The 72,089-nt window shown below is 38.5% G+C and overlaps 6 protein-coding genes across 9 annotated transcripts in view; 2 read left to right on the top strand and 4 right to left on the bottom strand.

The window, feature by feature from the left end:
• Positions 1-5,765: 5,765 nt before the first annotated feature.
• LOC122031080 lies at positions 5,766-17,758 on the bottom strand. 3 transcript variants are annotated; one of them, XR_006125727.1, is made up of 4 exons: positions 17,212-17,758; positions 16,919-17,141; positions 6,305-15,973; positions 5,766-6,234 (listed from the first exon to the last, which is right to left on the bottom strand). XR_006125727.1 is itself a non-coding variant. In XM_042590142.1 (4 exons), the coding sequence occupies exons 3-4, from the start codon at positions 15,862-15,864 to the stop codon at positions 10,809-10,811; spliced, it is 4,491 nt and encodes a 1,496-aa protein (XP_042446076.1). In that variant the 5' UTR covers positions 15,865-15,973; positions 16,919-17,141; positions 17,212-17,758; the 3' UTR covers positions 10,668-10,808. The 3 variants fall into 3 exon arrangements, 2 of the variants coding, with proteins under 2 accessions (XP_042446075.1, XP_042446076.1); XM_042590142.1 differs by lacking the exon at positions 5,766-6,234 and having other exon boundaries at positions 10,668-10,870; positions 11,436-15,973; XM_042590141.1 differs by having other exon boundaries at positions 5,766-15,973.
• On the bottom strand, positions 17,581-39,327 carry LOC122031554 (cytochrome c1-like). Its single transcript, XM_042590653.1, has 3 exons — positions 39,162-39,327; positions 38,578-38,919; positions 17,581-17,588 (listed from the first exon to the last, which is right to left on the bottom strand). Exons 1-3 carry the CDS (start codon positions 39,325-39,327, stop codon positions 17,581-17,583), a joined length of 516 nt encoding a protein of 171 aa, XP_042446587.1.
• Positions 39,328-42,807: 3,480 nt separating this feature from the next.
• On the top strand, positions 42,808-43,636 carry LOC122031555 (uncharacterized protein ycf23-like). The gene is made up of 5 exons (XM_042590654.1): positions 42,808-42,888; positions 42,968-43,027; positions 43,119-43,208; positions 43,286-43,393; positions 43,469-43,636. Exons 1-5 carry the CDS (start codon positions 42,808-42,810, stop codon positions 43,634-43,636), a joined length of 507 nt encoding a protein of 168 aa, XP_042446588.1.
• Positions 43,637-64,301: 20,665 nt separating this feature from the next.
• Positions 64,302-65,408, bottom strand: LOC122031556 (zinc finger MYM-type protein 1-like). The gene has a single exon (XM_042590655.1). It carries the CDS (start codon positions 65,406-65,408, stop codon positions 64,302-64,304), a length of 1,107 nt encoding a protein of 368 aa, XP_042446589.1.
• A 282-nt stretch (positions 65,409-65,690) lies between these two features.
• LOC122031558 (zinc finger MYM-type protein 1-like) lies at positions 65,691-71,240 on the bottom strand. Its single transcript, XM_042590656.1, has 2 exons — positions 71,134-71,240; positions 65,691-66,705 (listed from the first exon to the last, which is right to left on the bottom strand). The coding sequence occupies exons 1-2, from the start codon at positions 71,238-71,240 to the stop codon at positions 65,691-65,693; spliced, it is 1,122 nt and encodes a 373-aa protein (XP_042446590.1).
• A 189-nt stretch (positions 71,241-71,429) lies between these two features.
• The window catches only part of LOC122031053 (ABSCISIC ACID-INSENSITIVE 5-like protein 5), a 5,038-nt gene continuing 4,378 nt past the window's right edge, over positions 71,430-72,089 (top strand). Inside the window, exons 1-2 of one of the 2 annotated variants that reach the window (XM_042590105.1) lie at positions 71,430-71,561; positions 71,836-72,089. The exon at positions 71,836-72,089 is cut by the window's right edge and continues 767 nt beyond it. In XM_042590105.1, the coding sequence (XP_042446039.1) occupies positions 71,849-72,089 (241 nt within the window). In that variant the 5' untranslated portion in view covers positions 71,430-71,561; positions 71,836-71,848. Of the gene's footprint in view, positions 71,562-71,582 lie in introns of those variants that run through there. The other variant, XM_042590104.1, reaches the window with a different exon arrangement.

Genomic DNA, 72,089 nt, shown 5'->3' on the forward strand with positions numbered 1-72,089 from the left:
TGAGCAACTGTTTATAATTTATAAGGAACCGATAACATGATCTTCTGTGTGTGACACCACACACCATGTTATCTACAATATAAATTAATTGAGCAACTACATTTATCGTAAATGTAGACATTTGATCAATGTGATTCTTATTTCTAGATAAATGTTTATACCAAAAGCTAGGCTTTTAGTATACATCCTAACAAAGAGGTGTATTCAGGCTAGAAGAAGAGCAAGCTAGGGTTTCTTCATTATAAATCTTGTAAGATTTGCTATTGTATTAGCTTGTATTTCATTCTTCTTGTATATCTTGTTGTGTGAGTCTTGTATGAGATTTCTCCACATTCGGTAGTTGCCGAGAAGGAATATTTTTATTAGTAGAATGTGTATCACGTGTGGATCCTTGGATTCACCTCTTCTTGAGGTGGATACCAAGTAAATTTACTTGTTAGTGTTGTGAGTCTTGTTTCGAGTTATTTCCACTGCATATCAACAACACCAAAGCAAGCCAACGAAGCGCGACAAGATATTCACCCCCTCTAGCATCAATCGACCATAACAAGTGGTATCAGAGCAAGGTCGCTCTTCACCGGAATCATTGCCGGAAAGGGCAACAAGCTACAGGGAGAAGAAGTTGAAGCACCAAATTCAATATCATATTTTGGATGTGAGTCCTCTAAAGTAATTTTGCTCTAATATCACTTGTTAGGACCTTTAGAGCTAGAGGGGGATGAGTAACTCGCTTCACTTCTTCAAAGTTAATTGGCGGTAGAAAACTTAAAGCAAAACATAACGCTAACACCTCTAATTGTATTTGATATCCACCTCCTTGAGACGACTAATCCAAGGGTCACTCTGGGCTATCTACTTCAACTATCACTTCTCCTTCTTGGATTAAAACCAAAGGTGGAGAAACTTTTTTACAGTGAGATTACAAAGCTCCACAAATGAAATAGCAATAGTAGAGAAGAAAAGAAAGATTACAAGTTTTTGGCTTAGCTCTCCTTCTTTTGGTTGCTTAAAGATCTTGCAGATGGAAGCTTGGCACTGAAATGAGCAGAAGAATAGCAATGGAACAATAGTCTCTTCTCGTGCCCTATGTCCCTTTTTAAATGCTTTAGAATTGGGTCATTTATCTGCTTTCTGGTGGCCACTAATCGATTGGCAAAAACCACCAATCAATTATTGATTGTTTGACTATCCATTGAACAGTAACTGACTTTAGATTAACGGCTGAGATTATCCCATTTTGAATCCTAATCGATTGGTAATTCTAACTAGTCGATTAGACATCTTAATCGATTAACAATTGATTTGGAAATCTTTTGTTTCCTCGTGAAACATCTGTCATTCAATTGATCCAATCAATTAATAAGTCATAATCGATGGGCTAATCGATTTGAGAGCTTTCTGTACTCTCGAAGAACACTTTTAGATCGATTACACTAATCAATTGGTAGTTCTCCAATCCATCAGTGAATTAATTTGAAATACTTCTATATTCGCGAAGAAAGTCCCTAATCGATTGCACCAATCGATTAAGGCTTATTTAATCGATTGGTTGATAGATTTGGAATGCTTCTGTATTCACAAAGAAAGCTTCTAATCAATTGCACAAATCAATTAGTTATTCCTAATTGATTGGTGGATTGATTTAGAATGCTTCAGTGTTCACGAAGAAAGCTCCTAAGTGATTGCACTAATTGATTAGACAATTCCTAATCGATTGGTTAATCGACTTGGAATTTTTCTGTGTTTACGAAGATAACTCGTAATGGATTGATTGCTTGATCAATTGATTTGGATTGCTTTTGTGTGCTCAATTTTAATTACCAATTGATTGACAATTCATGATTATCGATTGGTACACCTAAAATAGGGGTTTTCAATCCTAAACCCTCAAGCACATTACCAATCGAAACCAATTACTTTATGCCAGATTAACCTCCTATTCCTTGAACTTTATGCTTGAACCTCCCTCATCTTTGGGTCTTCATCTACCTTAGCATTTGATCTCGCGATCTGCTTGGTTTCCTAGCTTTTGCCAAGAATCAGGTCCTCTACCTTTTTGGACTTCTTTTGATTTGCATCTAGTCTTCCAATCTGCAAGGACTTCTTCTTGCTAAGAATCTAGAGTTTGACCTTCTTGGACTTCTCTTACCTTACATCTGGTCTTCTGACCTGCAAGGACTTCTTCTTGCTAAGAATTTGATCCTCAACCTTCTTGGACTCCTCTTATCCTATAAACTTGTAACTTAAGTTAAATCCAACGTATTAACCTAAACTTAAATAATTGTCAATCATTAAAACTATTGGTGCAGTAAGCACCAATGATCAAGCTTAGGTTTTAATGAATGACAAATGAATTAAAGTTAAATGTTGTGTTGTTTAACCTTATTACCGTATACAAGACTTGACGGGTCTAGAGGACCTGATACTAGGCTAAAATCTAGTTAGGTCTGTTAGACCTGATAGTTGGTGGAAAGTTCAGATAGGTTAAGGAGTGACTTGATATCTGAATGGAAGTCTGGCTGGGTTCGCGAGACCTGACAACTAGATGAAGTCTAGTTGAGTCTGCAAACCTGACAACTAGCAGAAAAACCTGGTGGGTCAAAAGGTAAGTCAATTGACTGAAAATGGTAAGTGAGGTAAGCCACTGGAAGAGAGAGATCTAGTGAGGATGAGTCCCTGTGGGACTATAGGCCTAGTCCAACTTAAAGTCATTTGGGAAGTCTAAGTTGAAACCATGACTAAATCTTGGTCTTGGAAGGTATAATCTAAGTTATAAATTAATCATATTTTTAATGTGCTAACTCTATTTTACCGGATAATTTTTGTTGCCTAAACTGACATATTTTTACAAGGAAGCAAAGCTATAATGTGGCTAAAAAAGGGGCTTCAGACACCTGGACTGTGTTCAGATACTCGGACACCTGGGCGTCCGGATGTCTCGGTGCCCGAAGATGCTTTAGGTGCTCGGACAAGGAGGTGAAGTAGCGGATGACTGGCTGAGGTGGTGCACATTGGTTAGCTGGCACACATCAGGTCTGGGAGCCTGGACTGGTCTGGGCACCCATAGATGGATGAAATTTTGAAGATTGAGTTTCTCCAAGGTGCAGCCATGCCATCATCATTCCAGGTGCCCGGGGGTGGTCTGGGTACCTGGAAATGACCTATAAAAGGCCTTTGACTAGAGGCTTCCACATATCATTCGCTACAATTTTCGTTCTTACGCGCTGCTTCGAGAAGTCTCTGATAATACTGAAAGACTACTTCGACAACTTACGATCAAGCTTCTACTTCTTATTATTGTTGGTATACTTTTACATACTTGCATTGTGCTTAAACTCTATAATCTCTTCGATCTTATAGTGATTTTCTAACAAAAGCACTCATTGAGTGCAGACCTTGGAGTAGGAGTCGCCGAAGGCTCCGAACCAAGTAAAAAGACTTGTGTTAGTGATTGTTCTTTTCTTCGTTTATTTTCCGTTGTGTATTCTTCTCGTGATTCTAGAAAAAAGCGACAAATGCTATTTACCCCCCCCCCTCTCCAGAATCTTTTCGATCCTACAGAAACTCCTTATCCAGAGCATGATTGCACCAACACAATCACAGGAAAAACTAATGTACAAGTCATGTGCATTTAGCTCATGAATTATGGTTAAAAATTATTTTTGAAAATGATTTTAGAAAACTTTAGCAAAGTCTATTTATTGATAGAAATTACCAATGATTAGTTGAATATAAAGTTAAAGTAAAACATTGAAGTTTTCAATGGTTTCCCATTTTTTATTATTCATTGAAAATAAGATATATTTTCATAGAAGACTATTTTTTATGATAATATGTGATATAAGTAATGTCTATGTGAAGTTTCATAATTTTTTGAATATCGTAGAATTATTTTTGAGTTTCTGAATTTCATCTAAAATTGAATCTGAAATTTCAAACTCACCAATCGATTAAGCACAGTTGCCAATCGACTAACACATGTTGGAATCGATTGATAACTGAAACCAATCGATTGACAGTAACTATTTTAGGATGAAATGGTCTGATAGCAACCATTTAAGCCATAGTTAGGTCATTTAACTATCCCTATCCCTTTGAAGTGTTGGTGCAGGTTGTACTAATAATCAAACTCAGATTTTGAAGTATGATAGATTATGTTGTGATCTAATTCTTTTACCAAGTGTATAGGATATGAATTTGATGGGTCTAGAAAATCGAAATAGTAGGCTGAAGTTCAGCTAGCTTGATATTTGGCATGAAGTCCAAATTGGTTGACATCTGACAGGAGAAAGATCGGTTGGATTGACAACTTGCTGAAGTCCAAATTGGCTGAGATATGGCAACAAGTCTTAGTGGGGTCAAGGGACCTGACATTAAGGAAGTCTGCGATTAGTAAGTATTGTTGGTTGCTACTCGGAAAACCTATAGGTTCCACTGTACAAAAATTTTGTACAAAGGTTTGAACCTTTTCCTAGCTACCATGTGTTCTTTTAAATTAAATTTTGGATCGCCTGTGGAACTTAACACGTTTGATCCAAAACTTAATCTATTTGTTCTTTTAGGTTTTGACTTGGATCTCCTGCGGAACTTAACATGTTCGACCCAAGTCTCCTTAAGTTATTAATTCCATTAAATATTATTTTCCATAATTGGTTCCCAGTACTGACGTGGTGAGGCACATGACCTTCTTGGATATGGGAGCAACCACCACCGACTAGACAAAACCTTTTATAGAAAGATAATATTTAATTTCCTAAAATAACTTTAGGTTAACCAAAGAGAACAATCAAATCACAAGGAAAAGAAAAAACAAAAGAACACAACTTCGAAAAACATATTCGAAATTCTAGAACGTAAGCCTCTTGTATTTGGTATTATTTCCATAAATAACTAGCATGATGCGGAAAGAAAAATTACTAGTTATACCTTGTAGAAAACCTCTTGATCTTCTACCGTATTCCTCTTCTAACCTCGGACGTTGTGTGGGCAACGATCTACCGAGATGAGAAACCACCAACCACCTTCTTCTCCTCCAAGCAAGGTTCGGCCACAAAGGAAAACTTCACCAAGGAGAAAAACCAAAATACTAACCAAGCTCCAAGAGATGCTAGCTTTCTCTCCTTCTTCTTCTTCTTCTTCGAGTAGTATCCGGCCACCACAAGAGCTCCAATGGAAGAAGGAGATTCGGCCACCACAAGAGGAAGAGAAAGAGAGGAAGGCCGGTGGTAAGCTCTCTAATTAGATGTCACAAATAAACTCCCAAATTGCTGTTATGATCGAAAACCCACAACTACACAAAGAAATGTTTTAGTATAAGGCCCGAGTCGAATTTCCGAGGATTATGCTAGAACGTGCTTGTTTTGGATTAAGAACACACTTTTTGGGTTTTCTAGATATAAAAATGGGAGTTTGGAATCAAGGGTAAAATGAGAACAGAATTAAACTTGCTGCCATAATTCTACTGCAGTAATGTCTTAAAACCAACCGAAATTCAAACACTTAACACATACTTGCACTAAATGGAATTCAACCTAATTACTACAATCAAACCTTGTTTATTCTACACGTGCACAAAGCAAACTAAAACTCTAGTTCTTGACTACCAGCACTAAATGTAAAACCAACTCTACTTAGCTAATTTAATTCATCTACAGAATGTTTCAGAATTCCAGCTTCATTCACTTCAGATTTAAAACAGAGCACTTGCGTTACACTGAACAGAACCAATCAATATAGAAATTAGCTACTCTATTATACGAACTAAATTATCAGCTAACAAGTGGTTTTAATAGAATTTCAGTCACAACCAAAGAACCGGTTGCAGCAGCACTGCTGCAAACAACAAAACCCAAACAGAACAGCCAAGTTTAGAAATGAAAAGAGCAGATTCGTGCATAAGAATTAAACTAAAAACGACTCTAAGCTATCTTCAAACAATTTCAGAAACAAAATTTGCAAAAACAAGAAATCTAAACTAAGAAACAACTGCAAGAAAAATTAAACATCCCTACACCAAATCTTAAACCAAACTTGTCTTCTCCTTGCCGTCACACAAGGAATCTGCAGAGAACACTCCAACAGAAATCGATCTGGTGTTCTTAAGCTTCAAGACGATTCAGATTTCCTTGCATTAGCTCACAAAATTTCAGGAAGTTCAGTTCTGAAATGGTTCTCTGCTGCGTTTTCTGGAAATGGCGTCGCGAGCTGATGAAGAAAGCTGGGAACGTTGAAATGCTGTCGGAAATGGTTCAGAATCACTGGAGGACCACCGCCAATGATTCTGTGAAGGAATGGAAACTCAGACCAGAAGAACGCCGCTGGTCTGAGCTTAAAATCGCAGCTCGCCGCTACAGTACTTCGCCTGCAAAAACGCTCGCTGGAGAGGTGCTGAAGGTCGGAAACCTGTTGCTGGAAGCTGAGGAACTCCTCGCCGATGAGGACAAGGTTGCTCGAAGATTTGGAAGAAGGAAGGGAGCTGCGACCGCGCCGTCAAGAAACTGGCACGATGAACAGTAGCGCGAGCTCACTGTTCACCGTGCCAAAAATTCCCTTTTATACCTAGGTTTTGGTCCAGCTGGGGTTTGACTCGAATCCAAGCTCAATTTCAGATCAGTTAGGGTTTTGGGCTCCATTTGGTTGAATGAACCATGCCTCCACTTGAATCATGAACCCATTAGTACCCTACAAGACCAAATTCACATAATGAGAAATAAATCATGCATAAGATGGAAAAACATCATAAAGCTCATAAAAATCTTGTTTGGAGAAATATGATCAAAATTGGAATTAAACATATGCAAATATATAAAGATCACCAAATATTAACCCAAAAGTAATGTATCAATTCATAACCTATCAAATCCCCCACACTTATTCTTGCACGCCTCGTGCGAGTGAGCCCACCAAAATTTCAACTAAGATGGTACCTCCTTCTCCTAACTATTCTTGATCATATCTAAAAGAAAGTAAAAGGAAGTTACAAGTAAGTATCAAATTTCATAGACTCACACATTCATGACCTCTATTTTCACCTTGGTTCGATACTTAGTAAATTTCATCCATCATGAATAAAGTGAAAATGATAACACTCTAATTCTCCCAAGGTAATTGAGGTGGCTCTCTATTAATCTCAAATCTTGCAAAGGTGGAGGGCACTCAAGCTACTCATATCAAATCCACTACCATAAGCTTGTTTTTCATCTAATTTAACCTCCATCACAAATATTAAGATGCATAATCATGAAAATTTACCACCATTGGGAAAGAGATCGAAATCAGATGTAAATGAAAGAATTGCTGCTAATGGAGCAAATAAAAAGATAAGGTTCAACTCAAGGTGGAAGACATGGAACTAGAATGCTATGTGATGTTCAATTTTGACCAAAACATGAATTTCTGCATTTCTTCTTTCCACTGTTTTTTTTATACTGATTTGACTTTGTAGCACACCAACCTGCACTCTACCTTTAACTCCACTCATTTCTAGTGTAGATTATATAGTTTCACAGTTTTCATTCATATCCTCGATTAACAGAATTTGATTTCTGCTATTGTTCTGTTTCTTCAATTCTCAGCTGCAGCTCTTTCAAAATTCCCAAGCAAATATGACATTCTTTGACTTGGTTCGTCTCATGGTCTGAATTACATCCCTTCCTCATCAACACATTGAAATTCTGAAATTTTCAGATTGGCACAGTGGTAACATGAATCTGTTAACTTAATTTTTCTGGTTCTTGTTCAACAACTTCCATCCAAACCTGCCTCACTGATAAACCTTGGAAGTTATCTCATTTGAAAATGGATCAAAATAATTTCAACTCCCCTATTTCAGATTCGAATATCCAGAGAGTTTGGCACAAAATAGCACATTGTCTTTGGCACAAAACTGATCTGCCTTTACTCAGCAGATCCGTATGCAGTTTCTGTTGCAATTGTTCACTTCTTTTCTCTCAACACTCTCTTCTGCATTTGACAGGCAGTAAAGCTTACTTTCTTTCCCTGCAATAGCACAAAAATTTCAGCTTGGATTTACTTTTTTTTTTTTCTCACTGCAGTAACAGTCCAAATTTCAGGCTGCACTTATGATTCAGTTTCCAGCTCCAGCTTTGTTCTCTGTTAGGTATTAGATTTCTTGTCCAAAGTCTTGTAAACCCTGGAGAAGAAAGTTATCCATTCATCACCACTAAGTAACAGCTGGATTCCAGATTTTTCCATATTCCAGTAACCCTTGAACTCATTTCTGCACAGCCAATACTGATTTCAGTTTGTCTTCAATGCTGATTTTGTACCAACTTGCCCCTGTTAAGCCTTAAGAATTTCCAACACTTCTTCATCTTGCCTCTTCAGAACCTTTACAATGCATATCCAAAGACTTTCCATTTTTCAGCAGCTTTGGTTCATCACAACTTTCATCCCAATTTGGCACAAAAACTACCATATTCTGCACAATCTGTACTTTCTGAAAATTCTGCACTATACTCATCCCTTTCATCCCAGCACCTTTTCCTTTTGATTTTTTTCCTTTGCTCTTCTTTGAATTAAGCTTCACTTCCCAATTTGAGAGCTGTCATTGTCTTCTTTTACTCCTCTCATTCACCACAATTCAGCTTTGCAAATACCATCAAGTGTCATACTATTTCCAGATTTCAGTAATTGACTTGCAATATTTGTAGAAGTTGTTCATGCTAACATTCCATTTGTTTCTTCACATTACAAAGCTTCATGTAAGCTTTTCTTCTCCTTGATATCATTCCTGAAATCTTGATACTCCATTCATTCCAAACTGCACACTTTCAATTCTGCCAAATTTTCCATGTTCTGCATTTCAGATTGGTTACTTGTTATAACTTCTGTTATTACTGCTTCTCAGCTGTTTCAAGCTTCAACAATTATTTCCTTAAAGCTTCACAATCACTTAATCAAAAAATAGCTTGATTTCCATCTTGTTTTAGCCAATGTATCACTAAGAAAGTTGCTGAAATTGACAATTTCAGCAAGTTACTGCTACCAGAATTTTTTTCCAGCCGGTTGAGAGTGCTGCCACAATTGCTGCTGGAATCTGATAATTCAGAGTTTCTGGCATTTTTCTCACTGTTTAATACACCAAATTCTTGCATACCATTTGTTACCACATCTTCTCAAATTCCAACTAAACTTTCTTCACTATAAATCCTGCATTCTTGTTTTTGATACAAAACTGATACAAATTCAGCACTGCACTTCAGAATTCTGTTCTTTAAACTGTCCATGCATCCGAATTCCAATTTATTCACTAACATTAACACTTAACCTCTTCTCTTGCTGCCCTTGCAATGGCACAAAATTTCCACATTTCTCTTCAAAATCTGTCATGCTTGAATTCTGCACTTATTCATTTCTGTCATTCCAGCATCATCCTTCACTGCTTCCTCAAACACAGAATTCCAGCACCTATTCGAACTAAACACCTCCCCCACACTTACTCTTTTGTCTGTCCCGGCTAAAATAAAATCATCACATATCATCCAAGATAACACATCCAAAGAAATAAAACATGAGAAAAGAATAAAGATATGATGATTTATGACAAGAGAAATAGCAAAAATAGGTGAGGGCAATGTGACAATGGAGTAACCTTCATGAAAATGACTTAATATTGTTCTAGTGGTATTAAATAGATTTAAAGCAAGTTCTAGAGTGAAATAAGCTATGAGTGCATCACTCAAATAGGCTCAAACCTCACTAGGTAAATAAAAGTTATCATACCATTTCATCAATCAAGAATCCATCACTAGTATCAACCTCTTGCAATCCTAGAGTTCATTCATGCAATAAAGTCTTTAAACAAGATAATCAAATTTAACATCCCTTTTCAAATCCCTTAAAATGATACAAGGAAATGTCAAAAGAAGGAAGCACCATTTATTCCTAAAACAAAGACTATCAAGCTTAAAGAAATGGTAACTATCATAAAACCTAAATTCCAAAACTATAACTATGCAAAAATAAAAATTACTAATGTAACTCAAAATTTATTTATGCAAGAAAATTCTAAATGAAACCGAAATTCTACCTAAACAAATAAGAAAACTACCTACACCTAAAATTTATTAATTTGCAAAGAAACAAAAGATAAAGTGAAACTCCCCTCTAACTCGGGTAGATAGCATCAATATGTTCCATTTCCTCCACCACCAAGCCCTTCACTTCTTCATGAAACTTTTTAAGCCTTTGTCCATTAACTTTAAAAACCCGACCAGTAGACAAATCCTGGATCTCAACCACTCCATAAAAGAAAACATTAGTAACACAATAAGGTCCTTCCCATCTAGATCTCAACTTACCTTTAATTAATTTGAGACGAGATCGATATAGAAGTACTTTGTCACCAATTTGAAACTCTTTCACTTCAATTTGTTTGTCATGAAGTCTCTTGGCCTTTTCTTTGTAAATCCGTGAGTTCTCAAAGGCTTCCAATCTAATCTCTTCAAGTTCTTGAAGTTGCAACTTCCTTTCTTCTCCAACCGTGTCACTATCAAGATTGCATGCTTTAACCGCCCAATACGCTCTATGTTCAATCTCCACAGGCAAATGACATGCTTTTCCATATACAATCCTGTAAGGGGACATTCCAATAGGGGTTTTGAAAGCGGTCCTATAAGCCCATAGTGCATCTTCAAGTCTTTTGCTCCAATCCTTTCTATCCGGTCTCACAGTCTTTTCAAGAATTGATTTCACCTCCCTGTTAGACACTTCTGCTTGCCCATTCGTTTGAGGGTGATAGGATGTAGAAACTTTGTGTGTCACCCCATACTTATGTAGCAAAGCCTTCATGTGTCTGTTACAAAAATGAGACCCTTGATCACTAATGATCGCCCTGGGTACTCCAAACCTGCAAAATATGTGAGACCTGACAAAACTAACAACAAAAGAAGAGTCATCAGTCCGAGTGGGAATGGCCTCCACCCATTTGGAAACATAATCAACTGCCAATAAAATATAAACAAAACCAAAAGAGGTAGGAAATGGACCCATAAAGTCAATACCCCAAACATAAAAAATCTCACAAAATAATATGAATTGTTGAGGCATTTCATTTCTAAGTCCTATGTTCCCAGTTCGTTGACACCTATCACATGATCGATAAAAAGCATAAGCATCACGAAAAAGGGTAGGCCAATACAAACCACATTCTAATATTTTCCTAGCAGTTCTTTGTGGTCCAAAATGTCCTCCACACTCAAAAGAATGACAAAAAGTAAGTACAGACTGAAACTCAGAATCAGGTATGCATCTCCTAATGATTTGATCACTACAAAACTTCCACAAATAAGGATCATCCCAAACATAAAATTTTGAATCACTTTTTAATTTATCTCTTTGAGCTTTTGAAAATTGTTTGGGATAAACATGTGCAACTAAGAAATTCACTAGATCCGCATACCATGGAGACTCACCCTGCAGCTGTAGAAGCTGCTCATCCCTGAAATCATCATCAATGGCCGAATGGTCCAAGTCTCCTTCAATCCTGTTCAAGTGATTTGCAACCAAGTTCTCCTTCCCGCTCCTATCACGTATCTCTACGTCGAATTCTTGAAGCAGAAGCATCCATCTGATTAATCTAGGCTTTGCATCAGGCTTCTTGAGGAGATACTTCAAAGCTGCATGATCAGAAAAAATAATCACATGAGAACAAAGAAGATATGATCTGAATTTATCTAAAGCAAAAACAATAGAAAGAAGCTCTTTTTCTGTTGTTGTGTAGTTTGCTTGAGCTGAGTCCAAAGTCTTGGAAGCATAGCAAATAACATGTGGTGCTCCATCCACTCTCTGTGCTAGTACAGCTCCCACTGCATAATCTGAAGCATCACACATCAACTCAAAAGGTAAGGACCAGTATGGGGGTCTGATAATAGGTGCTGAGGTAAGAGCCTCCTTCAATTTGTCAAAAGCTTCTCTGCACCTCTGATCGAAATCAAACAAAACATCCTTCTGAAGTAGCTGAGATAATGGTAGAGCAATCTTACTGAAGTCTCTAATAAATCTCCTGTAGAATCCTGCATGACCAAGAAAAGCTCGCACTTCCCGCACGCATGCGGGGTAAGATAAAGAAGATATAGCGCTAACTTTAGCAGGATCTACTTCAATGCCTTTCCTAGAGACTATATGACCTAAAACAATGCCATGCTCTACCATAAAATGACACTTTTCAAAATTTAAAACCAAATCTGTGTCGATACATCTACTTAAAACTCGAGACAAGTTTTCCAAACATGCATCAAAAGAAGAGCCATAGACAGAAAAATCATCCATGAATACTTCCATGCAATGCTCTAATAAATCACCAAAAATACTCACCATGCATCGCTGAAAAGTACCTGGAGCATTGCACAATCCAAATGGCATCCTACGATACGCGAATGTACCAAAAGGGCAGGTGAAGGTAGTCTTCTCCTGGTCCTCTGGGTCGATGCAAATCTGAAAATAACCAGTGTACCCATCAAGAAAACAATAATGGGATTTACCTGCCAGCCTCTCCAGCATCTGATCAATAAAAGGAAGTGGATAATGATCCTTTCGGCTTGCTTGGTTCAGCTTCCTGTAATCCACACATACTCTCCAGGAATTCTTTACTCTCGTGGGCACCAGTTCATTCTCTTCATTCGCTACCACTGTCACCCCTGACTTCTTCGGAACCACATGGATGGGACTGACCCATTTACTGTCAGAAATCGGATAAATGATGCCAGCCTGTAAGAGTCTAGTCACCTCCTTCTTTACAACATCCAAGATCAAAGGGTTCAGTCGTCTTTGTGGCTGTCTCACTGGCTTCACATCCTCCTCCAAATAGATCCTATGCATACAAATGGAAGGACTGATCCCAGGAATGTCCGCCAAAGTCCATCCAATGGCCTTCCTATGCTGTCTCAGAATCTCTAATAATCTCTCCTCCTGATCTGGTTCCAAATTCTGAGCTATGATGACAGGTAGCTGCTGATTTTCTCCCAAATATGCATATTTCAGATGTTGGGGCAATGGTTTCAACTCCTCTTGTGTCTGCTCCATAATAGGCGATCCTAGGGGTAATGCTGCTGAGCAATCCCCTACACATACCTCTTCCTCTCTGAGCGATCCTAGGGGTAATGCTTCTCCCAAGCAATCCCCTACGCATTCACTTGAATTGACATCAGATTCCACATCTAAAACATCTTCCAATAATGCAACAAATTCATTCACTGTACCAAAATCAGAAATCTCTAAGTCTGAATCAATATCTGACAAGAACTCCATGCCATCCAGCTCCTCTGAAATATCCAAGCAAAGTATAGAATGATCCTCTCTAGGATGCTTCATAGCCTCAAAAATGCTGAATCTAACCACTGTGTCTCCTATCTCCATAGAAAGAGTTCCAGCATGCACATCAATCTTCGTTCTAGCAGTCTTCAAGAATGGACGTCCAAGAATAAGCGGAGCCCTGTTTGCAAGCACATCACCCTCCATGTCTAAGATGTAAAAATCTGCAGGAAAAATTAACTCCCTCACTTTTACCAATACATCTTCTATCACTCCAGCTGGGTGTGCTTGACTTCTATTGGCCAACTGAATCACTACACCTGTAGGCTGCAAAGGTCCAATTCTTAATGACTGAAAAACTGATTTAGGCATCACATTAATAGAAGCTCCAAGATCTAACATTGCATCCTCAAAGATACAATCTCCTATCACACAAGGCACGGTGAAAACTCCTGGATCTTCACACTTCTGAGGAACTGGCTGAAGTAATGCTGAAACATTCTTTCCCATACTTATCAATTCATTTCCCTTCAATTTCTTTTTGTGCACACAAAGATCCTTGAGGAATTTGGCATATTTTGGAATTTGCTTAATCATGGTAAGCAAAGGAACATTCACTTCAACCTTGCTGAACAATTTCACCAATTCTTGATATTCCCTAGCCTTTTCTTCCTCCATTTCTTTTCTTGGTTGTACACTTCTTTGAGGGAAAGGTAACAGAATGGAAAACTCAGCTCCTTGCTGGGTAATATTGCTGTCCAGATTCTGTGCAGAATTTTCCAGATTCTGTGCAGAATTTGGAGCTGAATTTGAAACTGCTGTTGGGGTAAAATCCAAACTAAAATCTGCTCCACCAAATTGAGTAGATTCTGAAGTTGCAGGTTGCGTAGAATGTAGCTGATCAGTACCAGAAATGTCATTCTGTTCAGATTCTGTTGACTCTGAATTTGTTGGATAAATATGAGAATTCTGTAGGTTTGAATCTGCAAATGGTCTGGAAAAATTTTGCTGCGCTTCTATCGGACAATTCTGTTTTGGATCTGAAATTTGTTTACCACTTCGCAGAGTTAATGCACTCACATTTCCCTTAGGATTTGGAGTGGGTTGTGAAGGTAATTGTCCAGATCCTTGATTTTGCATTTGATTGATGTTGCTAGCAAGTTGCCCAATCTGTCTTTCAATGTTTTGCAGCGTTGTATCAGTTCTTTGCTGGTGTTGCTGCTGTTGCATCATTTGCTGCATCAAATCTTCAATTTTCGAGTTGCTAAAGTTGTGCTGAGATTGCAATGATCTAGGACTTGTAGAAGATGGAAGTGCCAGCTGAAATTGATGCTGATTCGCACTGCTTGGCTGCTGGAAATTCTGTATAGGTTGCTGAATTTGCTGGAAATGGTTTTGCTGATTCTGTGGCTGAAATGCAACATTCGAATGCTGAAAATTCTGGAATGGTTGAAATTGCTGATTTTGGTTGAAGTTTTGCTGAAATTGTGGCTGCTGGAAGTGCTGATTTTGCTGAGAATGAACTGCTGGATGGTTCTGGAAATAATGTTGATTCTGCTGATGCTGAAATGATGGCTGACCAATCTGATTTTGTGTTGGCTGCTGATAAAATGTGTTCCCATACCTCAAATTAGGATGATCCCTCCATCCCGGATTATAAGTTGAAGAGTTGGGATCATACTTGTGTTGCTGAAATTGAGGTCTTGAAATGGCTGCAACAGATTCATCTTGATATAAATTAGGACAATGATCCGAAGAATGATCTTGGCTTGAACAAATTCCACACAACTTCATCATTGATGAAGGGAAATTTGAAACATGACTTGAATTTTGCAACGCCATTTGCTTCACTAGAGAGGTCAATTCTTGCAAATTGTTTCTGATTTCTTGTTGCTCATTCGAAACCAAATGAGTTTCATTAACCACTCTAGTCCCAAGAGCTCTACTCCCAAATTGCTGTGAATTTTCTGCCATATTTGAAATTAACTCTCTTGCTTGATTTGGAGTCTTATTCACCAAGGCTCCTCCAGCTGCTGCATCTATCATGCTCCTATCCATAGGAAGTAGACCCTCATAAAAATATTGAACAAGAAGCTGATCACTAATCTGATGTTGTGGACAACTCGAACACAGCTTTTTGAATCTCTCCCAATAATCATAAAGAGTCTCTCCCACTACTTGCTGAATACCACAAATGCTCTTCCTGATAGTTGCAGTCCTAGAAGCTGGGAAAAATTTCTCCAAAAATGCTTTCTTCATATCAATCCAACTAGTAATGTATCCAGCTGGAAGGCAATATAACCAGTCCTTTGCTGCTCCTGTCAAAGAGAATGGAAAGGCCCTCAACTTAATGTCTTCTTCTGAAATCCCCTGTGGTTTCATGGTAGAACAAACCACATGGAACTCATGTAGATGGCGGTTGGGATCCTCTCCTGATAATCCTTGAAATTTGGGAAGCAGATGAATAAGTCCTGATCTGAGTTCAAAATCTCCTGCCAAATCTGGATAAGTGATGCATGAGTACTTATAAGCCACATCAGGTGCTGCAAGCTCTTTCATAGTTCGATCCCCTTCTGTTATCTGATTATCCATCTCTGAAATTCTGCTCTCACAAGTTGCTGCTGACCTAGCTTGTCTCCTTAAAGCCCAAAAGGTTCATTCAATCTCCGGGTCTAGTTCAAGCAATGTTGCAAAGGAAGACCTAGTCATGCAAGCCAATAAACAATCAAAAGTCAGTAGATATTCAATAAAATCAGAAAAAAAATCAGCAAACTAAAGCTGAGAAAACTATTCACAATCCAAAACAAACAAACAATTCTAGCAAAGTTTAAAGATTCCCCGGCAACGGCGCCAAAATTTGGTAAGCTCTCTAATTAGATGTCACAAATAAACTCCCAAATTGCTGTTATGATCGAAAACCCACAACTACACAAAGAAATGTTTTAGTATAAGGCCCGAGTCGAATTTCCGAGGATTATGCTAGAACGTGCTTGTTTTGGATTAAGAACACACTTTTTGGGTTTTCTAGATATAAAAATGGGAGTTTGGAATCAAGGGTAAAATGAGAACAGAATTAAACTTGCTGCCATAATTCTACTGCAGTAATGTCTTAAAACCAACCGAAATTCAAACACTTAACACATACTTGCACTAAATGGAATTCAACCTAATTACTACAATCAAACCTTGTTTATTCTACACGTGCACAAAGCAAACTAAAACTCTAGTTCTTGACTACCAGCACTAAATGTAAAACCAACTCTACTTAGCTAATTTAATTCATCTACAGAATGTTTCAGAATTCCAGCTTCATTCACTTCAGATTTAAAACAGAGCACTTGCGTTACACTGAACAGAACCAATCAATATAGAAATTAGCTACTCTATTATATGAACTAAATTATCAGCTAACAAGTGGTTTTAATAGAATTTCAGTCACAACCAAGGAACTGGTTGCAGCAGCACTGCTGCAAACAACAAAACCCAAACAGAACAGCCAAGTTTAGAAATGAAAAGAGCAGATTCGTGCATAAGAATTAAACTAAAAACGACTCTAAGCTATCTTCAAACAATTTCAGAAACAAAATTTGCAAAAACAAGAAATCTAAACTAAGAAACAACTGCAAGAAAAACTAAACATCCCTACACCAAATCTTAAACCAAACTTGTCTTCTCCTTGCCGTCACACAAGGAATCTGCAGAGAACACTCAAACAGAAATCGATCTGGTGTTCTTAAGCTTCAAGACGATTCAGATTTCCTTGCATTAGCTCACAAAATTTCAGGAAGTTCAGTTCTGAAATGGTTCTCTGCTGCGTTTTCTGGAAATGGCGTCGCGAGCTGATGAAGAAAGCTGGGAACGTTGAAATGCTGTCGGAAATGGTTCAGAATCACTAGAGGACCACCGCCAATGATTCTGTGAAGGAATGGAAACTCATACCAGAAGAACGCCGCTGGTCTGAGCTTAAAATCGCAGCTCGCCGCTACAGTACTTCGCCTGCAAAAACGCTCGCTGGAGAGGTGCTGAAGGTCGGAAACCGGTTGCTGGAAGCTGAGGAACTCCTCGCCGATGAGGACAAGGTTGCTCGAAGATTTGGAAGAAGGAAGGGAGCTGCGACCGCGCCGTCAAGAAACTGGCACGATGAACAGTAGCGCGAGCTCACTGTTCACCGTGCCAAAAATTCCCTTTTATACCTAGGTTTTGGTCCAGCTGGGGTTTGACTCGAATCCAAGCTCAATTTCAGATCAGTTAGGGTTTTGGGCTCCATTTGGTTGAATGAACCATGCCTCCACTTGAATCATGAACCCATTAGTACCCTACAAGACCAAATTCACATAATGAGAAATAAATCATGCATAAGATGGAAAAACATCATAAAGCTCATAAAAATCTTGTTTGGAGAAATATGATCAAAATTGGAATTAAACATATGCAAATATATAAAGATCACCAAATATTAACCCAAAAGTAATGTATCAATTCATAACCTATCAGCCGACCACACCAAGGAACAAAAGAGGGAGAGAAAATAATAGAGGTTGTGTCATGTGAAGGCACCCTCACCCCTTCTTTTATATTCCTTGGCCTAGGCAAATTAGGAAATTTAATTACAATAAAACTTCCTTAATTCCCTTGACATGATTTAATTGAGAAAAATAATATTTCCCAATTAATCTCTAATGGCCGGCCACATCAATGGGAAGCAAATTGGACAAGTTTTAATCAACAATTAAAACTTTCCTTATTTGTTTCCGGAAATTTTAAAAATAAAATTTCTCTTCAAAAATCTCTTCATGGTTAATAAAAAGAAATTTCCATAATTTTAATTTTATAACATGTGAATAATTTTTAAAGAGAAAATAAAATATCTCACCAATCTACAAATAAGGAAAGAGATCTAATCTCTTTCTTTAATCTTTTGTAAATTTTACAAGAGAGATAATTTAATTCAAATTCTCTTTAATAAATTATTTCTTCCACATAATAATAAAAATTAAAATTAAAATTCTTTTTAATTTATTTTTGCCCTACTAGCTTGGGTTCTAGCTAGGCCACCTATGCCGGGCCTAGCTTGTTCCCAAGCTAGCTTGGCCCGAGTGGGTATAGAAGGTGGGTATAGTGGGTATAGTACTATAAATGAGAGGCTACGATAGGGACCGAGGAGGAATTGGCTTTGGTCTCCGATAAAATTACATCCGTGTTCGCCTAACACACAACTTAATTTTATCAATGATAATTTATTCCACTAGAGAACTATCATTGAACTACCACACCAATCCCAAATTACATTTTAGGCTCCTTCTTATTATGAGTGTGTTAGTCTCCCTGTGTTTAAGATATCGAATGTCCACTAATTAAGTGAGTTCGACAACTCATTTAATTAATATCTAAGTCCAAGAGTAGTACCACTCAACCTTATTATCATGTCGGACTAAGTCCACTGCGGGGTTTAACATGACAATCTTTATGAGCTCCTCTTGAGGACATTATCAACCTAGTATCTCTAGGACACGCTTCCTTCTATAATCAACAACACACACTATAAGTGATACCATTTCCCAACTTATCGAGTTTATTGATTCATCGAACTAAATCTCACCCATTGATAAATTAAAGAAATAAATATCAAACATATGTGCTTGTTATTATATTAGGATTAAGAGCACACTTCCATAATAAGGTCTTTGTTCCTTTATAAAGTCAAGATAAAAGAAACGACCTCTAATGGTCCTACTCAATACACTCGAGTGTACTAGTGTAATTATATAGTCAAGATAAACTAATACCTAATTACACTCACGACCTTCTAATGGTTTGTTCCTTTCCATTTTAGTCGTGAGCTCTGTTTATAATTTATAAGGTATCGATAACATCATCTTCTGTATGTGACACCACATACTATGTTATCTACAATATAAATTAAATGAACAACTACAAACAAATGTAGACAATTTGACCAAATGTGATTCTTTATTCATAATGAATGTTTACAAAGTTTAGGCTTTCAATATACACTCCAACAATCCCACTTTATACATAATGACAGTGACATATCTTCTACCATACATCTGATTCCCATTCCCTCCACATGCCGATCGAAAGCTTTCACCGGAAGGGCCTTAGTGAAAGGATCTGCCAGTTATCCACTGATGCAATCTTGGCGATGACAACTTCTCCTCGCTTCACGATATCTCGTATCCGTGGTACTTGCGCTCTATATGTTTACTTGCCTTATGGGCTCGTGGTTCCTTCCAGTGCAATTGCACCACTATTATCACAATAAATTGTGATGATTTTGGCAAACCAGAATCACATCTAAGTCCATTAGAAAGTTCTGAGCCATACAGCTTCTTTGCCGCTGCAGAGGTCACATACTCAACTTCCATGGTTGAGTCCAAACGCATTTCTGCTAACACTCCTCCATGAAATGACTCCACCTCCTAAAGTAAACACATAGCCGATGTGACTTAGATATCCCTATCGATTGGAAATCAATCCTGTAACCCACAGGGAGCGGATCGTCTGCTTGGTAAACTAGCATATAATCTCTAGTCCTTCTCGGTACTTTAATATATGCTTTACCGAAGTCCAACCTTGTCAGAGTTACTCGATATCTGCTGACCATGCCCACCGCAAAACAGATATCGGTCTCGTACATACATTGCATACATTAGGCTTCCTACAGAAGCATAAGGAACTGCTTTCATGTCCTTTATCTCTTTCGATGTCTTTGGAGACATCTCTTTAGATAGAGCTACTCCATGTCTAAAAGGTAAGAAACCTTTCTTGGAATCCTGCATGCTAAAATGAGCAAGGATTGTATCTATATATGAAGCTTGGGATAGACATAACATTCTTTTCTTACGATCCCTTATAACTTTGATTCCCAAGAATGTGTGCACAATCTCCTAAGTCCTTCATATCAAATTGTTTGGACAACCATACCCTTACGTCTGATAATACCTTGACATTGTTGCCAATTAACAAAATATCATCTACGTATAGTACAAGAAATACCACCACGTTTCCGTTACACTTCTTATATACACAAGACTCATCCGGACTTTGAATAAATCCATATGACTGGATTACTTCATTAAATCGGATGTTCCAAGATCTTGAAGCTTGCTTTAATCCATAAATGGACCGATTGAGCTTGCACACTAGATGCTCTTTGCCTTTTTCAATAAATCCTTCTGGTTGCTTCATATGGATGTTCTCTTCAAGACTTCCATTAAGGAAAGCTATCTTGACATCCATTTGCCAAATCTCATAATCCATATGAGCAGCAATGGATAAGAGTATCCGGATAGACTTAAGCATGACTACCGGTGAAAAGGTTTCCTCATAATCGATTCCCTCTTTCTGAGTGTACCCTTTCGCAACAAGACTAGCTTTGAAGGTTTCTACCTTCCCGTCTGTCCCTCTTTTCCTTTTGTAGATCCACTTGCATCCAACGGCTTTTACACCATCAGGTGATTCTACAAGCTCCCAGACCTTATTAGAGTACATAGACTCTATTTCAGAATTCATTGCCTTTTGCCAAGATGCTGCATCTATATCTTGGAGTGTTTCGTCATATGTTCGTGGATCAGGTTCATGTTTTACCCGGGATCAAGTCCGAAGACTCTCCCAAAAACATGAATCTTTCAGGCTGCCTTACAACCCTCCCACTACGACGAGGCACTGTCTGTGGTTGTGTATCATGTGTGACACGTGTTGCAGTCTTTTGTGGTACTTCATCTTGTACTGTTGGTACTGAAGTAGACATGTCCTCTCTAAGTTCTTCTTAAACAACTTTACTACTGGGCTTGTGATCCATTATATAGTCTTCTTCTAAAAACTGGGCATTGGTGCTAACAATGACCTTCTGGTCTTTAGGACTATAAAATAAACCACCTTTCGTTCCTTTGGGATATCCTACAAACACGCGAACTTCTGTACGAGATTCTAACTTATCAGCATCTGGTTTCAGCACATGTGCTGGACTACCCCAAATCCGAATATGTCTTAGACTGGGTTTTCGTCCATTCCACAATTCTATGGGAGTAGAAGAAACTGATTTAGAAGGTACTAAGTTCAGAACGTATACTGCTGTTTCCAGAGCATATCCCCAAAACGAATTTGGTAATTCTGAATAACTCATCATCGATCTAACCATCTCCATAAGAGTCCTATTCCTTCGTTCTGCTACACCATTCTGTTGGGGTGTTCCAGGTGCAGACAGTTGGGATTGAATCCCGGCCTCTGATAAGTAATTCCTAAACTCTCCTAAGAGGTATTCGCCACCATGATCAGATCGTAGTGTCTTGATACTTTTACCTAATCGTTTTTCCATATCAGCCTTGTATTCTTTGAACTTATCAAAGCACTCGGACTTGCGGCGCATTAGGTAAATATATCCGTATCTTGAATAATCGTCTATGAAAGAGACAAAATATTCAAAACCTCCTCTTGCCTGGACAGACATAGGACCACACAAATCAGAGTGAACCAATTCTAACACTTCTTTGGCTCTATACCCTTGGCCTTAAAAGGCCTCTTGGTCATTTTACCTTCCAAGCAAGATTCACAAGTTGGAAAATTTTCCAACTCTAATGAACCCAAAAGTCCATTGGCTATAAGCCTCTGAATCCTACTTAAGTTAATATGACCAAGCCTTAGATGCCAAAGATATGCTTGGTTCATTTCTGAAGGTTCTTTTCTCTTATTTGAGTTAGAAGATGAATTATAAATTTCCATGTTTTGCTTTGTGGAAGAAATTAGATTTAAAGTATACAAATTGCCAACTAATGCACCAGAACAGATAATCACTTTATTTCTTTTAATAACTACATCGTTACTGAAAGAAACTGAATATCCATCTAAAAACAGTTTAGAAACTGAAATTAAATTCTTTCTAAAACTGGGTACATAAAGACAATTTCTTAAAACCAAATTTTTATTTCTACTAAAAGATAAGTAGACGTCTCCCACTGCAACAGCTGCCACCTTAGTAGCATTGCCCATGTAGATGGTAATCTCCCCTTCAGATAGTCGTCGGGTTTCCTGGAACCCCTGCAAGGAATTGCAGACATGATCAGTGGCTCCCGTATCTACACACCAGGTGCTGGTAGATAACACCGCTAAACATGTTTCAACAACTAGAGCATGAGATATACCTTTGTTTTGGTTCCTACGAGGATAGTCCGCTTTCCAATGTCCTGCCTGCTTGCAGATGAAGCACTTGCCCTTGACTTCTTCACTCCAAATCCCGTACACTGAGATTTATTCACTTTCTTTGCTGAACCAAATTGTTTCTTCTTCTTCTTTCCTCTCGGTTTAGAAGTAGAACCATTTTCGGATAGTGAATTTGAGAATTGTGAAATAATTCTTCTATTGAGTGTCAGTAGTTTCCCTAATGAATAAATCCTCTTATTCATATTATAGTTCAGCCTCAAAACTTCTAGGTAGCGTTTGGAGGATCATATCGATCCGAGTTTCCCATCAATTTCTCCTCCAAGGATCATATCTCGTTCGGATAAGCCATCATCTTTAGGATATGATCCCTTACAGAGTACCCTCTTGCATGGTGGTTCATTATCTTTCTCATAGCTTCTTGTCTAGAAGCCCTATCCCGATGACCAAAGAGTTCCTTGAGATTGTTCATAATATCATAATGTTGGTAAATCTTTATGCCGATGTTGCAATACATTTGACATTGAAGCCAAATGTAACACCGCGCCATCTCATCCGCCTTTACCCATCTCTTATGATATTCAATCTCCTCTTGGGTAGATTCACCAGTGGGTGCATCAGGACAAGGTTCAGTCAGTACAAATTTATAGCTTTCAGCAGTCAGAACAATGTCCAGGTTCCTTTTCCAATCTATGTAATTAGGTCTAGTAAGTCTATTTTGTTGAAGTATGATGGACAGTGGGTTGAAAGTCATCCTAAGAATCACAAATAACTTTTGGTCAGAACTCTAAATTTAGAATAATATTGATTCCTCAAACAATACTATTTTAAATTAACCAACACCTCATAACACCGTGAATTTTGTATGCCACGTTAGTGTGGACGTATACAAATTCAACATTTGTAAAAGGAGGGTTTCAACCCATTAACTTTATTATCTTGTCAACCTAACTTTTTGACAAATAAAATTAATAGTTGGTATTATTTGGTCACACAAATAATAGTAGTGACTCCGTTGGGGAGGATACTATTAGATGTGTCTAAGTGTATACCATTACTTGACACTAAGTCTATTAATAAGATTATGCCCCTTCCATTGGGGAAGATCACACGCTCTTAATTAATTTCCTATAGTCATCCAAAAATGGAAGTCTGTTCTAGTGATCCACAAACAAGCTCATCCGTTATGGAGGAAGGCACTCAGAGCCTACGCGCAAGCTTGTTTGTATCACTTACAAACCAGTAATGGAGACCATGAGATTTATTTAAAATCCCTCTCCCACTTAGTTATTTATAAACGAGGAATTTTAACTATGCTAGCCAAACTTGTAAACTAACATGCACACACAGCACAATATAAAAGCAATAAATAGAAAATTTAATTTTCAACTATTATGGCTTTTATCTCTAGTTGTTCTCCGTGTGTTGTTATCCCAAGCTGCTGCCATATTTGGCCACCGCCACCGGGTCTAGCTGTCGCATTCATCTTGCCCTTAGTTCCGCTGCGCCTCTGGTTCCTAGAAGGTTCCTCGCTTTGCAAGATTCGATCCGCGACATAAATAGAATTTTACATTTTTGATCCTATATTCCATAAAAGGAATGTACATGTATCTAGATCAAAAATAAAATCCTAATAAAACTAAATACAGCTCCTGCTGTATTTTAATACAATCATGCACACACATATAAATGCCCTTGACATGTCCAAGGGTCCAATCACACACAATAACTAAAAGCCATAATAGTTGGATCCTGCATCCACAAAGTTAGCACATCCTACTATTAACCTGCCTAAATTATGTATGACATGTGCATAATTAAACTAAATACCAAATACATAGAGGCAAAAACCCTAGCTCTGATACCAATTGTTGGTTGCTACTCGGAAAACCTATAGGTTCCACTGTACAAAAATTTTGTACAAAGGTCTGAACCCTTTCCTAGCTACCATGTGTTCTTTTAAATTAAATTTTGGATCGCCTGCGGAACTTAACACGTTTGATCCAAAACTTAATCTATTTGTTCTTTTAGGTTTTGACTTGGATCTCCTGCGGAACTTAACACGTTCGACCCAAGTCTCCTTAAGTTATTAATTCCATTAAATATTATTTTCCATAATTGGTTCCCAGTACTGACGTGGCGAGGCACATGGCCTTCTTGGATATGGGAGCAACCACCACCGACTAGACAAAACCTTTTATAGAAAGATAATATTTAATTTCCTAAAATAACTTTAGGTTAACAAAAGAGAACAATCAAATCACAAGGAAAAGAAAAAACAAAAGAACACAACTTCGAAAAACATATTCGAAATTCTAGAACGTAAGCCTCTTGTATTTGGTATTATTTCCATAAATAACTAGCATGATGCGGAAAGAAAAATTACTAGTTATACCTTGTAGAAAACCTCTTGATCTTCTACCGTATTCCTCTTCTAACCTCGGACGTTGTGTGGGCAACGATCTACCGAGATGAGAAACCACCAACCACCTTCTTCTCCTCCAAGCAAGGTTCGGCCACAAAGGAAAACTTCACCAAGGAGAAAAACCAAAATACTAACCAAGCTCCAAGAGATGCTAGCTTTCTCTCCTTCTTCTTCTTCTTCTTCGAGTAGTATCCGGCCACCACAAGAGCTCCAATGGAAGAAGGAGATTCGGCCACCACAAGAGGAAGAGAAAGAGAGGATGGCCGGCCACACCAAGGAACAAAAGAGGGAGAGAAAACAATAGAGGTTGTGTCATGTGAAGGCACCCTCACCACTTCTTTTATATTCCTTGGCTTAGGCAAATTAGGAAATTTAATTACAATAAAACTTCCTTAATTCCCTTGACATGATTTAATTGAGAAAAATAATATTTCCCCAATTAATCTCTAATGGCCGGCCACATCAATTGGAAGCAAATTGGACAAGTTTTAATCAACAATTAAAACTTTCCTTATTTGTTTCCGGAAATTTTAAAAATAAAATTTCTCTTCAAAAATATCTTCATGGTTAATAAAAAGAAATTTCCATAATTTTAATTTTACAACATGTGAATAATTTTTAAAGAGAAAATAAAATATCTCACCAATCTACAAATAAGGAAAGAGATCTAATCTCTTTCTTTAATCTTTTGTAAATTTTACAAGAGAGATAATTTAATTCAAATTCTCTTTAATAAATTATTTCTTCCACATAATAATAAAAATTAAAATTAAAATTCTTTTTAATTTATTTTGGCCGGCCCTACTAGCTTGGGTTCAAGCTAGGGCCGGCCACCCAATCTTATACCTAGGCTGGCCCTAGCTTGTTCCCAAGCTAGCTTGGCCGGCCCCTATTGGGTGGGTATAGAAGGTGGGTATAGGTGGGTATAGAACTCTATAAATGAGAGGCTACGATAGGGACCGAGAGGAGGAATTGGCTTTGGTCTCCCGATAAAATTAAGCATCCCGTGTTCGCCCCGAACACACAACTTAATTTTATCAATGATAATTCATTCCACTAGAGAACTATCATTGAACTACCGCACCAATCCCAAATTACATTTTTGGGCTCCTTCTTATTATGAGTGTGTTAGTCTCCCTGTGTTTAAGATATCGAATGTCCACTAATTAAGTGAGTTACTGACAACTCATTTAATTAATATCTAAGTCCAAGAGTAGTACCACTCAACCTTATTATCATGTCGGACTAAGTCCACCCGCAGGGTTTAACATGACAATCTTTATGAGCTCCTCTTGAGGACATTATCAACCTAGTATCTCTAGGACACAGTTTCCTTCTATAATCAACAACACACACTATAATTGATACCATTTCTCAACTTATCGAGTTTATTGATTCATCGAACTAAATCTCACCCATTGATAAATTAAAGAAATAAATATCAAACATATGTGCTTGTTATTATATTAGGATTAAGAGCACACACTTCCATAATAACTGAGGTCTTTGTTCCTTTATAAAGTCAGTATAAAAGAAACGACCTCTAATGGTCCTACTCAATACACTCTGAGTGTACTAGTGTAATTATATAGTCAAGATAAACTAATACCTAATTACACTACGACCTTCTAATGGTTTGTTCCTTTCCATTTTAGTCGTGAGCTACTGTTTATAATTTATAAGGTACTGATAACATCATCTTCTGTATGTGACACCACATACTATGTTATCTACAATATAAATTAAATGAACAACTACAAACAAATGTAGACAATTTGACCAAATGTGATTCTTTATTCATAATGAATGTTTACAAAGCTTAGGCTTTCAGTATACACTCCAACATGTAGGATTGAAAAGAATTTAGATATCTCCACAATGATATGATATTGTCCACTTTAGGCCCAAGTCCTCATAGTTTTGCTCTTAGACTCTACCTAAAATGCCTCATATGAATGAAGATATCTTTTTCCTATAAACCATGATCTTTCCCATGTACTTTTAATGCGAGACTATATTTGTAAGCTTGCAACACCAACAACCCCCCCCCCCCCCCCCTAAAACAAATGACCATACAATTCCCCCTCAAATATCGAGTCACTCTTTACCTGCTCAAGGTCTCTCCTCGAGCATCGAGTCACTTTTGAACTGCTTAGGGCCTCCCCTCAAGCATTAGGTCACTGACCTACTCAGGGCCTCCCCTACTTCATTTAAGGTTTCACTCACATGTTTCGAACTTGGATCATGGCTCTGACTCGTGCTTTTTTCGACGATTAGTTTAGTGAGGAGCGACCTCGCTCTGATACTAATTATAGGATCGAAAAGAATTTAGATATCTCCATAATGATATGATATTGTCTACTTTGGGCCCAAACCCTCATGGTTTTGCTCTTGGACTCTACCCAAAAGATCTCATACCAATGGAAATATTTTTTCTTATAAACTCATGATCATTTCCATGTGCTTTCAATCTGAGACTATATTTGCAATCTTGCAACACCAACATTAAGTGGAGGTAAGCAACTGGAGAAGAGATCTAGCTAGGAGGCGTTCCCGATTGAGGGAACAGTAGGCGTTGGTCTGATTTAGAGTTTCAGTGAAACTCAAAGTCAAGATCAGACAATCCAGAGTTTGTCAAATATTTAATTACTACTCTTCTTTCCATATTATTGCTTGTTACACTAATCTTGTGATGTAGAAAAATCATGTAGCTAAAAAAAGGAGGCTCCAGGCGCCTAGACATAGTCCAGGAGCCTAGAGGTTCGAGCACTTGGAGGTGGTCCAGGTGCTTGGCTAAGGAGGAGAAGAAGCGGGTGACTGGCTGAGGTGGTGCATAGTGGTTGGCCGACACATGTTAGGTTCAGACACCCGAATTGGTCCGGGTGCCCGGAGATGGATGAAGTTTCAAAGATTGAGTTTTGCCGAGGTGTAGCCACGTCATCAGTATTCTAGGTGCCCGGGGATGGTTCGAGCGCCCAGAAATGACCTATAAAAAGGCCTTCGACCAAAAGCTTCAATATAACATTCACTCTAACTTTTGTTCTTGCGCACTTCTTTGAGAAGGCTCCGACGACACCGAATGGATGCTCTGACAATCAAAGATAAAGTAATTATGTTTATACTGCTTTCTTGTCAGTAACATTTATTTTACAGTTCGTGTACTCAAATTTTATAATCCTATTTTTAACTAATGATGATTATCCAACGAAAGCACTCAACGAGTGCGGGTCTTATAGTAAGAGTCGTCGAAAGCTCTGAACAAAATAAAAATACTTGTGTTAACGCTTGTTATTTGTTCTTTCTCTTTTCCATTGTGTTTGTTTTAACTCATTATAATTGAAAAAGCGACGAACATAATTCACCTCCCCCCTCCTCTTGTGTCTTTTCGATCTTACACGAAGTACTTAGTAAACATTTAAGAGTAATTTTCTTAATGAAAATGAGAGAAATGGTTAAAGAGACTAATGTGTAGTTAAGGAGGAGGTATAGATTCAAGATTGAATTTTTAACCTCATGACTTCAATTTTGAAATTTTCTAAAGGTTTAGGAACTCCACATCATATTGTTGGTGCAATGATAGAAGTTTGAGCATGTTTTAAGAGAGAGGTCCACCTTAAAGGTATGGTTTGAGTAAAAAAGGAGAAATTTATGATAGATGTATGCTCAAGGTTGAGCATAGGATACTATGAAAGGTATGAGCCTTTCATTGGGGTGTTTGGAGGTTAAGAGGAATGAATTTTAGGAGAAGATTTTTGATGTATATTAAAAGGAGAGAATATAGGATTTAAGTTAGGAGAAAACTCTCATTTATGCTTTGACATGAGAAAAAGTTGGGTCTATTGAGTTAGCCTAATTTAAGCATATTCTCAAACAAAAAAAGGAAGAGATTATTGGTACAATCATCCTCGGATCAAAGTTGACAGTTTGACTAACTCGGGTTGGTTCATGTTTGAGTTTTGATATTTAACAATATATGTGAGAGAATTCATGTAGGTCAAGGGAGGACCAGATATTTGACTGAGAAAGTCCTAACTGGAGATCAAGTAATGAAAAATCCTAGTTGGGAGCTAGGCAATGGAAGTCCTAGCAGGGCTAAGTGGTAAAAAAGTCCTGGTTGGAAACTAGGAAATGGAAGTCTTAGTTGGGCTAAGTAATGGAAGACTTAATTGGGAACTAGGCAGTAGAAGTTCTAACAAGGCTAGGCAATGGAAGACCTAGTTGGGAACTAGGCTGTGGAAGTCCTAAAGGGCCAGGCAAGGAAAAGTCTAAGTGAGTCAAATGTTGACTAGACACTTAGTGAAGAAGCCCTGGTAGGTAGATGTTGGGCAAAGGAACTCTAAACTCAGATTCCTAATGTTAGGGTTGAGCAATCAATTGACTTAAAGCAATTGATTAGGATAATTGATTGGGAACTTTTCATTAAGCATAGTAGGCTTTAGGATCGATTAGTCAATTAATTGGGGCAATCAATTGAGGCAATCGATTAGCAAAGGTTTTCGCAAGAGTAAAGGAAGTGCTGGAATAGATTGGGGCAATCGATTTAGGCTTCACCAATCAATTGAGCTAATCGATTAGAGACATTTTCACATGAGAACATAGTCTTGAAATCTATTGGGGCAATCGATTGAGGCCATGTCAATCAATTAGGCAGTATTTTTGATAGAACAAAAAACTTTTGAATTGACTGGAGCAATTGATTAAAAGCTTTTGAATCGATTGGTATGATTCGGTAATCAATTAGTCAAACGAAAAGAGCCATTCTACAGATTTTGAACGGTCAAGCTAACGTGACAATCAATTAGGGATGATGCCAATCAATTAAGAGGTGTCAAAAGAACCCTAGAAAAGGGATTTTCTTGGACATTTGAAAATGCTGGTTCTTAAGATTTTGGTGACAATTGTTACTATACTTTCCAAGCATCAAGAGGCTAACCATAGTAAGAAAAGAGCAAGGAAAGCAAGGTTCATTGTTGTAAAGTAGTTCTCGATTTCATTTGTAATCATGTGTGTGTTTCTTATTGTATTCTCATGTTTGAGTTTATACAAGGCTTCTCCGCATCAAAGAAGGAGATTTTCATAGTGAAACTGTGAGAGAGAACCGAACCCTTAGATTAGTTACCTAAAGAAGGTGAATACCCAGTAAATCGAATGTGTTAGTGTTTTGGTGAATCTTCGCTCAAGGTTTCCACTACAACTCAAATTTGAAGATTTAGGCTATTAACCCCCATCTCCACTATATCTCATAGGTGTCCTAACATAGTGGGTTTAAAATCCACTAATAGAGTTAGACATGTCTGATTGAAACCATTTCAAGTCTTATGAATTTTTGAGGCTACAAGGAATCCAACAGTGCACTATAAAAAAACATGGATATAATGATGACATTACTGACGGAATCTAATTCAGTCGGTAATTACTGACGAAAAGTTAATTCAGTCGAAAATTACCGACCGAATCTAATTCAATCGGTAATTACAGACTGAATATTATTTTCAGTCGGTAATTACTGACTGAATATTGTTTTCAGTCGGTAACGGGCATGTTTTCGGGTTTGCGGGTGTGGAGTTTTCCGACGAAATTTGAATTTCGTCGAGAATTATCGACTGAATAATAATTTCAGTCCGTAATTTCTGAACACGGGCATGGTTTCGGGTTTGCGAGTGTGGAGTTTTCCGACGAAATTTTAATTCGGTCGAAAGTTACCGACTAAATAAACAATTTTAGTTGGTAATTGCTGCCGGAATGCAAATTCCATCGGAAACCCCAAATAGAAATTAGGGCATGAACTCCTCTCCTCTCCTCTCCCCGTGGGAATCTCTCTCGACGATCAACCTCAGTGATGTTGGTTAGTCCTACGAAAACGTACCGGTTCCACTGTATAAAAATTTTTGTACAAGTGTCGAACCTTTCTTTAAATAACCTATTGTGTTCTTTAGAAGTTAAATTAGGAATCGCAGACGGAACTTAACATCATTGATTCCAAATTTAACTTATCTGTTCTTAATGGTTTAGATTTGAATCGCAAGCGGAACTTAACACTATTGATTCAAATCTACCTAAGTTATTAATTTCATAAATATTAATTTTCAAAATTGGCTTCCAGGACTGCATGGCGAGGCACATGGCCTTCTTGGACATGGGAGCAACCACCACCACCTAGGCAAAGCCTTTTAAGGAAAGCTAATATTTATTTCCTTAAATAACTCTAGGTTAACCAAAAAGAACAATCGAATCACAAATTCGAAAAAGAAGAAAACACAAAATCAAAAAATAAATTCGATAAACTAGATCTAATTGCCTCTTGTATTTAGAATTCTTACAAAGAAAATAACTAGTATGATGCGGAAGAAAATTACTCGTTATACCTTCTCTTTGTAAGCTAATGACCTCGAGATCTTCTGCCGTATTCCTCGCTTCGCCTTGGACGTCGTGTGGGCGACGATCCTCCAAGATGAACACCACCCAAAAGAGTCCTTCCTCTTCCTCTAAGATTCGGCCACCACCACCACCAAGGAGAAGAGAGCAAAGGGAAAGGACGAAGGGAGAGGGCCGACCACCAAAAGACCTCCAAGCAATAGAATAAGAGTTGTATCTCATGAAGCCCTCTCACCCCTTCTTTTATATTACTTGCCCAAGGCAAATAAGGAAAAACCTTTTACAAAAAATAAAATCATCTAAGAGTTTTTCCTTTTTCCTTTTTATTTTTCCTTTTCTTTCCTCTTGATTGAATCAATCACCAATCAATGGTTGTGATCAATCCTATATGGTTTAGGATTAAGTTTGGCCGGCCCCTTGCTTGGGCACCAAGCAAGGTGGCCGGCCACCATATTTAAGAAAGGAATAATAATTTTTTTATAAAATTTTACAAGAGAAAAAAAAACTCTTAGAAAATTTTACAAGCTCTCTTTTCTAAAGTAGGAGTTAAAAAATGAAATTTTCTAAAAATTAAAACCATATTTTAAATTTAAAAATTCTCTTATAAAATTTCCTTTTTTAACATGATGATAGAAAATTTTAATTTTAAAACTTATCTTTCTTTTTTCTTAAACCATGAGGATGGTTAAAAAAGGAAAGTTTTAAAACTTTCTATTAGAACATGTGACCAAATTCAAATAAGGAAAGTTTTTAAAAATTAAAATATCTCTTATAAAAACTTATAGTTTTCTACAAAGAGAAAATTTTAAAATTCAAAAACAACCCTCCTTGTTTGAATATTGTGGCCGACCCCTTCATGCTTGGTCACCAAGCAAAGGGTCGGCCCCTATAGGAGAGAATGTGGTCGGCCCTTGCTTGGTCACCAAGCATTGGACCGGCCCACATCTTGGACACCAAGAAGAGCCTTACATTTGGATGGACTTGAGACTATAATGAGGCTACGACAGGGACCTAGAGGAGAAATTGGTTTTGACCTTCCGATGAGCTTGAGTATCCCGTGTTCTGCCCGAACACACAACTCAAGTTCATCGATAATAACTCATTCTACTAGAGAGTTATTACCGCACTACCGCACCAATCCCAAATTATATTATGGGCTCCTTCTTATCATGAGTGTGTTAGTCTCCCTGTGTTTAAGATTACGAATGTCCACTAATTAAGTAAGTTACTGACAACTCACTTAATTAATATCTAGCTCCAAGAGTAGTACCACTCAACTTTATTGTCATGTCGGACTAGGTCCACCTGCAGGGTTTAACATGGCAATCCTTATGAGCTCCTCTTGGGGACATTCTCAACCTAGATAACTAGGACACAGATTCCTTCTATAATCAACAACACACACTATAAGTAATATCATTTCCCAAATTATCGGGCATATTGATTTATCGAGCTAAACCTCACCCTTTGATAAGTCAAAGAAATAAATATTAAATATATGTGCTTGTTATTATATTAGGATTAAGAGCACACACTTCCATAATAACTAAGGTCTAGTTCTTTTACTAAGTCAGTACAAAAAGAACTTATCTAAATGATCCTACTCAATACACTTAAAGTGTATCAGTGTAATTTATTAGTCAAGATAAACTAATACTTAATTACACTACGACTATTCTGATGGTTTGTTCCTTTCCATCTTAGTCGCGAGCAACTGTTTATAATTTATAGAGAACCGACAACATGATCTTCTGAGTGTGACACCACAGTCCATGTTGTCTACTATATAATTAATTGAACAATTACATTTAATAAATAAATGCAGATATTGACCAATGTGATTCTTTTATTTTAACAAATAAATGTTTACAAAAGCTAGGATTTTAGTATACACTCTAACAATCTCCCACTTATACTAAAAGACTAAGCTGCCATATCTGTTGCCTTACATCTAATTCCCATCCCCTCCACATGTCGTTCAAAAGCTTTCGCCGGAAGGGCCTTTGTGAAAGGATCTGCTAGGTTATCTTCTGATGCAATCTTGGCGACGACAACTTCTCCTCGCTTCACGATGTCTCGTATCAGGTGATACTTGCGCTCTATATGTTTACTTGCCTTATGAGCTCGTGGTTCCTTCGAGTTTGCAACTGTACAGCTATTGTCACAATAAATTGTGATGATCTTGGGTAAACCAGGAATCACATCTAAGTCCATTAGAAAGTTCCTGAGCCATACAACTTCTTTGGCTACCTCAGAGGCTGCCACATACTCAGCTTCCATGGTTGAGTCTGAGACACATTTCTGCTTAACACTCCTCCATGCAATGGCTCCACCTCCTAGAGTAAACACATAGCCTGACGTAGACTTACTATTGTCCCTATCTGATTGGAAATCCGAATCGGTGTAACCCACAGGGAGCAAATCGTCTGCTTGGTAGACTAGCATATAATCTCTAGTCCTTCTCAGGTACTTTAAAATATGCTTCACAGCAATCCAATGTCCTTGTCCAGGGTTACTTTGATATCTGCTAACCATGCCCACGGCAAAACAGATATCAGGTCTCGTACACAGCATTGCATACATAAGGCTTCCTACAGCCGAAGCATAAGGAACTGTCTTCATGTCCTCAATCTACTTTGATGTCTTTTGGGACATCTCTTTAGATAAGGCTACTCCATGCCTAAAAGGTAAAAAACCTTTCTTAGAGTTTTGCATGCTAAAACGAGCAAGGATTGTATCTATATATAAGGCTTGGGATAGGCACAACATTCTTTTCTTGCGATCCCTTATAACTTTGATCCCAAAAATGTGTGCACATTCTCCTAAGTCCTTCATATCAAATTGTTTAGACAACCATACCCTTACGTCCGATAATACATTGACATTGTTGCCAATTAACAAAATATCATCTATGTATAGTACAAGAAATACCACCACGTTTCTGTTACACTTCTTGTATACACAAGACTCATCCGGACACTGAATAAATCCATATGACTGGATTACTTCATTAAACCGGATGTTCCAAGATCTTGAAGCTTGCTTCAGTCCATAAATGGACCGATTGAGCTTACACACTAGATGCTCTTTGCCCTTTTCAATGAACCCTTCTGGTTGCTTTATATGGATGTTTTTTTCAAGACTTCCATTAAGGAAAGCTGTCTTGACATCCATTTGTCAAATCTCATAATCCATATGAGCGGCAATGGATAAGAGTATCCGGATAGACTTAAGCATAACTACCGGCGAAAAAGTCTCCTCATAATCGATTCCCTCTTTCTGAGTGTACCCTTTCGCAACAAGCCTTGCTTTGAAGGTTTCTACCTTCCCATCTGTCCCTCTTTTCCTTTTATAGATCCACTTGCATCCAATGGCTTTTACACCATCAGGTGGTTCTACAAGCTCCCAGACCTTATTAGAATACATAGATTCTATTTTGAAATTCATTGTCTTTTGCCAAGATACTACATCTATATCTTGGAGTGCTTCGTCATATGTCTGGGGATCAGGTTCATGTTTACCCGGAATCAAGTCTGAAGACTCTCCCAAAAACATGAATCTCTTAGGCTACCTTACAACCCTCCCACTACGACGAGACACCGTCTGCGGTTGTGTATCATGTGTGACACGTGTTGCAATCTCTTGTGGTACTTCATCTTGTACTATTGGTACTGAAGTAGACGTGTCCTCTCTAAGTTCTTCTAGAATAATTTTGCTACTGGGCTTGTGGTCCATTATATAGTCTTATTCTAAAAGCTGGGCATTGGTGCTAACAATGACCTTCTGGTCTTTAGGACTATAAAATAAACCACCCTTCGTTCCTTTGGGATAACTTACAAACACACGAACTTCTGTACGAGATTCTAACTTATCAGCATCTGGTTTCAGCACATGTGCTGGACTACCCTAAATCCGAATATGTCTTAGACTAGGCTTTCGCCCATTCCATAATTATGTGGGAGTAGAAGATACTGATTTAGAAGGTACTAAGTTCAGAATGTGTGCTTTCGTTTCCATAGCGTATCCCCAAAATGAATTTGGTAATTCTGAATAACTCATCATCGATCTAACCAACTCCATAAGAGTCCTATTCCTTCGTTCTGCCACACCATTCTCTTGGGGTGTACCAGGTGCGGACAATTGGAATTGAATCCCGGCCTCTGATAAGTAATTCCTAAACTCTCCTAAGAGGTATTTGCCACCACGATCAGACCGTAGTGTCTTGATACTTTTACCTAGACGTTTCTCCACATCAGCCTTGTACTCTTTGAACTTATCAAAGCACTCAGACTTGCGGCGCATCAGGTAAATGTATCCATATCTTGAATAATCATCTATAAAAGAGACAAAATATTCAAAACCACCTCTAGCCTTGATAAATATAGGATCACACAAATCAGAATAAACCAATTCTAACGCTTCTTTGGCTCTATACCCCTTGGCCTTAAAAGGTCTCTTGGTCATTTTACCTTCCAAGCAGGATTCACATGTTGGAAAGTTTTCCAACTCTAATAGACCTAAGAGACCATCGACTACAAGCCTTTGAATCCTACTTAAGTTAATATGACCAAGCCTTAGATGCCAAAGATGCGTTTGATTCATTTTTGAAGGTTCTTTTCTCTTATTAGAGTTAGAAGATGTGTTATTAATTTTCATATTTTGCTTTGTGGGAGAAATTGGATTTAAAGTATATAAATTGCCAACCAATGCACCAGAACAGATGATCACTTTATTTCTCTTAATAACCACATCGTTACTAAAGGAAACTGAATATCCATCCAAATACAGTTTAGAAACTGAAATTAAATTCTTTCTAAAACTGGGTACATAAAGATAATTTCTTAAAACCAATTTCCTATTCCTATCAAATGATAAATAGACGTCTCCCACTGCAACAGTCGTCACCTTAGTAGCATTGCCCATGTAGACAGTAATCTCTCCTTCAGATAGTCGTCGGATTTCCTGGAACCCCTGCAAGAAATTACAGACATGATCAGTGGCTCCCGTATCTACACACCAGGTGCTGGTAGATAACAACGCTAAACATGTTTCAACAACTAGAGCATGAGATATACCTTTATTGTTCTGATTCCTACGAGGACAGTCCGCCTTCCAATGTCCAGACTGCTTGCAGATGAAGCACTTGCCCTTCGGCTTCTTCATTCCAGCTTTTTGTGCCCGAGGTTTATTCACTCTCTTTGCTGAAAAGACCTGTTTCTTCTTCTTCTTGCCTTTCGACTTAGAAGTAGAACCATTTTCAGCATAATGAATCTGAGACCTGTGACGAAATATTCCTTCTGCTGTCTGTAGTTCTGTCAGAAGTTCCGCCAAAGTATACTATCTTTTGTTCATGTTATAGTTCAGGCGGAACTGCTCAAAACTTCTGGGTAGCGTTTGGAGAATTATATCGACCTGGGTTTCCCCCATCGATTTCTCCTCCAAGGACTTGTATTTCATTCAGATAAGCCATCATTTTGAGAATATGATCCCTTACGGGTGTCCCCTTAGACATGGTGGCTGTCATTAGCTTTCTCATTGCCTCTTGCCTGGCGGTCCGACTCTGGTGCCCAAAGAGTTCTTTGAGATTGTTCATTATATCATAGGCTGTTGGTAAATCTTGATGCTGATGTTGCAATACATTTGACATTGATGCCAAAATGTAACACTGCACCATCTCATCAGCTTTTACCCATTTCTTATGATACTCAATCTCCTCTGGGGTAGAGTCACCGTCAGGTGTATCAGGGCAAGCCTCAATTAGTACAAACTTATAGCTTTCAGCAGTAAGGACAATGTCCAGGTTTCTTTTCCAATCTATGTAGTTGGGTTCAGTAAGTTTGTTTTCTTTCAGTATAATGGCCAGTGGGTTGAAAGTCATCCTAAGAATCACAAAAATAACTTTGGTCAGGACTCTAAATTTAGAATAATATTGATTCCTCAAACAATACTATTTTAAATTAACCAACACCTCAAAACACCGTGAATTTTGTATGCCACGATAGTGTGGACGTATACAAATTCATCATTTGTAAAAGGAGGGTGTAACCCATTAATTTTATTATCTTGTCAACCTAACTTTTTGACAAATAAAATTAATAGTTGGTTTCCTTCGGTCACACAAATAATAGCAATGACTCCGATGGGGAGGATACTATTAGACGTGCCTAAGTGTGTACCATTACTTGACACTAAGTTCATTAATAAGATTGTGCCCCTTCCGATGGGGAAGATCACACGCTCTTAATTAATTTCCTATAGTCATCCTAAATGGAAGTTTGATCTAGTGATCCGCAAACAAACTCATCCGATATGGAGGAAGGCACTCAGAGCCAACGCGCAAGTTTACTTGCATCACTTACAAACCAGTAATGGAGACCGTGGAATTTATTAAAATAAATCCCTCTCCCACTTAGTTATTTAAAATGAGGAATTTTAGACTATCCTAGCATACATCACATGCATATAAACATCACAGTAAATAAAAACAATACATTTAGAAATTAATTTTCCAACTATTATGGCTTTTTCCATCACTGTCTTAAGTTTGCTCCAACCCTAGTTGTTGCCATCTTTAGCCACCGCCATCGGGTCGAGTCGTCACATCCATCTTGTTTCTTATTCCGCTGCACCTCTGGTACTCCAAAAGTACCACGCATCGCAAGAATCCGATTCGCGACAAGAATAGAATTTTCTATATATCGATCCTATATTCCTCGAGGAAATGTACATGTAATCTAGATCAAAAAATAAAATTCTAAAAATAATCACTACAAGAATTTTTGCATTCAACAATACCCAATAGACAACGCTTTTTAATAAAAACGTTGTCGTTCTTTGTTTTACAACGCTTTTAGTGAAAAGCGTTGTCTATGGTATTTACTTTTTACTAAAGACAACGGTTTTTAATGAAGTGTTGTCTTTAGTGTTGTTGTTTATGGTCAAAGACAACATTTTTTTAAAAAACGTTTTTTAAAATGTTGTGTATGTTTCCCCTAAACTCACTTAAAATAAATTCGCAGCCCTCGCTTTGCTAAACTCTAAACCCTCAACGCGCGCGCGCCTTCTCCTCACCACTCCTCTCCACGAGTTCTCCTCTCCACTCCTCTCCACGAGTTCTCCTCTCCACTCCTCTCCACGAGTGCCTTCTCCTCTCCTTCTCCTCTCCACGAGTGCCTTCTCCTCTCCACTCCTCTCCACGAGCGCCTTCTCCTCTCCACGAGCGCCTTCTCCTCTACTTGCCGCGTGATCTCCTCTGAACCCTAATCTCGACCCAAACTCCTCACGCAAAACTCCTCACGCCGGCCCAACTCCTCCAAGTCGACCCAAACCCTCAGTCTCTTCCGCTTCCTCCTCTTTCTCCCTCTCCTCCGCCTCCCCCTTCTCCTTCGCTCCCACCGCCGCTGGCGCCGCCTCATCTTCCGCCACTGGTTTCTCCCTAGGCGCTTCTTCCTCCGCCGGTTCCTCCCCATCTCTCTTCGGCCTCTCAACCTTTGGCTCCTCATCGGCCGCATCCTCAGCCTTTTCTACCTCCAGTCTTTTCTCGACGTCTGCTCCATCTTCCGCCGCTTCTACCTTCAGTCTTTTCCCGCCATCTGCTCCATCCTCCGCCTCTACTACCTCTAGTCTTTTCTCGCCATCTGCTCCATCCTCCGCCTCTACTACCCCGGTCTCTTTTCCTCGCAGGCGGTCTCTTCTCCCAAACCCATCCCTTTTCCCTCAGCATCCGCCGCACCTTCCGCTTCCTCAAGCCCTAATTTTGGTTTTGGATTGGGGGCTTCGACTCCCAACTTCGGCTTCGGTTCGTCTTCCACTGCTGCCTCTCCGTTGTTTGGTACTTCCGCTTCCCCTCCGGCGCCGGCGCCGGCCTTGTCCTCGGCTCAGACACTGTTTGCTTCGTCAGCTAGTGCCGCACCTTCGGTGCCTTCGTTTGCTACGTCCTCATCTCCCCCCGCCTTTTCTGTGCCGACGACGTCTGCTCCAGCTCCATCCTTCGTATCCCCGTTTCCTGCCTCCTCCTCTGCGTCCCCTCTATTCTCTTCTTCTGCTACCGCTACCTCCTCTCCTGCCATCACCAGCATTTCGACCTCTCCTTTCTCCTTTGGAAGTGGCAGTTCCTTTGCTCCGAGTTCGTTCGATGCCGTGTCGTCTGGTAGTACTACTTCGTCCTCACCTGTTACTACCACGTCCACCTTGGCAACTGGCTTTTCTTTTGCGACTCCGACATCTGCTGTGTCCCAACCTTCCTTTGGGTTTACCAATGCTGCTACATCAACTCCCTCCAGTGCATCTATGTTCTCCGCTCCTACTGCTGCAAAGCCTTCAACTCTGTCATTTGGATTTGGGGTGCATGGGACAATTCAATTGATGACAAAGGCAGTTGCTCGGTGAAGTTTCATCAGAAGAATATTGAAGAAGATGACGTACAGATTGTGGGTAAAGACGAAGTTTTACAGGTAAAATACAAGTTATAGTGATATTCATTATTATTATAGCATTATAAACTAAATATAATCAACATGTTTTTTTTTTAATATTTTAGGGTCAATCAGTTGCATTGACATTGGAATCTTGCTCAAATATTGCTGCATATGGTACAATTGTTTGTTTCAATGGCATGGAAAAAATGCTTCATGGTATTCCATTTCCCAAGAATTGCATTCGAGTCTCCATTGATCAAGCAGTGGACAAATCCGCTCCTTTGCCATATCCAATTCCAAGTGAATGTGAAGTAATTGGTGATGCCATAGGAACTGTTGTGGCTTGGCCTGAACAGCAGATTGTGAAGCAAGATGAGGTATATGAGATATTATATTTCTAATTATATTGTCACTTTATTATTATATTTCTAATTATATTGCCACTTTATTATTATTCAACCTAGCTATATCTAACTTGTTTATATTTGAAATTATTAGAAGCCTAGAAGGAAGAAGTTTGAACGAAAAAAATCAAAACCTACTTTGTCAACAAGTGTCCCAAGAGCATTACATATGTTATATTGTTACAGTAAGCATGCTCTAGATGGAGGAAAATGTATATCAATGTGCTTAGATAATGAAGTGTTTGATGAAGATTGTGAACTTTTTCTTGACCTTGAGGACATCAATTCTTTGTATCATTTGGAGTCAATTTCAGGAAATTTGATCGTTGCCTACATATGGTAAGTAAGTTTATTTAAGCAATTTCAGCAACTTTTTCATCACATGTTTGCTTCCCAATTTTAGCAACTTATTATGGTTTATTGTTACAATTTCACCAACTTATTATGAGTGATCATTATTTTTTAATCCACATGATTGTTTTGTATCTAAATTTTATTATTTAGTATCTAAATATTATTTTCTCAGTTGCAACTGCATTGCTTTACTTATGCTGGGAAATTACTGCATTGCTTTATGTTTGCTGGGAAATTCTAATATCTAGCAAGACAGAAAATCCCTGATTTGAACTGCAAGAAGTTTACTAATATTGTTGTGTGAACAAGTTTACTCTTGAAAAATTCAACTTCTAGTAATTTTCTCATACCATGTTATTCTCATTAAGTTAATAGTTCATCATTTCTATTGAGAGGTTTACTAATATCAATTGATGTGGTACACTTTACATAAATATAGCTCATTCATTTTCAACCCTTAATGTTTGCCTTCTGCCATTTGTTCTTCTAGACAGGAAGTACTTTGCTCATATCTTTTTCTTGTATATTTTTAAGTATCTTAAATGTGCTTGTCCTCAAGAAATAAAAGAATTTGCATGTATACATTTCTGGTATGTTTAATATGCAAGACTGTTCATAGTAAGTTCTCATGTATGGATGTTACTATCATCAACCATAACTTAGTGTTATGAGTGATCATTATTTTTTCCAACTTATTATGAGTGTTTTGTATCTAAATTTTATTATTTAGTATCTAAATATTTTTTTCTTTGCAATGATAGGTGTCTGTATAAAAAGATGGTGAAAGATACCAAGACAAAGAAATTCAGATTTATGAATCCTCACAAACTCCCATATCTGGCAAAAACGGCACAAGACAAATCAGTTAAGCTTGAAACCCTGAATCAAAGGGCAACTCTTTTAGCAGATAAGCTGACAAGTGCATCAACAGATCAACTAGTGTTAGTGCCATATAATGTCGGGTAAGCAAGAAGTAAAACATCACTTTCAATTGCTTCCTTTCGATAATTTATTCAATTTTATGATCTAATCCTATGTATTTGCCTAGTTTCCATTGGAATCTTAGTGTTATTGAACCTTACAAGGATGCTATTTACCTACTGGATTCCCTAAGTTGCCGCATTCGCGATGATGATTCAAAATACGTAATGGAAATGTGAGTTCAGATTTCTTTTAGTAAATATTTATTATAATAAAAATCTTATTTAACAAATATTCTTAACGTATGAAGGGCCTTAAAATTGTTTAATTCAACCAAGGGAAGGAAAGGTAGGAAAAATGTTAAGTGGGAAGTAGTTAAGGTATGTGTACTTTTGTTTAACATATATTGTAATGTGTATAATTTTCATTAACAATTTGACTCTAATTACTATATATAGGCTCCTCAACAACCGGATACGAAACAATGTGGTTTTTTTGTGATGCGATTTATGAGAGAAATTATTGAAGAAGTTGAGACTATTGAGAGAGATTCGCTGCAATCAATAGTAACATTATTTAGCTTATCTCAAATTATTTGACATAAACTATTTAAAATTGCAAAGTGATCAATGTTGATTATTTTTTCCATTAACATAAATTGTGTATGCTCACAGTTCACAAAAATAGGGTACTCTCGTGAACAAATTGATGAGGTTCGGTCCGAGTTGGCGGAGTGCATACAAGATCATATTTATGAATAGGTATGGAATGATAGTTGCCATAATTCTATTTAGATTTAAGTTCATGGAATGGTGGTTTTTTTGGTGGAATCATAGTTAATGCCAATTTTTTTGATGCAGTGCATAGTTACCAGATCGACCTTGAGCAGTTGACCCCAAAGAAAAGTTGTCACTGAAGTTTAAAAACTTGTGAAAATTTTTAGTGAATGATGATGTTTTGTGAATGATGATGTTTTGAAAAAATTGTCACTTAGGTGAAAGGATGTTTTCTGGATTAATATGCAAGTACAAAGCACTGTATTATATGTTATTCTGTAAAGTTCTGTCAGTGTAAATTATCTAGTTTCTTTATCTAGCTTTTGTTCCACTATTGGGTTTGTTTTTCTAATAATTACTCGTGCAGCAAAATACTGAGCAAGAAGCTGTAGATCTTATAATCAGGTAAAGTAGAAAAAGTTAACTACTTCATTATGCTTTCATCTTAGTATTTGTATATTTGATTTGTCTTCTTTGAACCAGCTTCAAGTCAAAAAGCCAGATCCTCTAGATAGCTGTTAAAAATAAGGTATTATTTGGTTTGTCAGTGATCTTAATATTTGGTAATATTTGGTCTTTGATGCTCACGACAGAGTTCCAACGCTGCATGATTACCTTGTTCAAGCAGATTGCTCGCTGCCTCAGTAGCTCGCATTTTCAGAGTTCCACAGCTCTTCTTTCTTATGATGATCTTGTTCTTGCAGATTTGTGTTTCCTCTGTGGACCCTTTGGCATTTCCTTCTGCAGTGGAAGCAGGTGCCCAAATGGTTAGGATGCGATGAACTTGACTGGTTTCGATCGGATTGTCTGTCATACCAAACATTAAAATCCTTGTGCTAAATGCAGGTGGAAATTGGAAATTATGATTCTTTCTACGAGATGGGAATTCAGTTTTCCCCTGAACAGGTATATGAATCATGATCGTACTTTTCCTTGCAGTTCCTCGAGTATTTTCAGCTATTTCTATCTCGTCACTATTCTGTGGTGCCATTGTCAGATTCTAAAGCTCACTAGAGAAACTAGAAGGATTCTTCCATCCATTACACTGTCTGTAACCGTGCCACACATGCTTAGTCTCCCTGATCAGGTAGCTCATTTATTTCCTCGTAAACTGAGATTTGTCACTAACACAATCTCTCGTTGTTTTTTGTTCAATTTAAAAAGGTGAAGCTAGCAGAGTTGCTGGAACAGGAAGGTGCTGATATAATCCAAACTGAAGGAGGGAAATACTCAAGTCCATCAAAACCTGGTGTCCTTGGTTTGATCGAGAAGGTAACAACAGTACGAATAAGAAATCTTAGCACACTTGTGATGAAAAATGTGATATTTTTCCTCTTTAAAATGTAGGCCACACCAACGCTAGCAGCTGCATACTCCATTTCCCGAGCAGTTCAGATTCCAGTTATGTGCTCATCTGGATTAAGCGCTGTCACTGCACCTATGGCTTTAACAGCAGGAGCAGCTGGTGTGGTATGCGTTCTTTTGCTTTCTAATCTAATCATTATCTGCTACTAGTGAAAGAAATATAGACTCTTTCAGATTCTCTTGTGTTCTTGATTATCTGCTACTACTTCATTGTCAGAAGTAGTTGAACACTAACACTTGGACGCCAACATTTTTGAGTTGGCGCCTAGATTTGACCATCTAACAGACAGGGCTAAAGGATCAACTTCTATGAACACCCTTAATAACTTATACAGATATTTGTGAACAATTAGGTTGGTGGCTATCATTTATCCTCCCTTTTTGTTGTTTTTTCCATGTACCCAATGCAGCTTTCATTTCAAAGGTTCCAAGCTGATGAACAAGGATGGGTGGACACAATCAAGTCAGTGCGATTTGGAGGAGCTGTCAGGATTAGTACCATGGATTGGCTTGGGCAATCTCAATATTTGCGTCAAACTGTCTTCTGGCCTTCCCTATCATCTGCAGTATCTGAGGTATACTATGCACATTTACCGTGAATTTTCCTTATTGAGCTTGGGCTAGTGATGATTACGAATGTATTTTATTTCAAGAACCGTATAAGCAAGTGTTCGTGCATCTAGTTTTATAACAATGCACTTCGTATCTTTGATCTAAAAAGCTTCAAACAAGTCATCTTCTCCAAGCATGCCCTGGTCAACATGCTAGTCACCTACTGGAGTCATTTCCTCGATGGCACGGATGAATACCTGAAATCCATCCTCTACTCCACCATTCTTTGCCACTCCTCAAGCCGAAACAACTGCAAAGGTAGAGTCAACATCAAGTATTACATTGTGCCTGGCTACAAGAAGACCGGGGCCGCAAAATCCAATAAAGACAGGTCAAACATCAAGTAGCATTTTGTAACTTATTCCTCTTAGGTTATATGCTTGGTTAATATATATGCTTAGAACTTGTAAAGACAGGTCAAACATTAATATGCTTGGTTAATATATCCATCTACAGCACTCCCGCTTTTTCCTCTAAATATGATTTTCATTTAGCACATAACTAATGCCAATTTTTTTATTTTGATGCAGTGTTTAAAGAGCTTGAGTAGAAGTCGGCCCTAAAGAAAACTTGTCAGTTACGATATAAACACACTTACGGTATGAATTACATGTATATATAACATTGACATATTATTTAGTACGAGATTTACATGTATGAAAGTTTTCATACAAAATTTCTTGATTGCCTACAACCCCAGGTGTGCTGATGACAAGTTGAAGAAGATGGCTCTAAGAGTGATAGCTGAAAGCCTTTCAGAAGAAGAGATTGCTGGACTTAAAGAAGCAATTCCATGCGATGGACACCAACAACAGCGGTTAGTCAATGATGAGGTTTTGTAAAACTTGTGTGTTTGAAAAATTATTGTCATGAAGTTAAGGATAACTTGTATGATACAAATTTAATTTGTGGATCAATATGTATACATTTTGTTTGTATAATATAAAGTTTTATTTATTTGTTAAATAGTCTTATTATAAAAATGATTGTGGTTGTGGATATTCAATTATATGTAAATTTTGAGTATTTTTATAATTTTGCTATTTAATTAAAAAACACTATTTTTATAAAGAGAACGTTTTTAAGTAATAAAAGACAACGCTTAAAAAACAATGTCTTTGAGACCAACCACAACGCTTTTAAAGCGTTGTCTTTGATATGTGCATTTTTACAACAGCATCTTTAACAACGCTTTTTAAGAACGAATAGACAACTCTTAAAAAGCGTTGTCTTTGTGACCAACCACAACGCTTTTAAAGCGTTGTCTTTGATATGTGCATTTTTACAACAGCATCTATAACAACGCTTTTTAAGAACGAAAAGACAACGCTTAAAAAGCGTTGTCTTTGTGACCAACCACAACGCTTTTAAAGCGTTGTCTTTGATATGACTTTCTACAACACCATCTACAACATCACTTTTTAAGTACATACGACAACGCCAAAAAAGCGTTGTTGTTTAGCTTTTTTCTTGTAGTGAATACAGCTCCTGCTGTATTTTATACATACAATCATGCACACAAATAATGCCCTTGATATGCCTAAGGGTCCAATCACACATAATATCAATAAGTCATAATAGTTGGAGTCTGCAACCAAAGAGTTAGCACATCCTACTATTTTCCTGCCTAAATTATGTATGACATGTGCATAACCTATTTGAATTCTAAAAATACACAAAGGCAAACCCTAGCTCTGATACCAATTGTTGGTTAGTCCTAGGAAAACATACCAGTTCCACTGTACAAAAATTTTTGTACAAGTGTCGAACCTTTCCTTAAATAACCTATTGTGTTCTTTAGAAGTTAAATTAGGAATCACAGACAAAACTTAACATCATTGATTCCAAATTTAACTTATCTGTTCTTAATGGTTTAGATTTGAATCGCAAGTAGAACTTAACACTATTGATTCAAATCTACCTAAGTTATTAATTCCATAAATATTAATTTCCAAAATTGGCTTCCAGGACTGCATGGCGAGGCACATGACCTTCTTGGATATGGGAGCAACCACCACTGCCTAGGCAAAGCCTTTTAAGGAAAGCTAATATTTATTTCCTTAAATAATTCTAGGTTAACCAAAAAGAACAATCGAATCACAAATTCGAAAAAGAAGAAAACACAAAATTGAAAAATAAATTCGATAAACTAGATCTAATTGCCTCTTGTATTTAGAATTCTTATAAAGAAAATAACTAGTATGATGCGGAAGAAAATTACTAGTTATACCTTCTCTTTGTAAGCTAATGACCTCGAGATCTTCTGCCATATTCCTCGTCTCACCTTGGACGTCGTGTGGGCGACGATCCTCCAAGATGAACACCACCCAAAAGAGTCCTTCCTCTTCCTCTAAGATTAGGCCACCACCACCACCAAGGAGAAGAGAGCAAAGAGAAAGGAAGAAGGGAGAGGGCCGGCCACCAAAATACTTCCAAGCAATAGAATAAGAGTTGTATCTCATGAAGCCCCCTCACCCCTTTTTTTATATTACTTGCCTAAGGCAAATAAGGAAAAACCTTTTACAAAAAATAAAATCATCCAAGAATTTTCCCTTTTTCCTTTTTATTTTTCCTTTTCTTTCCTCTTGATTGAATCAATCACCAATCAATGGTTGTGATCAATCCTATATGGTTTAGGATTAAGTTTGGCCGACCCCTTGCTTGGGCACCAAGCAAGGTGGCCGGCCACCATATTTAGGAAAGGAATAATAATTTTTTTATAAAATTTTACAAGAGAAAAAAAATTCTTATAAAATTTTACAAGCTCTCTTTTCTTAAGTAGGAGTTAAAAAATGAAAGTTTCTAAAAATTAAAACCATGTTTTAAATTTAAAAACTCTCTTATAAAATTTTCTTTTTTAACATGATGATAGAAAAATTTAATTTTAAAACTTATCTCCCTTTTTTCTTAAACCATGAGGATGATTAAAAAAGGAAAGTTTTAAAACTTTTAAAACTCTCTATTAAAACATGTAGCTAAATTCAAATAAGGAAAGTTTTTAAAAATTAAAATCTCTCTTTTAAAACTTATAGTTTTCTACAAAGAGAAGAGTTTAAAAATTCAAAAACAACCCTCCTTCTTTGAATATTGTGGCCGACCCCTTCATGCTTGGTCACCAAGCAAAGGGCCGGCCCCTATAGGAGAGGATGTGGCCGGCCCTTGCTTGGTCACCAAGCATTGGACCGGCCCACTTCTTGGACACCAAGAAGAGCTTTACATTTGGATGGACTTGAGGCTATAATGAGGCTACGACAGGGACCTAGAGGAGAAATTGGTTTTGACCTTCCGATGAGCTTGAGTATCCCGTGTTCGCCCCGAACACACAACTCAAGTTCATCGATAATAATTCATTCCACTAGAGAGTTATTACCGTACTACCGCACCAATCCCAAATTACATTATGGGCTCCTTCTTATCATGAGTGTGTTAGTCTCCCTGTGTTTAAGATTACGAATGCCCACTAATTAAGTAAGTTACTGACAACTCACTTAATTAATATCTAGCTCCAAGAGTAGTACCACTCAACTTTATTGTCATGTCGGACTAGGTCCACCTGCAGGGTTTAACATGACAATCCTTATGAGCTCCTCTTGGGGACATTCTCAACCTAATAACTAGGACACAGATTCCTTCTATAATCAACAACACACACTATAAGTAATATCATTTCCCAACTTATCGGGCATATTGATTTATCGAGCTAAACCTACCCTTTGATAATTCAAAGAAATAAATATTAAATATATGTGCTTGTTATTATATTAGGATTAAGAGCACACACTTCCATAATAACTAAGGTCTAGTTCTTTTACTAAGTCAGTACAAAAAGAACTTACCTAAATGATCCTACTCAATACACTTAAAGTGTATCAGTATAATTTATTAGTCAAGATAAACTAATACTTAATTACACTACGACTATTCTGATGGTTTGTTCCTTTCCATCTTAGTCGCGAGCAACTATTTATAATTTATAGAGAACCGACAACATGATCTTCTGAGTGTGACACCACAGTCCATGTTGTCTACTATATAAATTAATTGAACAATTACATTTAATAAATAAATGCAGATATTGATCAATGTGATTCTTTTATTTCAACAAATAAATGTTTACAAAAGCTAGGCTTTTAGTATACACTCTAACGAGTGAACCCTCTCCTCTCCCGTTCTCGGCGATCTCCTCTTCCCGACAGCCGACGACTTGGAGTATGTTCCTCCCTCCCTCCTCTCTTCCTGTTCTCACGCACACTCGTAGTCGGTCGTCGCAAGCTTGCTTGCGGCCATCACAAGACTGCTCACGCCCGTCGCAAACCTGCTCGTGGCTGGTCGACCATTGCAATGTCTGCTCGCAGCAGGTCGGCAGCAACAGTGGCCTGCTCGCGGCCAGTCGACAACGGTAGTGGCCTGCTCATGGCTAGCCGACAGTGGCAGTGGCTTGCTCGTGGCCGGTCGTCCAGCTATAGGATCCTGCTTGTGGCCAGCCAGTCGCAGGGTCTTGCTCATGGCCGATTAGCCGCAGGGTCCTGCTTGCGGCCTGCCAACTGCAGGGGCTTGCTCGCGGCTGACCGCATGGGCCTACTCGCGTTCCATCCACCACATTGGTGAGTTTGAGTTACTTATTGTGTGGTCATGGGTTGTCTCTTCTTGTGTGATGGTTATTTTTTGTTGTTTGTTAACTGTAATGTTGAATGCTTGTAATCAATTTTATCTGCTCACACTTTGCTTAATTCAATTCATGCTCACCAAGTGTTCGTTGAAATGCCCCAATCATTTGTCTCTTTTAGTTTTGCATTTTCTTAGCTTATATTCTTACAATTCTTTGTTAATCAAGTAAGTTGTGCTTCAATCATGTTTTGTTACTTAATTATCATTAGTAAACTTTATTATAATATGTTATAATGTTATTTTGTAGATAATATATATCATGGCAGACCATCCAGCATCACTCCGTGGATCTACAGTGCTTAGGGTTGTTGGAGAATCGTAAGTATTTTTTTATTATTAGTAATTTAAGTTCTTTATTTATAATATATATCTTATATCTTAATATTTTTTGTATGCAGGTTTACTCCTGATGGTCATCGAGTAGCGAAATATATTAGTAGAAAATTTAAAGAAAGAGTTTACATTTCTGGAACTACATGGAGACATGTAGAGCAGGAAACAAAAGATTTTTATTATAATAAATTTGTGATAAGTAAATTGAATATGTACAATATATTTATCCTTTATTATACTAAATTTTTAATTTTAAATTGCAGAAAAAATATACGTGGGAGAATGGATATGAGGTAGAATTTGCAGTGACGTGGAATATTTATTGTGCCAAATTATACAACGACCTCTTATATTATATGAGAAAGGATGACACAAGGTTAGCTTATGTATTCGAGGAGATCTGTGGTGCATGGACGACCACTTGATTTGCAAATAGATGGTAGGCAAAGGCTCTAAAAGTTCAAGAAAATAGGAATACAGAGCCAGGTGGTCTGAGTATCGGATCCGCTCAACATACATCAGGATTCTGATCCATTATTGAGCACGCTATGGATCTAGTGAGTGTAATTTAAAGTTATATAAATCAAATTTTTATTTATTAACAAACTTACATAATTTTGGCTCAACTTATTTGTGTATGCAGGAGCGTTTTTTAGAAAGACAACTCACTTGCCTGGAGATCTTTTTCAAGACTCACCAAAGAAAGGATGACACATATGTTGATGCTCGATCCAAGAACATTAGAGTTTGAATTATTAATTTTACTATATTTAATCATTAATAATGATTAATTCACTTTAGTAATTGTGTACAACATATAAATCGTATATTTTTTTCTACAGAGGAGGAAATGACAAGTAGAGTGACTCAGACATCTCAGCCACAAGTAGAGGGAGGGGAGTCACAGGATCTATCCATCCAGCAAATAAATGATATTTATTATGATGTTATGAGTGGAAGGACAAAGAACTTCTCCCTCTACGACCTTGGCTCCTAGGCTAAGGTGGTATTTGATCGCTTGAGGACTCATAGGGGTCCTGCTAGTTCTTCTTCTTCTTCTTCTTCGGTAGAGTCATTAAGAAAAGAAAATCAAGAATTGAAGACTCAAATGACTACGATGGATCAGAGGTGGGAGGAGAGGTGGGCTGCTCAGGAGCAGACATTGGCTCAGATGCGAGCAATCATTGCTAGATGGGACCAGTCACAGCGGCCCAAGTCACAGCATGATATTGAATCACAAGAGACTCGAGACCCATCAGGCCCTGTTGATGATTAGATTTTTTGAGATATGTTCAACTATAACTTGATTTTTTTTAATTTATCATATATTAAGTAAAATATATTTGTTTTATTTGGATATTATTAGATAATTGTATCATATTTTTTCAAGAGTTCGTATTGATACATTCACCGGCCATCACTTTCATTACATATCCAAAATATAATCCAAGTATTTTTTTTTACATGTAAAATTAGTTATATATTATAATTTTGGAGTTATATATTATATTTGTATTGATTCATTCTAATCATAACACTACAACAAAAATGTTAAAAAAATAATACCATAAAGACAATGGTTTTAAGAGAAACCGTTGCGAATTTAGCCAAAGACAATGGTTTTTGACAAAACCATTGTCTTTGAACTCCCATTAAATATATAAGACAACAATTTTGTGAAAACTATTGTCATTAAGCGACTTCTTTTTAAATCAATAATACTTTTTACAACGGTTTTCTAAAATTGTTATCTTGAAGTACTTTTTTTAAGGTCTATGACAACAATTTTGATAAAACTGTTATCTTTGACTTTATTCATTTCGTCATTTTCCCCCTGGCAGTTTTGCTTTCCCTCTCTCCGAAAATCTTTTCGGCGCCATGTTTTCCCCTTCGCATTCCCGAACCCTAAACTGGACAAGAAGCAAGTTAATAACTTGAAGGACTTTGTCCATCATGGCGTGAAGAGATCGTCCGAGGAGAGGGAAAGAAAAATAGTTTAGGGTTCGGGAACATGAAGGGGAAAACACAGTGCCGAAAGATTTTCGGAGAGAGGGAAAGCAAAACTGCGAGGGGAAAATGATGAAACAAATAAAGTCAAAGACAATAGTTTTATCAAAACTATTGTCGTAGGCCTTAAAAAAAGTACTTAAAGACAATGGTTTTAGAAAATCGTTGTTGATCCCGTCCGGAAGCTGAGTCAGACGGACCATCGGGAGAGGTAGATGGAATGTTGACTGAGTCACGACGTCCCGGAGGGGGGTATGCTGAGATGACTTTTGTGTTGACCAAGTCTTCAGAAGTCCTCTGGTCAACGCTACCCTGCAGCCAGCGACCGGGTTGACCCGACCCCCGGTACCCCGATACTCGAGGCATATCCAACGAATATGTGAGTACAAGAATAAGCCATAAAATTGTAAGATATCGAAAAATTTAAATAGATAGGGTTATTTGGGAAATAGCCTTATAGAATTTTTCCAGAATTTTTAGAAATTTTGTGGGAATTTTTCAGAGCTCGTAAGACGGGTTTTGAGGGGATCAATTTCGGGTATAGGTAAGGCCTGTTTGGGATACCCATTTATGTGAGGAAATGTTTATAATTATAAATTATTTTCTTTTCCTTTAATTCCCTTCCCAAGCGGCGTTTCCCCCAAACCCGACGCCGATCCTTCCTCCTCTCCTTCCTTTCCCGACCCCCTCTTTCCCGATCTCCTCTTCCTCGACCTCGCGCCCGAAACCCCTCCTCTCCGGCGATTTCTCTCCGAGCGACGCCTAGCACGTCACCGTTCACCGGCGCAACCGTGGCTGATCCTCCTTTTGTTGAGCACTCTATCTCCTCCATCGATCGAGCTCGCCTGGCAGTCGTGTCTTCTGCCATCTCCGGCCGACTCATCTAGACGCCATAAAGCTCGATTGCGCAGGCGATTTATCCGAGGGAGAGTCTTCTCGATCCTCCATCGTTGTTGATTGATCATCGGCACCGTGCTCTACTCCTCGCGCTAGGGGAATCTCATGCCCTAGCTTTGGGCATCGCCACCACTTCCCAAGCCCTAGTTTCGGTTCAATTGACGCAACCTTCTTCTTGATTGGATTCTGTCGTGGATATGAGGGATGACCACCTGAATCTCTCCAGCCGATTTATGCGTTGGTCAGTGCTTCCATTCTTGATTTATTTTCGAGTTGGTGTTGTTTCGTGTGGTTGCGACCATAGAGATTTAAGGTTTTGTTTTCTCTGATCTTGCTGGCAGCTAGGCTTACTATGCCCTAGTTTGGGATCGGGATGGATACAGAACATCAACAACGCTGGTTACTCAGATTCTTGGTGAACCGAATGTGATTCCTTTGATGCATCCTATAGTAGGGGATTCAGTGGGAAGTGAGGTGGCTAATATTGGAGGTAAGTTGTTAGTTAAATGCTATGAATCAAGTATTAGAGTTAAATTCTTGGTTGTGGTTATATGGATATTGAATTGGCATGTTTGAATTGAAAGGTGCAGCGGGTTTTACTATGGTTTCGGCTATGAGTTTCCAGCAGTATACAACTTCAGTTCTTCAATTGTAGGTCAACAACAATTCATCCTGTTTTAGGTGAGTTTTTGAAGTTAATCTCATGTCTATATTTGGGTGTGATTAGGGTGATGTAGGTTGAATTGATTATGGATTGATTAGTTGAAATGGATGAATTGTGTGGGATTGATTCATGGTTAAGAAATTGGAAAGCGGCTGTGATATATTGATTTGGTTGAATCTTAGATTGATTGGTGGATTTAGAAGGATTTATGATGAGTTTGGATTATGTTTGGATTTAGGAGAAGTTGGATTGAGGATTAATTGGAAGATTAATCAGATATTAGATTTGGTTGGAGTGATCCTAATTGGATTAGGGGCTTTTATTTAGCTATTTAATTCATATGAATTTAGCTAAATGAAATATATGTATTGATTTATACAGGATTTTGATATGGGACGTTCATCACGATGTGAGATTTATTTTGACATGGTCGATAGATAAAGGCGGGTATTTCTTCCTTGACCTCTTTATAGTTTCTTTGAAACTTAGTGCATGGTTATTATTAGATGAATTAGGCTGTTTTATCTTATATCATGATCGATTGTTGTTCTTCCTGCATGATACTTATGCTTGACCCTTGTGATGATCTATTTAATTCATATACAGTCTCTACTCTTGATTTCTATTCTGCTGTGATTACGCGTGTAGAGTATGTATTGTAGGGATTGTCGAGTGGTTGGATTTACCATGCTGATTTTACATATAATGTGGACTGTACGTAGCTTGGTATGTATTTTAGGAGACATCATGTTGACCGTACATTTGCATGTTGTATGTACACACGTGTTTGGTTATGTACTTTTGGAGGAGTTATTTTGATTGTATGTTTGTGGTTTATACACGTGTCTGATGTGTTTATTATTGGAGGATACATGTTGATTGTACTTACGTTCTGTGCATATGTGTCCAGTGGGATTATTGGAGATTTTTGGTTGATTATACGTGTGTAGTTGTGTACATGTGTTTGGTGGGATGTGTGGATTTATCATGACGATTATATTCATGTTGTGGAGTGCTTATGTGGAGTTAGAGTTTGCATGGATGATGACGGTGTCTGTATCATGATTATATATATATATATATATATATATCATATTCATCATTCATTGCATACTGACGACTATCGTCTCCTTTGTAGTTGAGAGGGTTGTCAGCTTTATAGCTGTCCACTCTACCACTGATGGAGGGTGGTAGCTGGGAGTGGAGCTATGTCCTGTCGCGCTTACTCAGCTGCTCATTGTTTTTACTCTGTCAGCCTCGACCACTCTGGAGTAGTGGATCTTGAGGGTACAGTAGTCAGGGGGCTTGAGTTGTGAGTGGTCAGGGACCCTTAGCTATGTAGTTAGATAACTACATAGTATACTGTCGCCTCAGTCGCTTTATAGCGGTTACGTGCGTGAGGCTTGTACGGTTTGTTACGGACCCAAGCCTCTCGGCCATACATGGGTCGTGGTGTCTGGAGAGGTGGCGGGGGTGACCATGGAGCATGCATACACATTTGCATTTGATGCGCGGTGCATCGTTGGAGATATATTTGCATACATGCCTAGTAGATACTAGTTGCATGTGTTTTTGGTATGTAGCATTTGTTTACGATATGATTGTTGCATATGGTTGTCATGTTGCATACATGTCATTTATTTTACATGTATTTGCAGTCGTATTTATAGTGCACAGGTGTCACGAGTATGTCTGTTGCAGATCCAGTGAGTTTACTGATCTTTGTACCTTGCGTCGATTTCAGATTGGGTATGTATTTACCATTATGTCAGTAGTGGTTTGTGCAGTTTGTATGTCAGTTATGATTATGTCAGGTTATTACGTCAGGTATGTTCAGATGCATTGATTATGATAGTATGATCATGTTCTTTATTTCCCTACTGAGACTGTACACTTGTGATCTCCATGTTTGTTTATGGACCATGCACTATCTTGTCTATTACCCGCTGAGTTACCTATACTCACCACCGCATGTATACATTTATGTTTTCAGGTAGCTTGTAGATGGTTGGTGTCGCTCGGAGTATCCTGTCTGCCGGGTCCTACGTCACATCCGAAGTTCGTGCTTGTTTTCTTTTGTATATTCTTTTATTTTCTTTTTGGGCATTGTATTTGTATATAGCCATGTGGCTATCTTATGATTTTGGTGTTGTATTTGTGTTTAAGCCGTGCCGGCATGCATTGTATTTATTTGGTTTGTGTGGGCTTTCCTTCATTTTTCCGCTGTGTTTTAGTACAGTCGTGTGGGTTGTTTTATATATAACTGCGTGGTTGTGATTGTTTCATTCCAGTCGAGTGGGCTGTTATTATAACTGCGTGGTTGTGTATATAAATATTCCAGCCGCATGTGGCTGATGTATTTTGCTTGTATGGATGCTTTAGATTGTCACCGGTACAGGGGAGATGCTGCCGGATTTTTGTCTGGAAGAGACTCCTTTGGGGGCGTGACGATTTAGTGGTATCAGAGCAGGTATGATACCTGTTTTGTTTGTGTTTTGGATTTTCGAGATTTATCTGATACCAATTAGTGGTATCAGAGCAGGTACGATGCCTGTTATTCGTGTTTTTGGATTTCGTGATTCGATTTTCTTGATGTGACTTTTCGGGCTTTGTGACCAGGCAGCAGCAGGACATCTCCAGGCTTTAGGATGTATGTTTGCATATTATTATCTTGCATTTTGTTAGTACATATGCATGGTTCTTCTGATCGTTATGACATGTGTTAGTGTTCTCTTGTTAGTACTTGCCTAGTTGATTGTATCATGCATTTCATGTTTTGGGTCAATCACTGATCACGGTTGACCTAATGGAGATCAAGGATTACAGTCTCAAGGGATTTGTTATATCATACTACTAGTAGTTTTAGTATCAGTTACTACTAGTTGTTTGAGAGTTAGAGTCATATACCAGTCTTAGTTATTATTAGCTGGATAGTGGATGGTATCTGTATGCATATGTGACTCAGTTTGTATTACTCCGGTTGGTTAGATCAGTTTAGAATTGATTTACCTGATCGACTTGTGCAATGGTGGTTTGATTTATCTTAGTTGGTTTTGTACTCCTGTTGTTTTGATTAGTAGAGTATGGATTTACTCATGTTGGTTAGGTTAGTAGATTACCCTCGTTGACTTGGGTAGTGGTGGATTGATTTTACCTTAGTTGATTTTGACGAGGATTGATTTACCCTTATTAGATCAGTTAGTTGATGACCGATTTATTTAGCAGTTCGATCATTAGGGTATCGTCATACTCTATTTCTAGAGATTCTGATCTTTGGGGTTACTTGTGCTTGGTTAGATATTTGAGAGATACATTTGAGTACATGACTTGTACCATAGTGGAAAAGACTAAATTTGTCGTATACCATTATCGGCTGGGTCAGCCTGTAGAGGATTGTCGTATCCTATTTCATGGGGACTTTGACCATGGACTGTCTGCACCTAGTTGATTGACTTAGAAGGTACATTCGGATAGGATACCTCCACTGATGTGGAAAAGTGTAAAGCTATTTGCTTAACACTTTGAGATACAGCCGTTACTAGGGTACATGAGTTTGAGAGTACATTTGGTTATATGATTTGTACTGACGTGAGAGAGTCGAAATTAGCTGCTTAACCTTTACGTGATCCGGTACCACGTGAAGGAAGAAGCAGAGAATGCTTTTTGGAGATCAGGACATCACTTAGTGATTTCTTTGAGGTGTTTGGAGAGATAGTACTTCTTTATCGCTTTCAGTAGCATGATGGTTTATAAGGCGATGATCAGTCGACTCGCCTAACGTTGTTCCATGGGAGATCCTGACTCATGGAACTATTGGATATGATTAGATATCCATGATGTACTTAGTGATATATACCTCGCAATGGTGCGGAGGAAGTAGTATTAGTTGAGTAATACATAGGAGATCCGACCGTAACTAGGTATAATTTCATATGATGATCTTTGAGGGGTAGAGCGTTGATTGACAGATAGTTTGATCAGCTATTTTGTTGTAGCGTTCTTCTATCTTTGTGTTCATTACTCGATACTGGAGGTTGCTGAACCTCGGGGTGGAGCAATCACAGTATGATGGGGTACAAGACAATGGTTAGACGACTCAGCTAACATTGTCTTTATCAGGTGGTTCAAGACCTTAACCACGTGATCATTTTACCAGATCTTGTAGCCTATATCTCATATTAGAGGGTTTGATCTTTTATCGATAATTGTCGAGGGACATTTATGGGATGATTATGAGAGTTGTAGAGATATCTCCTTGATGGATAGACTCTTAGTCAGTAGGTTGTGTGACCCTTTGACTTTGGCTTGACATTTCTTTACTGTGGATATTTGATTATCTAAGAGGATGAGATGATGAGATTTGGCAGACTTTTTGGGATACATTTAGTTTGTTGACAGTAGGTGTTGAGGGTTGAATGCTTTCATTTTTCTCTATCATTGTTTAGGGGACTATCTGGTATGATTGATTGATGTTGAGGATGATTGGAGTTTGGTGGATATGGTGAGATCAGGTGTGATGATATGTTATCTTTTGATGATCTATTAGTAGATATTTGATTTGATGATCTATTGTTTAGTATTTGATGTTGTTAGTGACATGGAGTGATATGTCTGTGATATTTATGGATTTGACGATTTGTGGTTGGTGATCCGATCATAGGTTTGCTGTTGGAGATCTTACGGTTGAGTGTACTTGTTGTACGGATATTAAGAGTCTATGGTTTTATCGGTTAGGCTTACAGTACCCTAGACATCATGTTTTTATGGACTCGATGTATTTGGTATTATTAGGGTGTTTAGATCAGTTTTCATTGTCTCCATTGTCGATGTTGTGATCTATTTTCGATCCGAGTTGAATCACGTACATTAGCTCCGCATAGTTCTAGAGATGTTTCGACGGGAACATCTATATGTGAAGTTAGTAGTACGTATTGTGATTGTCTTTTACGAGTTTTTAGGACACGTTGTGTTTAGTAGAGGGATATTAGTGGATGTACAGGAAATATAGGCTATTACCAGTTGAAAGTAATCGTAGTCTATACCAGAGACTCGCTGTTCCTTTAGTCTGGTTGGATATTACCGGAGATTGATTGAGGGTTTCTCCAGCATTATTATGTCGTTGACTAGACTGTCTAGGAAGGGTATGGAATTTTCCTAGATAGATGCGTACGAGATCAGTTTCAAGAGTTGAAACGAAAAGTTGTTAACTGCACCGTCTTAGTTATGCTTTCTAGTGTAGATGGTTTTGTAATCTATACAGATGTATCGTACCTGGGGTTTGGTGCAGTTTCGATGTAGCATGAACGGAGCAGTCTCATGCCAGTATACCGATTTCTCGGGTAATGAGAATGGAATTCTTTATCTTCTTGGGAGATTGTGTGTTTCTGAGTCATTTCTTATCCAGGAGGAATTACTGCAGGAAACACATCGCTCTGGATTTGCGATACATCGGGGTGACGCCTGATGTATAGAGACTTAGAGCGTTCCTATTGGTTGAATGACATGAAAAAGACATCGCGGATTTTGTAGGTTGATGTCTAGTATGTTAACCAATGGAGGTTGAACATCAGAGATTAGTAGGATTGCCTCCGTTGATTTGGATACTAAGGTGGAGTTGGGAGCATGTTATGACGGATTTTGTTGTAGGATTATCCAGGACTTGGAGAGGGTATTTTGGTTTGGGTAATCATTGTTGGTTGTCGACCTTGCGCCCTAGCCATCGATTTGTAGGACGGATTCTTTTGGATTGAGTAGTAGGATTATACTCTAGAGAGATTACCGGACCTCATGGTATATCTCTGAGTGTAATATTGGATGGAGTTCAATGATTTCATGTCATGGTTTTGATGATGGTTACAGCAGACTTTGGATTAGGAGTTTCACTTTAGTATAGATTTTCATCTCAGACTGATGGATAGTTTGAGCGCTCTATACAGGTGTTGGAGGATTTATTGATAGTGGATTTTGGATTTCAGAGGTAGTTGATTTAGCCACAGTTGGTCAGACAGTAGTGTGAGAGTAGCGGAAGTAGTGTGAGCTCATAACCCACAGAGTCATTCTTTATGGTTGGAGATTTGTTCATCATACTTGGATAGAGTGGTATGCGAGTATGTTGCTTGGAGGTTATCATTGGATGAATATCCCTGAGTTGACTAGTAAATTTGGGGACCAAATTTTTATTAGTGGGGGAGAATGTAAGATATCGGCAAATTTAAATAGATATGGTTATTTGGGAAATAGCCTTATAGAATTTTTCCAGAATTTTTAGAAATTTTCTGGGAATTTTTCAGACCTCGTAAGACGGGTTTTGAGGGGATCAATTTTGGGTACAGGTAAGGCCTGTTTGGGATACCCGTTTATGTGAGGAAATGTTTATAATTATAAATTATTTTCTTTTCCTTTAATTCCCTTCCCAAGCGGCGTTTCCCCCAAACCCGACGCCGATCCTTCCTCCTCTCCTTCCTTTCTCGACCCCCTCTTTCTCGATCTCCTCTTCCTCGACCTCGCGCCCGAAACCCCTCCTCTCCGACGATTTCTCTCCGAGCGACGCCTAGCACGTCACCGTTCACCGGCGCAACCGTGGCTGATCCTCCTTCTGTTGAGCACTCTATCTCCTCCATCGATCGAGCTCACCTAGCAGTCGTGTCTTCTGCCATCTCCGGCCGACGCATCTAGACGCCACAAAGCTCGATCGCGCAGGCTATTTATCCGAGCGAGAGTCTTCCCGATCCTCCATCGTTGTTGATTGATCATCGGCACCGTGCTCTACTCCTCGCGCCAGGGGAATCTCATGCCCTAGCTTTGGGCATCGCCACCACTTCCCAAGCCCTAGTTTCGGTTCAATTGACGCAACCTTCTTCTTGATTGGATTCTGTCGTGGATATGAGGGATGACCACCTGAATCTCTCCAGCCGATTTATGCGTTGGTCAGTGCTTCCATTCTTGATTTCTTTTCGAGTTGGTGTTGTTTCGTGTGGTTGCGACCATAAAGATTTAAGGTTTTGTTTTCTCTGATCTTGCTGGCAGCTAGGCTTACTATGCCCTAGTTTGGGATCGGGATGGATACAGAACATCAACAACGCTGGTTACTCAGATTCTTGGTGAACCGAATGTGATTCCTTTGATGCATCCTATAGTAGGGGATTCAGTGGGAAGTGAGGTGGCTAATATTGGAGGTAAGTTGTTAGTTAAATGCTATGAATCAAGTATTAGAGTTAAATTCTTGGTTGTGGTTATATGGATATTGAATTGGGATGTTTGAATTGAAAGGTGCAGCGGGTTTTACTATGGTTTCGGCTATGAGTTTCCAGCAGGATACAACTTCAGTTCTTCAATTGTAGGTCAACAACAATTCATCCGGTTTTAGGTGAGTTTTTGAAGTTAACCTCATCTATATATTTGGGTGTGTTTAGGGTGATGTAGGTTGAATTGATTATGGATTGATTAGTTGAAATGGATGAATTGTGTGGGATTGATTCATGGTTAAGAAATTGGAAAGCGGCTGTGATATATTGATTTGGTTGAATCTTGGATTGATTGGTGGATTTAGAAGGATTTATAATGAGTTTGGATTATGTTTGGATTTAGGAGAAGTTGGATTGAGGATTAATTGGAAGATTAATCAGATATTAGATTTGGTTGGAGTGATCCTAATTGGATTAGGGGCTTTTATTTAGCTATTTAATTCATATGAATTTAGCTAAATGAAATATATGTATTGATTTATGCAGGATTTTGATATGGGACGTTCATCACGATGTGAGATTTATTTTGACATGGTCGACAGATAAAGGCGGGTATTTCTTCCTTGACCTCTTTATAGTTTCTTTGAAACTTAGTGCATGGTTATTATTAGATGAATTAGGCTGTTTTATCTTATATCATGATCGATTGTTGTTCTTCCTGCATGATACTTATGCTTGACCCTTGTGATGATCTATTTAATTCATATACAGTCTCTACTCTTGATTTCTATTCTGCTGTGATTACGCGTGTAGAGTATGTATTGTAGGGATTGTCGAGTGGTTGGATTTACCATGCTGATTTTGCATATAATGTGGACTGTACGTAGCTTGGTATGTGTTTTAGGAGACATCATGTTGACCTGGAAAGGTCGTTGGGTGTGAGAGCCTTGCTCACTTATAACTCGCACTGGGGCGAGAGTCTGGGATGACCGACCCAGAAAGGTCGTTGGGCGTGAGAGCCTTTCTCACTTATAACTCGCACTGGGGCGAGAGTCTAGGATGACCGACCTGGAAAGGTCGTTGGGCGTGAGAGCCTTGCTCACTTATACTCGCACTGAGGCGAGAGTCTGGGACGACCGACCTAGAAAGGTCGTTGGGCGTGAGAGCCATGCTCACTTATTACTCGCACTAGGGCGAGAGTCTGGAGGCGTGAGAGTAGAGCTTACTTATAATTCGCACTGAGGCGAGAGTCTGGAATCCCGATCGAGAGGTGATCTGGAGGCCTGACCAGTACTTGATCTAGAGACCTGGCCAAGAATTGATCTGAAGGTCTGACCAGGACCTGACCTGGAGACCTGACCGGGAAACATTCTGAATGTCTGACAAAGAAGCAATCTGGAGGCCTGACTCGAAATTGATCTGGAGATCTGACCAGGACTTGATCTGGAGACCTGATAAGGAAACAGTATTAAGGCCTCACAAAAAAATAATCTGAAGGCCTGACCCAGAATTGATCTGGAGATCTGACCGGGACTTAATCTGGAGACCTGATCAGGAAACAGTCTTAAGGCCTGACAAAAAAGCAATCTGAAGGCCTGACCCGGAATTGATCTGGAGATCTGACCGGGACTTGATCTGGAGACCTGATCAGGAAACAGTCTTAAGGCCTGACAAAAAAGCAATCTGAAGGCCTGACCCGGAATTGATCTGGAGATCTGACCAGAAATTGGTCTGGAAGTCCGACCGGGAATTGGTCTGGAAGACCGACCGGGAATTGGTTTGGAGGCCCGACCGAGAGATCGTTAGCGATACTCGGATCCGAGACCGGTGGTGATACTCTGGTTCGAGACCAGTGGTGATATCTCGACCCCGAACGGGGGAGGATAAGCCTTGAAGCCCCTAGAAGCGAAGCTTGTAGCAACATGAGGGAATAAAGCCTTTGTCATACCTGATCGCGTATCATACCTGATCGCGGAGTGGTGTCAGCCGACTGAGGATCTATCTTGGTCCCTCGACTCCCAAATACCCGTGGAGCGAGGGGAGAAGATAAAGAGCGTGAAGCCGATATAAGGGAGCAGAGCTCAGAGCCATAGAAGGAAGCAGAGCACCGTGGGTGAAGAGAGCAACACCTGTAGATGTAAGAGGTTGCACAACAAGTGAAGGATGCAAAGCATATAATAATAATAGAGTAAAGCGCCTATAGCAGCAAGAGAATGCTGAGCCCCATGGTGAAGGGTACCGAGCCTGTAGCCATAAGAGGATGCAGAGCCTCATAGTGAAGGGTGCAGAGCCTGTAGCAGTAAGAGGATGCAGAGCCTCATGGTGAAGGGTGCAGAGCCTATAACACACCTGATCGGGGAGCTGGAACCCTGGTCCCTGATCAGAGAGTAAGGCCCCTAGCCTGTAATCAAAGAACGAGGCCCCTAGATCTGATCCGGAAGTGGTACTGTGAGTCAATGATCGGGGAGCTGTGTCCCTAGTGTATAAGCAGGGAGTTGTGTCCCAAGTGTATGTGCGGGGAGCTGGGCCCCTAGTGTCTGATCAAAAATCGAAGGCCCTAGTCTTTGATCAAGGAACTAGGATTTTACTCTCTTATCAGGGAGCTATATCAGTTCCTATAATCGTAAAAAGGGAGCAGAGCTTGTAGCGTACCTGATCGGGAAGCCTTGTCAACCGGCTAAGGGTTTGTCTCGGTCCCTTAACTCCCGAATACCCGTGGAGTCAGGGAAAAAATATAACGGAAAAACTAACCTGTCAGCCAGCTGAAGCTCCACTCGATCCCTCGACTCCCGAATACCGGTGGAGTGAGGATAGAATATAATATATGCGTCGAGATCCTCCCGGATTATGATAATAGCAGAGAACCTCCCGACGTCATCCATCTTCACGTTCCAGAACAGGTGAAGGATGGTCCCACAGATGGCGCCAAATTTGATCCCGTCCGGAAGCTGAGTTAGACGGACCGTCGGGTGAGGTGGATGGAATGTTGACTGAGTCACGATGCCTCGGAGGGGGGTATGCTGAGATGGCTTCTGTGTTGACCAAGTCTTCATAAGTCCTCTAGTCAACGCTACCCTGCAGCTAGCGACCGGGTTGACCCGGCCCCCGGCACCCCGATACTCGAGGCAGATCCAACGAATATGTGAGTACAAGATTAAGCCATAAAATAATGAAATATGCATAGAATATGAACGAAGAACGTACCCTGGCCCAGGGGGGCGCCCTCGGATGGGACGCGGTACGAGTTGTCGGGACCCGGAAGAGTAGACGACGCTGATCAGGATGGAGAGCTTGATCTGACGATGAGAAGCTGAACGGGGTACGGACCCAGAAGACGAGCTGCAGGTCGGGATATAATACCGGCACACAGACCGGGATAAGGCACCGGCACGCAGACCGGGATACGACATCGGCATGCAGGCCGGGATAGAATATCGGCACGCAAGCCGAGATATGACTTCGGTACGCAGGCCGGGATACGAGATCGGCACGTAGATCGGGACACATGATCGACACGTAGGTCGGGAAACGACATACAGACAGGCGCAGCGCATAGGTTGGAACACATGGCACAAGCCAGATCGGCACAAAATCGGAACACAATAATGGCACGTAGGTCGGGGGCCTACAACGATGAGGAAGCTACGCCGTATAAGCGTCGGAATCTTAAAGGCGACGACCCTTAGCCATAACACGGAGGGAGTAGCAACTGCGTCGCAAAGGCCCTAACTATGAGGGTGAACAGTAGTGCTGGGCACAACTCCGACAAATACGATGTCGACACGGAGAAGGAGAAAGGGATGCCGGCGTTCGCAATGTGGGTCGTGATGCGCAAGGGGAGCAGAGAGGAAGTGGTGGCTGGAAGTTGCTGCCGGCAAGAGAGGAAGCGGCAGTGGCGTGCGTCTAGCGACGACGTCGCGAGGAGGAGGGATAGAGAGGTTGTCGGTCCAGTTGGTGAGCTCAGGCGGCTAGGGCTGCGAGATAGAGAGAAAGGGATGTGGTGGGGGGCTGTAGCGCCGGCGGCTTCGTCGGCGTCAACCCCCCTCCGAGCATCTCCTGTCAGTGGTGTCGTCGAGAGAGACGAAGGAGGAGGAGGTGGAGAGGAGCAGGCGTAGCGGCCAACAACGGCTCCGGCGAGGATCGTGAGAGGGAGGTAGCGACACAGTGAGGAGAGGGAGACGAGAAGAGGTGAAGACCGGCGGTGGCTGGCGTCGGAGCCGGCAAGCAGTGTCGGACCTGTGATTTTGGGGCCTGAGGCGAGCACAAAAAAATGGTGCCATCAAAATTTGACATTCATATATTTCCAATCAATGTAAATATAACAATATTTTTAATTCTAGAAATAAAAGATAAAAAAAATATCATCCAAAACAATATGTCATAAGCAAATATTAATATAATCAAAATGATCCAAACAAAATATAAAATTCATCTTCCGGACCAATATATGTCACTTGAATATTGCTCGCCTTGCAGTTTTAGAAGCAAAAGTATTGATTAAGTTAGCATAATCAACTTTCTCAACCACTTTTTTCTCGATAGATAACATAGCCAAGCCATTTAGTCTTTCTTGCGACATAGTTGATCGGAGATAAGTTTTGATCAATTTCAACTTGGAAAAACTCCTTTCAGCAGATGCAATTGTAATTGGTATAGTCAGCAAAATTTGATAAGCAATATAAGCATTTGGATAACAACTATCCATTTTCTTCAAATAATTCAGCACATCAATCGCTCTTTTTGATTCTCTTGGTAATGAGTGTCTTAACAACTTTAGTTCTAAATATAAATCTGATCCATCAATATCAGAGTGTCCATCATGTGTTAAAGACTCTTGAAGATTGACACATGAGTGTAAGAGACTATCATCATCAATATACTTCAATCTCTCCAAACTAAATAAAAATCCAAATGTTTCTTCATATTTTTGAAATTGTTCAAACCGAGTTTGAAGTGAAGAAAGAGCTTGATCAATTATAAATAGGAAGTAATTAACTCTAAAAGATTCTTTAGGAGACTGGGTTACCTCTTCACTATTGATCTCATCAAATTGTCTCTTTCTTCGAATGATGTGTTTTTCTCGAAAAATAGGTTCAATTCCCATTTCACTTGCAATATGTTCAGCTTCAATTAATGCTTGATCAAATCCAGATTCTCTAAACTCTTGGAGAGAAGAAATAAGTCCTTTTAATTGTCTAATAGCAATATCAATATCCATATTTTCTGCTTGGAGAAACTTACTAACAATGTTAATCTCATATAACAACTTATACCAAATTACCATTCCAAACACGAACTCAAAATTCTCAAGTTCAAATGATGCCAAACCCTCAGCTTCACTCTTTATTTTTGAGTCATCAGAAATGTTTGCCAAATCAATTAAAGGATCTCGTATTTTCGAAGTTTGATCTTTTATGGGCTTCACGCTGTCAACATGGCTTTCCCATCGTGTCTGTGATAGTGGCTTGACTGTAAGACCTTGCACATGATCTTTGAAGATTTGCCACCGCTTGGTAGAAGAAGAAAATATGCGTTGTATTACACCGAAAAAGGACATTGCTTTAGGACAACATTTCACCATATCACATAATGTGAGATTAAGACTGTGACATTCACATGGAGTGTAGAAAGCTCTAGGATTAATTTCAAGTAATCTACTTTGTACACCCTTATGTTTTCCTTTCATATTAGATCCACTATCATATCCTTGACCTCTTATATTATCAATGTCAAGTTTGAGATTGTTCAAAATATTTTTAAGCTCTGTAAAAAGCCCAAGTCCTGAAGTTTCATTAACTTTCAAAAATCCAATCCAAAATTCTTTAACCGCTATTGCATTTTATGAATCATCCACACATCTAATTACAAGGGGCATCTGCTCCTCGTGACTTGCATCTGGAGTGCAATCAAGTATGACAGTGAAATACTTTGCATGTTTAATTTTTGCAACAATTGAACTTCTTACTTCAGCCGCTAACATCTGTATCAATTCATTTTGGATTTTGGGTCCAAGATAAGTGTAATGAATCTGTCTTTCTTGAACACGTCGAAGGTGCTCCTCCATTATTGGATCAAATTCAGTAATCATTTCAATTAGCTGTAAAAAGATTCCATTATTCTCAACATAAAGCTTCTCATTATCTCCCCGAAGTGGCAAGTTATTCTTCGCAATTCTTTGCACAACTGCAATTATTCTCTTCAATACTTGTTTCCAATGTTCTCTCTCCTTGTTAATTGCTACTTGTATATTTTCATCAATTGTCTTTTTCTTTCGAAGTCTTCTTTCTAATTCAATCCAACTAGTCATGCAATCAATATGATCTTTATTAGTTTCATGAAGACTGAGACATCGACTGATATTCTTCCAATCTTTGTATCCTTCGTCAACTAGATGACCAAGTTTCATTGTGGTTCTTTGAGTCTTGAATAACTTGCAACAGAAACAAAAGATCTTGTCCATAGAAATAGAATACACTAGCCATCTTCTATCACTTTTCTCACCATTTGGCAATTGCCTCTTATAATGTGATGGATTAAAGTGTCTGCCGGTGTTATCAAGAGGAAACAAAATATCATCATCTTTTCTAGGACCTCTTTCAACTAGAAAATCCCTAATATTTTGCATTTTGTCCCAATTTCCTGGATCATCAACATTTAAAGGGAACACGATCTCTTGATTTATATCTTCATCACTGTTATTTTCAGGCATATTGACTTCAACTTTATCATTTCCATATTGTTTTTGGTCTTCATTTTGAAGTTCATTCAATTCACTATGTTTCTGATCATTCAACTTATTATCAGTGTCATCCTGATTCAGTTGTTCAACTACTTCTGTTTGCTCTGCTTTTTGGCTGTTAGTGAAGTACTTATTAAGACTTCCTACTTGGCTTTGAATTAAAGCTTCTTCCTTTTATTTTTTCTTCCTTTTTTCTGCTCCAGACAATTGTTTTCTTATAGGAAACATGTTTGCTAAAAGCCTAAATATTAATCTGCAACAATAGTTCATAGATTAAAATAGTTCCAACATTTAAATGCATAAAAAATTCACCAAATCATAATATGTGTAAATATCATCCTGCTAAATTATACTCAAATTTTTATCTAATATTAAAAACTATGGTGGACTAATCATATTCTTCGAGCACCCCTATTCAACTAGTAAAGAAGCAAAATAAAAAGAAGAATTGATAGTAGATTAGAACTAGAGAAGTAAAGTGTCATCTCAAGAGAACATAAATAGAACATACTATTGTATCTTCCTCTTTCCCTTCCATTGTCTTTAAAATCTGCACATACTCTCTAATCTCAATCCCTAATTTATAAAAGTCATGGTAAAAGAGACATTGAAGAGAAAAACTGGATGCACAATGTATCAGAACCACTAGAGTCGAGATGCAAGATTTCACATATATTGTTATTTGTTAAGTTGGAAACGTCGAAAAACAAGCAAGATGCCACTGAAAGTTGAAAGTTCAATGCCTATATATTGATTATGAAAATTGTTAATTTAAGTCATGAAAATAGTGATTTTCATCAAATAACTTGCAAATCAAATCATTCATGAATAGTATTTATATTTGCCATTTTTCTTACTTTTTGGCAGCCAGCAGCCTGCCTTCCTTTTCCAATAGCAGCACCAAAAAGGAAAATTAAAAAGAAACGTTGAAATGAACAAAACGAAAAATTTTAGGGCTCTGAGAAATTTACTTCCAAGCATAGTACAAGATTCAGCAAGGACACAAGTCACACAGCTCATTGATCTTAAGAAGTAGGAGAAGAGATGATCAAGAACAGTGCGAGCGATTAAGTAACTGCAACTCAGATCGCACCACTGGAATCTTTAAATTTGATTGGCGCAAACTGTGGGGGAGGACAAGCCGTCAAGGTGAGCGGAAGATGAATAAACAGTCGTTGAGTCGCCGATGGAAACAGGAGCAGTGACGTAAGCCGCAGAGGTAGAGCTGATGGCAAAACGACGGAGGCGGCTTGCAGCACTTCTGCCGTTTGGCCAAGGGGCGAACTGATATGCGGAGAGGAGAAGCAACAACGTTTAGGGCAAGCCGGCAAGGAAAAATTAAATTAAATTAAATTAAAACAACAAAAGGGCATTTTTTTTTTAATTCGTATATTAGCGTTGATATGCTGCGCATATCAGATTTTTTTTAATTATTTTTTTTAAATTTGAATTAAAAAAATTAATACTTCTTTAGATAAATCCATAATACATAAATATATCCCTTAAACATGTTACAATACTCCATAAATATTTAAATTTATTTCATTTTCAATTTTTCGTTTTACTAAATACTATAATCCAACTAGAAAGTATAAACCCTATAGATAAAATCTTTTTAAAAAATAGCTTAAAAATTATAACCCAATTGGGAAACATCAACCCTAAAATAAAATTTTAAAAGAATATTTTAATTAATTTTTTTAATTCAATTTTTTTAAAAAAATAATAACAGACAAAATCTATTATTTTTTTAGATTTTAAATAAAAAATAATAATATTTTCTTTTATATATCCCTAAGCTATGGATACATCCCCTAAACACATTACAATACTCCGTAAATACTTAAATTTATTTTATTTTTAATTTTTTTTTACAAAATACTATAACTCAATTAGAAAGTCTGAACCCTAGAATTAAAATCTTAAAAATAAAAATAGCTTACAAATTATAACCCAATAGAAAAGCCTCAACCCTAAAATAAAATCTTAAAAAAAATTTTAAAAAATAATTAAAAAGAAAAAAAAATATTAAAGCTCATATCCTGCGCGATGTGCACAGTGCACCACTGTGCATGTCGCGCATGATATCATATTCCTCGAGATATATATATATATATATATAAAATTTTGGTGCCCCTGAAATTTGGGGGCCCGAGGCACTTGCCTCACAACTTCTATTAAAGGTTCGGGGCCTGCCGGCAAGGAGGAGAAGGCAGAGGAAGCTCCAAATGAACCCCCTTCCCCTGCATGCTACAGTCTCCTTTCCCTTAAAACCCTATACAACCCAAAGACAAAACTGCCCCTCCATATCCCTTTAATTACGTCTCCACCCCTAACCCATATCCACATCAGTTGTAAAAAGTGTTGTTGATTTAAAAAGAAGTCGCTCAATGACAACAGTTTTCACAAAATTGTTGTCTTTTATATTTAATAGGAGTTCAAAGGCAACGATTTTGTCAAAAATCGTTATCTTTGGCTAAATTCACAACGGTTTCTCTTAAAACCATTGTTTTTATGGTGTTGTCTTTTAACATTTTTGTTGTAGTGTTCCGACAAAAAACACGATTCCGTCAGTAAAATATTGAATACAATAATTTATCGATAAAATCTCGATTGAAATCATGATTCAGTCGGTAATTACCGACGAAATTATAATTTAGTCGGTAAATTACCGATTGAACCTTGATTTCAGTGGATAATTACCGACTGAATCATGATTTCAGTCGGTAATTATCGACTGAATACTTATTTCAATCGGTAATTACCGACAGAATCGTGATTTCAGTCGGTAATTACCGACTCAATTGTGATTTCAATCGGTAATTACCGATTGAATCATGATTTCAATCAGTAATTTACCGATGAAAATCTCGATTCAGTCGGTAAATTCTGTTATCTTTCGTCGCCTATCTATCGACAGGGCAGTTTTTTATCGTTAAACTTTACTTTCAAAATTTATATTCCATCGAAGAATACCGATTGAATATCATTTCCGTCGGTAAATTACGTTTCCGACGCAATAACTTCCGATGTCTCAAATTCCGTCATTATTCCGTCGGTAATCTAAATTACCTACGGAATTGTGACGAAAAATTCAGTCGGTATTCACTGTAATTTTTGTAGTGGTGTCTTTCATTACTTATTTCATATCTCCTTCGTGATGATGTTGCGTTTATAATAACATAAAGATATATGGTAAATACGGAGCTCAATATCATGTAGAGGGGAGAGAGGGTGAAAGACATATGATGAGATTACGTGCATTCAAAACATATAAATTATTTTCAAATTAGATTTTCTAAAAATGTAGCTCAGATGCATTAGAAACGAATATATGGAAAGCAAATGTTGATAGGAGAGGTAGAACGGAAAAGTTGTTCAAATCAATCCTTTGGTTATTTCATGATACATAATTTTGACAATTGTCTAAATCTTAGGGTGACCTTTGATAAATTCCCTTATAAAAACAAGATCACATCATGATAACATTCACTATCAAACCAATTAAAGTATCATATTTTATGAATCAATTATATCATTTTCCATCTATTTTTATATTTAATTTTTAAAAATTATCTTTTTATATTATTGATTAATTACATTTCCAAGATGACATGCATTTATTAAAATTTTTAAATTTATTTTCTAGCTGACCAGATTTTAACCATTTAAATTAATTCACTTCAAGATTTCCATTGCAACTCAAATTTGAAGATCTTGGCTATTCACCTCATCCCTCCTAGCTCATAAGTGTCATAATATAGTGAGTTTAAAACCTACTAATAGAGTTATACAGGTCTGATTGGACTTATTTCAGATCTTATGAATTTCTGAGGCTACATGAAATCCAACAGTATCTTTCATTATTTATTTCAGATCCTGATGATGTTGCGTTTATAATAGTAAAAAGAGATATGATAAATACAAAGTTCAATGTCACGTAGAGGAGGGAGACGATGAAAGATATGATGATCAGATCACGTGCATTCAAAATACATAACTTATCTTTGAATTATAGTTTTTAAAAATGTAGCTTGGATGCATTAGAAATTGATGGAAAGTTAATATTAACAGGAGAGATAGAACATAAAAGTCATGAAATCAATCTTGGGTCATTGTATGATATATAATTTTGAGACATGAAGTATTATCATATGAGGTCTTAGGTCAAAATTCGACACGTCTAAATATATTTTTTTCATACCTTAATTATTTATACTAATGATTAATAGTTATCTATAATTCATTTTTTTTTATGTTGATTTAGGATGAATTGACGAGGGTACTGCACGAGTGAATCATTTTTATCCCATGATATATAATTTTAAGAATTTTTTAAATCTACGGGTGGCCTTTGATAAATTCCCTTATCAAAAAAATCCCATCATGACGCCATTCACTATCAAACCAATTAAAGTGCTGCATTATTTACATAAAATATTGACTGCCGTCTATCGATCTAAGGCCCTACAACAGAATCTAAATTATTAATAATAATAATTAGAAGACAAAAGAATCCCTCCGCGAGATGTCTTACAATTACCTAACTCTAGCCGCCGGATCAAAATCTGAGAGCCAACTAATAGCATAGACGTCGTGCGGAACATGAGCTCGCTGCACCAGATCCCTGTCCTTCAGCTCATGCATCATCCGTACAATTAAAAAAACTCCGCGTGCAAATCTAGGCCCTTGTCGAGGTCGCGGAATGGACGGGAAGGATCGCATAAATGTGTCGACTCGCAAGTGGGTGCGTGTCGCCATCAGCTGTCACTACCTTTCGGTCATATCGTGCCACGTTGCTCGTGACCACTTTGGGCAAATGCGTCTCTCTATGCTCTCCCTCTTTTATATGTACGCGGACAGCTGCGTACGACACCTGGCCATTCTCGACGCCGCGGATCGCAAGCTACGGAAGGGCGAGCGACGGGCGGAGTTACAGTGCTTTCACCGCTATATCCAAAAACAAAACAGGTCTCTCTTTTTCTTCTCGCTGTTTTTTGCCTCTCTTTCTCACGCAGTTCTTGGAGTTCATAAAAACTTGTGAATTTGTATTTGCTGCCTTTGGCAAGTGCGATTTGCTAGGGTTCTTTTAAGGTGCTAAATCTTGAAAAATAGTAGGCAGCGAGCGTTGTCGCTGCTGGTCGGTTTGTGTTTGTGGGATAACTTTGTCGAGGATTTTTTTTTTGTCCGTGGAATCTAATTATATGATGTTCTTGTGGGTGTGCTTTGAATTGTTGGAGCGTAGGATTTGAGGAAGGATGGATTTTAAGGGGATGGGGGGAGCCGGCGGGGAGGTGCCGTTGCCGTCGACGACTCTGACGCGGCAGGGGTCGATCTACTCGCTGACGTTCGACGAGTTCCAGAGCACGACCGGAGGCTTCGGGAAGGACTTCGGTTCGATGAACATGGATGAGCTGCTTAAGAACATATGGACGGCCGAAGAGAGCTACGCCATGGCCTCAGCACTCGGTGATTCAAGTGGCGGCGCCGGGGCCGGAC

The sequence above is a fragment of the Zingiber officinale genome, chromosome 11A, assembly GCF_018446385.1.
Source record: "Zingiber officinale cultivar Zhangliang chromosome 11A, Zo_v1.1, whole genome shotgun sequence".
In the NCBI taxonomy this organism is placed as follows: domain Eukaryota; kingdom Viridiplantae; phylum Streptophyta; class Magnoliopsida; order Zingiberales; family Zingiberaceae; genus Zingiber; species Zingiber officinale.

Bases quoted from the DNA above. Each gene is read 5' to 3' on its own strand.
- LOC122031080 (XM_042590141.1), bottom strand. From the start codon at position 15,864: ATGGATAATCAGATAACAGAAGGGGATCGAACTATGAAAGAGCTTGCA.
- LOC122031554 (XM_042590653.1), bottom strand. From the start codon at position 39,327: ATGCTGGTGATGGCAGGAGAGGAGGTAGCGGTAGCAGAAGAAGAGAAT. The intron at 38,920-39,161 runs GTGCGGCACTAG...TGCGAGGAAAAG, and splicing joins AGCAAACGAAGGCACCGAAG to AGACCGGGGTAGTAGAGGCG.
- LOC122031555 (XM_042590654.1), top strand. From the start codon at position 42,808: ATGATCTTGTTCTTGCAGATTTGTGTTTCCTCTGTGGACCCTTTGGCA. The intron at 43,209-43,285 runs GTAGCTCATTTA...CAATTTAAAAAG, and splicing joins TGCTTAGTCTCCCTGATCAG to GTGAAGCTAGCAGAGTTGCT. The intron at 43,394-43,468 runs GTAACAACAGTA...TTTAAAATGTAG, and splicing joins TCCTTGGTTTGATCGAGAAG to GCCACACCAACGCTAGCAGC.
- LOC122031556 (XM_042590655.1), bottom strand. From the start codon at position 65,408: ATGTCCTTTTTCGGTGTAATACAACGCATATTTTCTTCTTCTACCAAG.
- LOC122031558 (XM_042590656.1), bottom strand. From the start codon at position 71,240: ATGATGCATGAGCTGAAGGACAGGGATCTGGTGCAGCGAGCTCATGTT. The intron at 66,706-71,133 runs GTAATTGTAAGA...CTTCACTAACAG, and splicing joins GATCCGGCGGCTAGAGTTAG to CCAAAAAGCAGAGCAAACAG.